The 68394-nt window shown below is 38.7% G+C and overlaps 10 protein-coding genes, 1 long non-coding RNA gene, 1 other non-coding gene and 1 pseudogene across 15 annotated transcripts; 6 read left to right on the top strand and 7 right to left on the bottom strand.

Annotated features, from left to right (window-relative positions):
* Nucleotides 1-1700: 1700 nt before the first annotated feature.
* On the top strand, nucleotides 1701-2459 carry LOC137714530 (phytohormone-binding protein CSBP-like). The gene is made up of 2 exons (XM_068453723.1): nucleotides 1701-1881; nucleotides 2176-2459. Exons 1-2 carry the CDS (start codon nucleotides 1701-1703, stop codon nucleotides 2457-2459), a joined length of 465 nt encoding a protein of 154 aa, XP_068309824.1.
* Nucleotides 2460-8386: 5927 nt separating this feature from the next.
* On the top strand, nucleotides 8387-12367 carry LOC137715432 (lysine-specific histone demethylase 1 homolog 2). Its single transcript, XM_068454766.1, has 3 exons — nucleotides 8387-8548; nucleotides 8948-10510; nucleotides 10658-12367. The coding sequence occupies exons 2-3, from the start codon at nucleotides 8977-8979 to the stop codon at nucleotides 11368-11370; spliced, it is 2247 nt and encodes a 748-aa protein (XP_068310867.1). The 5' UTR covers nucleotides 8387-8548; nucleotides 8948-8976; the 3' UTR covers nucleotides 11371-12367.
* Nucleotides 12368-12380: 13 nt separating this feature from the next.
* On the bottom strand, nucleotides 12381-14284 carry LOC137715433 (protein ULTRAPETALA 2-like). Its single transcript, XM_068454767.1, has 3 exons — nucleotides 13882-14284; nucleotides 13251-13602; nucleotides 12381-12626 (listed from the first exon to the last, which is right to left on the bottom strand). Exons 1-3 carry the CDS (start codon nucleotides 14066-14068, stop codon nucleotides 12452-12454), a joined length of 714 nt encoding a protein of 237 aa, XP_068310868.1. The 5' UTR covers nucleotides 14069-14284; the 3' UTR covers nucleotides 12381-12451.
* Nucleotides 14285-19864: 5580 nt separating this feature from the next.
* On the top strand, nucleotides 19865-24804 carry LOC137716400 (uncharacterized). 2 transcript variants are annotated; one of them, XM_068455848.1, is made up of 12 exons: nucleotides 19865-20088; nucleotides 20521-20634; nucleotides 21063-21173; nucleotides 21255-21317; nucleotides 21440-21553; nucleotides 21638-21787; nucleotides 22168-22245; nucleotides 22320-22541; nucleotides 22633-22719; nucleotides 23002-23121; nucleotides 24056-24148; nucleotides 24311-24804. In XM_068455848.1, exons 1-12 carry the CDS (start codon nucleotides 19942-19944, stop codon nucleotides 24368-24370), a joined length of 1359 nt encoding a protein of 452 aa, XP_068311949.1. In that variant the 5' UTR covers nucleotides 19865-19941; the 3' UTR covers nucleotides 24371-24804. The 2 variants fall into 2 exon arrangements, with proteins under 2 accessions (XP_068311949.1, XP_068311948.1); XM_068455847.1 differs by having other exon boundaries at nucleotides 24014-24148.
* A 4556-nt stretch (nucleotides 24805-29360) lies between these two features.
* LOC137714529 (pentatricopeptide repeat-containing protein At5g42310, chloroplastic-like) lies at nucleotides 29361-31043 on the top strand (annotated as a pseudogene).
* Nucleotides 31044-35670: 4627 nt separating this feature from the next.
* On the bottom strand, nucleotides 35671-35743 carry TRNAF-GAA (transfer RNA phenylalanine (anticodon GAA)). The gene has a single exon. It is a non-coding gene; the product is annotated as a tRNA-Phe (tRNA).
* An 87-nt stretch (nucleotides 35744-35830) lies between these two features.
* Nucleotides 35831-38469, top strand: LOC137716157 (uncharacterized). Its single transcript, XM_068455564.1, has 5 exons — nucleotides 35831-35986; nucleotides 36226-36530; nucleotides 36654-36776; nucleotides 37083-37373; nucleotides 38115-38469. The coding sequence occupies exons 2-5, from the start codon at nucleotides 36279-36281 to the stop codon at nucleotides 38322-38324; spliced, it is 876 nt and encodes a 291-aa protein (XP_068311665.1). The 5' UTR covers nucleotides 35831-35986; nucleotides 36226-36278; the 3' UTR covers nucleotides 38325-38469.
* Nucleotides 38470-39411: 942 nt separating this feature from the next.
* On the top strand, nucleotides 39412-42066 carry LOC137716337 (uncharacterized). The gene is made up of 6 exons (XM_068455776.1): nucleotides 39412-39937; nucleotides 40046-40123; nucleotides 40820-40854; nucleotides 40929-40984; nucleotides 41471-41566; nucleotides 41809-42066. The coding sequence occupies exons 1-6, from the start codon at nucleotides 39539-39541 to the stop codon at nucleotides 41865-41867; spliced, it is 723 nt and encodes a 240-aa protein (XP_068311877.1). The 5' UTR covers nucleotides 39412-39538; the 3' UTR covers nucleotides 41868-42066.
* On the bottom strand, nucleotides 41971-43073 carry LOC137716338 (uncharacterized). Its single transcript, XR_011065661.1, has 2 exons — nucleotides 42710-43073; nucleotides 41971-42309 (listed from the first exon to the last, which is right to left on the bottom strand). It is a non-coding gene; the product is annotated as an uncharacterized lncRNA (long non-coding RNA).
* A 1003-nt stretch (nucleotides 43074-44076) lies between these two features.
* On the bottom strand, nucleotides 44077-45733 carry LOC137716336 (uncharacterized). Its single transcript, XM_068455775.1, has 2 exons — nucleotides 45458-45733; nucleotides 44077-44510 (listed from the first exon to the last, which is right to left on the bottom strand). Exons 1-2 carry the CDS (start codon nucleotides 45609-45611, stop codon nucleotides 44218-44220), a joined length of 447 nt encoding a protein of 148 aa, XP_068311876.1. The 5' UTR covers nucleotides 45612-45733; the 3' UTR covers nucleotides 44077-44217.
* A 1117-nt stretch (nucleotides 45734-46850) lies between these two features.
* Nucleotides 46851-48641, bottom strand: LOC137714105 (monodehydroascorbate reductase, seedling isozyme-like). Its single transcript, XM_068453394.1, has one exon. The coding sequence runs from the start codon at nucleotides 48639-48641 to the stop codon at nucleotides 46947-46949; it is 1695 nt and encodes a 564-aa protein (XP_068309495.1). The 3' UTR covers nucleotides 46851-46946.
* A 2142-nt stretch (nucleotides 48642-50783) lies between these two features.
* Nucleotides 50784-52325, bottom strand: LOC137716382 (uncharacterized). Its single transcript, XM_068455828.1, has 2 exons — nucleotides 51971-52325; nucleotides 50784-51431 (listed from the first exon to the last, which is right to left on the bottom strand). Exons 1-2 carry the CDS (start codon nucleotides 52218-52220, stop codon nucleotides 51043-51045), a joined length of 639 nt encoding a protein of 212 aa, XP_068311929.1. The 5' UTR covers nucleotides 52221-52325; the 3' UTR covers nucleotides 50784-51042.
* Nucleotides 52326-55447: 3122 nt separating this feature from the next.
* Nucleotides 55448-57523, bottom strand: LOC137716070 (uncharacterized). Of its 3 annotated transcripts, none has more exons than XM_068455463.1 (3): nucleotides 57053-57523; nucleotides 56491-56562; nucleotides 55448-55698 (listed from the first exon to the last, which is right to left on the bottom strand). In XM_068455463.1, the coding sequence occupies exons 1-2, from the start codon at nucleotides 57248-57250 to the stop codon at nucleotides 56506-56508; spliced, it is 255 nt and encodes an 84-aa protein (XP_068311564.1). In that variant the 5' UTR covers nucleotides 57251-57523; the 3' UTR covers nucleotides 55448-55698; nucleotides 56491-56505. The 3 variants fall into 3 exon arrangements, with proteins under 3 accessions (XP_068311564.1, XP_068311565.1, XP_068311566.1); XM_068455464.1 differs by lacking the exon at nucleotides 55448-55698 and adding an exon at nucleotides 55742-55818; XM_068455465.1 differs by lacking the exon at nucleotides 55448-55698 and having other exon boundaries at nucleotides 56256-56562.
* Between the last annotated feature and the right edge of the window lie 10871 nt (nucleotides 57524-68394).

Here is a 68394-nt window from a genome sequence, read left to right as displayed (position 1 = left end):
TGAAATCAACCATCCACCACGATCACTTTTCTCTCATACAAATCGCAGCCACCACGAACACTTTTAGCAGTATGAAGATGATTGAAAAATTCATGGCTTTCGGGCAAGTCATACCTAGGTTGTAGAGAAACTAAAAATCAATATCCCAAATACAAATTTTGCTCCAAGACCAGGAAATTGACGAGCTCGTAAATTTGCAAGATTTCCTCCATGCTGGGCTGTGGCGACGAGGAAATTGACTAATCCGATTGAGATTTTGGTCTGAATTAAAAATCAACAAGGAAATTGACTAATTCGGTGACAGGATAAGGGGAGCAGCTGATGTGCGATGGAGAAGGGAAGCAGTTGTTGTTGCAGAAATGTAAAGGAGAAAAACCATCAATTCAAGCATGAGGGAGTGAACGACCTTGGCTATTGGATATCAGAGTAGGTTGATCCACTTGTGTAGCCCAACAGTTACACATGCTTCACACAGTGGCGAGCTAGCATGGGGTCATTGGTTGTATATTGTATTGGACCCCTATAAACAGCTAAGACAAACTAAATTACAATCTCCTCCTACTTCTTCTAATTTCTTCTATCATATTTGTCTTCGATTTCTCTCTTCTTGTGTGGGACTCTGTTGTGCACGTCATGTGCTTGGTGACATACCTTAGTTGAAAACCTTGGCAATCTTCAAGATTCTCCATAGTATCATACATCCATCCTCGACAAGCCTCTACAAATAACAGTAGTCGACATATGTGGACATAAACTTTCAGCATTTGTAGACAGACTGGTGCTTACTAGGTGCTCAACGAAATGGCCCAATAAAGCTTTTTTTGGTTGATATTATGACCCCATTATTTGAAAATTCTGACTACGCCACTGGCTCCACATCATCCAATTCATGTTGTCCATGTGTTTGGTTTAAAAATTTGTCATACGTGAGGGGGGTATGAGGATATGAAGGTAAAAGAATCCTACATCAATAAAAAGAGAAACCTTGCAATGACTTATAAGAGGTTGGATTATTTTCTATATTACTAATTGATTTTACCTTTACTTTTTTTATGAATATATTATTATAGACATCATGCCAACAGAAAGACAAAAAGATAAAAATGATGTAAATCCCGACTTGGTACAATAATTACAATATCATAACAGTTGTGGTACAATCATTACTCTATCTTAACATTTGAATGGTACAATCACTACAATATCATAACATCAGCATGGTACAATAATTGCAATATCATAATATAACCCTCCTAATGTTTATGTTTAATAATAGTGAAACCAATAGGATTCACTAAGCAGTTGGGACCATTTTCGTTCAATATCTGTAGTTTAGCTTGAACCAAATGTCATTTAGCATATTTCTTTCCAATTATAAATTTTTTACAATATCTTATTAAATTAAACTCTCATAGACAACAAGTTGGTATTGTGTCACTCAGCCAAAAACCTCCGCTCTTTATTGTAAATACATTATTGTATAAAAAAAAATGAATGAAAGTTGCTCCTCAGCTCTTGAATTGTTTGGACCTTTTTTTTCTGTTTTTTTGGGCAAAACAAGGGGGAATTGTTTGGACTTGTTGAATAAAAGATGCCTTTCAACTTTTATAAATAATTAATCTTACCATGTACCTCGATCACATTATATATCAAATTGCTCCATATCTGAAATTTTCGGGGTTCGATCTGAGAGCTTAGCCATGGTTGTCAAAACGAAACAAGATCAGATAACAGTCGGCGTTGCAGTTGAAGCCCTGTGGAAAGCCATGGCTTTGGATGCAGTTACTGTCATACCAAAGATAATGTCTAGTGTCCGCAGTATCGATGTAATTGAAGGAGATGGTGGCCTTGGTTCCGTTCTGCGCTTCAACCTTGCCACTTGTGAGTACTCCAGCTTAATCACTTTCACTTATATATATAATTGAGTGCAAAACCACAAATACATGATCCTATAGAATTTCTTATTGATGCATCTATTCATTCCTTTTATTCGTTAATAACCGGAAAGTCATTTGCACACTCAGTTTGTCATTTAACACTCCGTCCATGAGTACCCTAATTAAATTGAACAATCGTATATAAGTTTTCCAACCCTTTTTGGACTTGTGGCTAAGGAAAAGTTGGCGAAGGTTTTCAAATTGATACCCTGATGTTAATTAAAAAAAAAATTGTCAGATCGTGTAGAGTCCAATGGAGCACAGACAGAAAAGATTGTGGAACTTGATGAGTCTCATTATCGATATGCTTTACAAGTCATAAAAGGCCCGGCGCTAACACTGCGCAATTTTTCGGCATTGACCACATTTTTCCAACTGAAGAAAATAGGAGAGCAGGAGACATTGGTTGATATGAAAGTGGTATACGAGACTGAGAAAGAAGAAGTTAATTGCAGCGAGATTGCAATGCATCCTGTAACTTGTTACGTTCAACTTCTGGAGAAATATTTGCTAGAATCTTAATTAGAATGTGTTATTTATTGTGTTTTAATAATTAATACCAATTAATTGTGCTAGTGATGACCTGGGAAGTTCTCGTGTTGCATCCCCTTTTTTTCTTTAAAATAAAAAAACTGTGCTATCAATAAGGTTTAAGTTTTGGACGATGCAAAGTTGTAGACGGTGGCAGCTTCTTGAATTATTGTGTTGTGCAACCTCACTGCTTCTGTTTATATAATAATTTATTTTCATTGCATTTTAATTTACCAATCCTTTGATGCATATAGGCACGGATTAAACCGTGTCCTATATTCAAATTCCTAGTAGTGACTGGTTTATGGTGCCACCATCCCTTAAATCAATAGTACAACTTAGCTGAGCTAACAGCTACAACTTAACCGTAAAGAAAATTATCAAGGATGATTGCAGAGTGTTAGAGAAATGTAGTAGGCTAGGACCCAACAGGATCCTATCCGGATCCTTTTGGTGGAAATCCTGAGGATCCATGAATCGTGTCTATTCATCGTATATCGTGCGGTCAGTTTTTGTCAAGTACTTTTTATGTTTATTTATAAATAAAAATATTTAAAATGATTTCTAACCGCATGATGTACGATGAATGGACACGTTGAGGAAAGATTTTTTTATTTTTTATTTACTTGTGGTGCTTAAAGTTTTAAGCTAATTTAAATTATGAGAATAGATATTTGAATTCAGACGCATATAGTGGCAGAGATAGGATTTTCAAATACTGGGGTTATGATTTCGATCAAAAAGACATCACTAGACTATTTCGGCCAACACCTAGTAGGAACTTGTTGAATCGTTCCAACATCTGCTAAAGGCTTATGGAAACATAGAATTCAGACGCATATAGTGGCAGAGATAGGATTTTCAAATAATGGGGTTATGATTTCGATCAAAAAGACATCACTAGACTATTTCGGCCAACACCTAGTAGGAACTTGTTGATTCTTTCCAACATCTGCTAAAGGCTTATGGAAACATATGTCAACAACTACTATGATATGTAAATGCTTGTCAACTGAGGCATTTTATTGAGCATTTGGTGCGCATAATAGAGTTGCACACAAGAAAAGAGAAAAGGAAGGCATGGATGACAAAAAAAGTAGGAGAAAGTTGTAATTTAGTTTGCCCTAGATATTTATAGAGTCAAATGCAATACACGTACAAATATATATAGGAGTTTTAAAGTTGTTAGAGTTGTGGACGGCGGACTCCATGCTGCCTCCACCACTGAACGCATAGTGAGGAGCACATTCGCTCCTGCCAATGTTGTTACATGTAAACCAACATCTTGTAACTTTGAGAAGAAAAAAAAAATTTCTTTCTTTTGTTGGAAACTTTGACAATACTTTGAATGCTTGTCAAATGTATGAAATTATATCTCTCTTTTACTGCAAAGATGTTGGATAAATATCAACAATCAATGATAAATTTATATATGCTAATAAATAATAAATGTGAATAAATAATTTAACAGATTATGAATAAAACGAAATAATATTAAACAGACAAACTGAATATCGAGGCTTGCGTACCGCAATGTCCTTAAAACAGAATTTCGTCCCTACACTGTGCTTGTCGTTCTATGGACGTTTGCTTCACCAGGATTCAATGATCTAAATCGATTTTGGCACCGAAAGACTAGACTTTTGGCGAATTTCTTTGTGGTTCTCTCAGTAAGAAGGTTAAAAATTGTAGAAGAAGAATTTGATTTTTTTTGTATTCTAAATGTCATGCAAATGGATGTATATATAATTGCTTTATGCCTGTTCGCAACATGTATGATATGGGATACGTCTTTTGGGAGACACCTAAAGCCCAAAACTCAAGGTTGAGCCGAATTTTACTCTCCAAAATCCATTAGTCCAATCACTTTTTAATAAAGACAAAGCATTATAAAGTGAGAAAATCTTTTAGTGGTGGTCAATATGGGACAATGTAGAAGATATTTCTACTCAAAAATTTGCCACAAAAGATACACAAATGCATGCATACAAATTTCAAACTGATTTAGTTTCCCCTAACAAAAAAAAAAAAAAAATCAAACTGACCAGGAATCAAATGCCTATTCAACCTTTCTTTATTTGTTACTTACATAACCCATTAAAGAGTGTTTGTTGCACCGAATTATTTTGAACTGAACTAAGTTTAGGAGCTAAGTTAATTGACTTGCCTTGGACTAAGCAGTACAAAATCAGTGGAACATTTGGTGTACTAAACCACAAACTACTATTTATTTTGTCTTTTTTAATTTACTTAAAAAAAAAAAATCTCAAACCTGCCAGCCACCATGATCTTTTCTCTCACACAAATCAGAGCCACCACGATCACTTTTAGCAGTATGAAAATAATTGAAAATTCATGGCTTTCTAGAGCAAATCATACATGGATTGCAGAGAAACTGAAAATCAAAATCCCAAAAACAAATTTTGCTCAAAGACCAGGAAATTGACAAACTCGTAAATTTGCACGATTTTTCCATGCTGGGAGGCAGCGACGAAGAAATTGATTAACACAGTTGAGATTTTAGTCTGAATTAAAAACTCAATGAGAAAATTGAGTAATTTGGTGACTAGATAAGGGGAGCAGCTGATGTGCGATGAAGAAGGGGAGCAGTTGCTGTTGTTGATATGTAAAGGAGGAAAATCATCAATTCAAGCAGAATGGAGTGAGGGACCTTGGATTTTGAGGTGCAGGAAAAGGGGGACAACAAGCAAGGGTCGCGCAAGTTAAAAATGGCGGGGGTTCCTTCGACGGAGCCAGTTGCTAATCTCTGGCCGGAGTAATTCCAAGAAGAGCAGGTGGTGCCTTTATTGAGCGCTAGCTGACGATTCTCCAAATCCGCACAGTCACTGGAGCTTCGATCTGTGCCCACGACGGTCGGAGGCGGTGAAGGTACATGGGTCTTCGGGGAGGAGGAAGATGAGGTGGAAAAGGGTAGAGAAATGGGACAAAATCAGGAATCAAATCTTATCCATTATGGATTTTATATTTCAGTGGTCAGAGTGAGAAATTATGTCAATCTTAAGAATTATTTTGGTTCAAAAATCTTATCTCTTTGATAAATATAACATTCACCAATACAATTACGTGAAATCTCACTTTTATTAGAAACATAGTACAAATGCGGTACACATAATAGCAGAACCAGAAAATCTATCAAGAGGGGTCAACCGAAAATAACAAGATTTAGGCAAAACAAAATAAATTCATCAAATAGAACAAAATTCTTAGATTTGCCAAGTTGATTTTCCCTCATTGACGTTTTTAAGTGCCATATTAATGGATCTCTTCACGTAGGGGGTCGTAAATTTCACATCAATGGAAATTTATTTAAGAAATGTTAGCTTTTGTAGTTTCATTAAAGGTTGGCCATGAGAGATTGCATCTAAATATTAATTCCTCACAGTGAGAGAATATTTAATTAATTGTAATCTTGTGAACTTTTTAGGTTGAAATTTCCGGCAATATTTTTATCGAGACTCATTATGCATCGTATCCTTCATGCTTTGTATGTTTTTCTCTTTTTCAATGAATATCGTACTTTCTCAAAAAAAAAAAAAAAAAAAATCCTGTGAACTTAAACAATATTTTACCTTGTTTGTATTTGTTTAATAATAAAGGAAGGGAGGAGGTTTTGAAATTATTACAATAATTTAGGAAGGAAGAACTTTTGAATCCTGGACGGATGGGTAAAATCCTAACACCCTAAAACCAACACCTTGTTCATGCTATTTGTTAAGGGGAAATTTTATTTGAACCCATACAACCTTTTTCTACACTCAACTTAAATTTTAAATGTGAATCATCATTTTTACCATATTGTATAATTACTATCAAGTACAAGATGAAATTAACAAATAAACTAAAATTTATCAATAAACTCACAGCCAAACTAAACCCTAACATCAAGCAATGTTTATCCTACTTTCATTCTGCTAAAATCGTAAGTGCGCTTGTAGAGAAAACAAGTTTTTTGTATCCAGGTATGGTGGTTTTGAATCCTTCAACTAAGGCATGAATCGATTTATTCATTTTTTTTTTCGTTTGATTTCAAATAGTTTTAGAGTTGGAAAAATAGGTTTTTTCAATTCACACCTTCAACACAAGAAGCTGAGAAGATGAATTTTTTGGGTTTCACTATAGATGGTGGCAAAGTCTCTCCTTGGACATGGACTGTGTTCTTAGTTGAATATCTCAACGGAGAAGAAGTGTTTCCCCAACTTGAGAACGAGGTGAGTGTTCTCGAGGCGGCACACGCATTATTATGGCTACTGCAGAAGGGGCAGAAGATGGTACAGAGAACGCATCCATTTTTGTCACACCATATATACCCTTTCCAATAACACCTTCAACAGATAACCGTCAGTTATGACTACGCCCCGCCTGAGATGTATTTCCAGTGTAAGACTTTAATACTTCATTATGAAGAGATTCTAAGTAACATTTCGACGAAGAAGATATAGATGATTCTCAGCAAGTCTCGGTGGGGTTTTACAAAGTGAGCAAAAAAATTTGTAGACTCTTGTCCATTACACAACCAACCAACTGATGTGGACGAAGCCACTCAACTAGTAGTGGTGAGAATTACATGAGGAACATTGGAGGTTGGATATAGAGAGAGATTCAGAAACTTAAACTAACACAATATAAAATTGCCCTGATAATTGATTTCATTATGAGCAGTTATGTGAATTACAGTAGGGAGCTCTGACGTGACAAGAGCCTGAGAAGGAGGATCCAAGGATTCTCAAATCACATTAGTTCACTGTACATCATGCTGTTAGAAATTATTGTAATTTTTTTAATTTAAAATTGAATATAAACAGTACTTAATGAAAACTGACCGCACGATGTACGATAAACGATGATTTGAGGATCCCCGAGATCCTCACAAAGAGGATCCTCGCTCTTTCAGAGAGAGAATGAGTAAAGGTATTTAGTAGAAACTCGAAAGCTTTCATTCTCGTAAACAAGTAGAAATTTCACCAAATTAGTAATTTGATATTTTATTTTTTAAATGGGTGCAAAAATAAATTGACATTTTGAATTGGGTTTGTGAGAGTAATTTTGGTAGTAAATTTGGGTTTGAAGAAATATTAATTCTTTAATTAAAAATGATATGGGTGTAGAGAGTAAGTTGGGTGTAGAAAGAGGGTTATATGAGTTCAAATAAAATTTCCCTTTGTTAAGAGTAATGTTCTTTGTTAGCAACCTGGCAGTGAATCTATGCTACATATTCTGACAATAATAACCTCATGGATTCAGGGTCACAACATAAGCATTTGTTTATTTAGGGATCTTCCTAATTGAGTCCATCTTTTAATATCTTTGGATAGGCATTCCTCAAGTAAAGAGCAACTTACAATAATACATTGCCATATGGAGAAAAACTTGCACTTGGCAATGTATTATTAGATATGTGACATAATAAACCTGTTTCATGTAAGTCCTCCCTCAAAGAATGGCCTAAGAAAGTTTTAAATTTAAGGATTAGGTTCGTATAACTACCCAACCACTAGGGTGATTTTAAATTGATCTAAACCTTTTAAAAGATTACAAATAACTACTTAATATTTTCAACCTTGAATATCTGTTAGGCTCACTAACGTTAACGAAACAACTACAAGAATAGTATTATAAAGGGTTAATCAGATGTTCAGTACTAATTAACGATTTATTTTAAGAAATAAATTTTTGTTATAGGTACTTATAGGAAATCAAATTTTGGTGTGCTTGTAACACAGATATGACGGATTTTACCCTACAACAGTAAAGAAAATAAATGCTCATAAAAAGTGACTTGGATTTCAGTTGGTTAAAACTATGTTTTTGGGTTTTTTTTAACAAAGTTAATTAAAACTATTAACTTGTCTAGAAGTTCAGGCCCAAACGATTCGTGAGTGGATCTCCTCTTTTGCAAGTCCGGCGTTGATCATCATTCTCTAAGCCCACCGTCCCTTTATTTCCCTCCAATCCCCCAGTTCGGTTAACTCGTTTCGTATGCTCGCACCAGAAAAACCCTAGCTCCTACTGGACAAACCCTTCCAAATCGTCCCGTATCCGATTCAACTCGGTCCAACCAGGTGAGTCGCCCTTCACTTTCAATTTCCCTAAACATGTAACAAACTTCTACTGTATTTTACACCTACTGCTGAATTGAATTTTGGGTACAAAATTGGGGAAATTAGGACTCGAATTTAAATTAATGGTAGCTCGTACTGTCAGTCTGAGTGATATTAACAGTGACTTTCTTGGTTGAATACCGTAGTTGGGGTTAGAAACAACATGGGATTTGAGGATATGGATTGATATATGTGAATTTTCTGTTCAATTTGTGTGTAAAGATGATCAATGTCTCAGTTCGAGAATCCGAAAACATCCTGTTAATGGGTCGTGAGGGAATTGCTTGAAATGAAATGCCAAAATGGGGTGTTGTGTTTTTTATTTGTTTTTGAGCTGATTACTTGATTTGGGTTAAGAAGTTGTCGTGGAGAGGGCACGGTCTGGGGTAATGGAGACACCGGGTTCAGATGGTTCTGTTTCTAAGCGGTCTCTGAGGAAGAAAGCAAGTTTGCGCAATTATGATGAGAATTTGATGGATGATATAATAGAGAAGCATTTAGGTGGTACTTTTAAGAAAAGGAAGGGAACAAAGGTGGATTTGGAGAAAGAGACTGAAACAGAGGCCATGATAGCACTGTCCCTCGGGTTCCCCATTGATGAGCTGCTTGAGGAGGAAAAACAAGCTGGGGTGGTCACCGAGTTGGGTGGGAAGCAGCAGAATGATTACATTGTTGTGAGAAATCATATTTTAGTAAGATGGCGGAGTAATGTGCGAGTGTGGCTCTCAAAAGGGCAGATTAAAGAAACTGTGAGTGGTGACTATGAACATTTGATATCTTCAGCTTATGATTTTCTTTTGTATAATGGATACATCAATTTTGGGGTTGCACCAGCATTTATGGCTAATATGCCAGAGGAGGTAACTGAAGGGTCTGTCATCATTGTTGGTGCCGGACTTGCTGGACTAGCGGCTGCAAGGCAGCTTATGCAATTGGGTTTCAAGGTGGCTGTTTTAGAAGGTAGGAATCGACCAGGTGGAAGAGTCTACACCCAAAAGATGGGGAAGGATGGAAAGTTTTCTGCTGTGGATCTTGGCGGCAGTGTCATTACTGGCATCCATGCTAACCCACTTGGAGTTCTGGCGAGGCAACTTTCTATTCCGCTTCATAAGGTCAGAGATAAGTGTCCTTTGTACAAACCTGATGGAACACCTGTTGATAAGGACATTGACTCTAACATTGAAGTCATCTTTAATAAGTTGCTTGACAAAGTCATGGAACTCCGACAGACAATGGGTGGGTTTGGAAATGATATATCTCTGGGTTCAGTTTTGGAGAAACTGAGGCAGTTGTATTCTGTTGCTAGAAGCACTGAGGAGAAGCAACTTCTTGATTGGCATCTTGCAAATTTGGAATATGCAAATGCTGGATGTCTATCAAATCTCTCAGCTGCCTACTGGGATCAGGACGATCCTTATGAAATGGGTGGGGACCACTGTTTTCTTGCTGGAGGTAATGGGAGATTGATCAGAGCACTGTGTGAAAGAGTTCCCATATTCTATGGAAAGACTGTCAATACTATTAGGTATGGAGATGAAGGGGTTGAAGTTATTGCAGGGGACCAAGTGTTTCGAGGGGACATGGTCCTATGCACTGTTCCTCTTGGTGTTCTGAAAAAGGGTTCTATCAGATTTGAACCCGAGTTGCCCCAAAGAAAGCTCGCAGCAATTGAAAGGTTGGGATTTGGTCTGCTGAACAAAGTAGCTATGGTTTTTCCTCATGTTTTCTGGGGTGAAGAACTAGATACTTTTGGATGTCTCAATGAACATAGCCATCAACGTGGAGAGTTCTTTTTGTTCTACGGATACCATACTGTCTCTGGAGGTCCAGTTCTCATTGCACTGGTGGCGGGAGAAGCTGCAGAGACATTTGAGTGCACAGAGCCATCAATATTGCTCCATCGAGTTTTAAGCGTCCTCAGAGGTATGTTTTTACGTAAATGATTGATTTGTAGTTCCCTTCTTTTCATTTTTCTGTGTCGTCATTTTTTGGGTAAGTTTGCAAGGCTTCCATCTAGATCTTCCTTTGTGTCTTATAGATTTTAGTTTTCAATTTTCATTCCCACTTCAGGTATATATACTCCTAAGGGCATTGATGTGCCTAATCCAATTCAAACCATTTGTACAAGGTGGGGTGGTGATCCCCTTTCCTATGGTTCATATTCTCATGTTAGAGTACAGTCATCTGGCAGTGACTATGATTTGCTTGCCGAAAGTGTGGGAAACCGGCTGTTCTTTGCAGGCGAGGCCACAACTAGGCAACATCCAGCTACCATGCATGGGGCCTTTCTGAGTGGCCTAAGAGAGGCTTCGTGCATATATCGTGCCACAAGGCGTAGTCAAAACTATTTGAGGAAAGTCATACAAAAGAATGTTGGACCAAGCAATGATATGCTGGAAGATCTATTTGAGAAGCCCGATTTGGAATTTGGGAACTTTTCATGTGTATTTGATCCTTCAACAGATGACCCAAAATCAATAGGGCTTATGAGAGTTGGTGTTGGGAGTAGGGAAGACAGTTATAAACAAGAGCTAACAAGCAGCTCCCAACATGCCTTAACCATACCATTGCAGCTGTACACATTTATATCTCGTGAACAAGCATGTGGGTTAGAACTGGTGACAGGAGGAGATGAAAGTAGGCTATCATACTTGGTGAAAGTTTTTGGCTTGAAGCTGATGGGACCTAGTGCCATAGGAACTTTAGGTAACTCCTTGGCAGTTAGCATTGGTAATGCTCGAAGAGGAAGGGGAAGGAATCACATGTCCGCTGGACGACAGTAGGTTGCTTGCAGTTTCAAAGACTTTTGTGCATCGTTTGGAGTTTCATGTTCAGGTGCACACTTCTGTATATCATTGAGCCATTTAGGCAATTCATTAGGTTTAAGAGAAATTGATCTCTTGGAGTCAAACTGTGAAAATTCATTTTATGCATTTCTGTAGAACATGTTTTAGTCTGACCTTGATTCAGGTAGCGGGTTGACTGAAGAGTCATCAACCATTCATGCGGGTATGAAATTTTGATTAGGTTGAAGATCTTGTACACCTTCCCATATTAATAGGGAACAGAATATCGATAGACATTGAAAGTTAATCGAATATTTTTGAATGCCAAGTTCTTTGTCTGTGTTCATATTTCATCCTGAATATGCAGACTCTCTCTTATTTATCTTCCTCTTTTCTATATAGCATTTGTATTGATGCATTGATGAGCTTGTTCTTATTTCATCGGGTGTTTGAGAGGTTACTAAACCGTTGTGTGTTCTACTCAAAAAGTGCGATGGCACAAACTTGTTATTGGTGGCAAATTTGTATATAGTTTATGAAGTTTTCTTGTAATTTCATGAAATGATTTTTGAGCCTGTGAGCATCTAAACTAAGCAACCCCTAGTTTAGCTTCCAAAGCTGAATCTGGAAATAGACAACTAAACCCCTTGTCTATTTTCTAATTCTGAACATGGGCGCTAGTACAAACCTCCCTTGTGGTACCCTCCCAACTTAAAGTTTTGGGTTCTCTTCATCCACAATTTTACTTGCATAAGTTAAGTATCGACGTTATTCTGATTCTTGACTTTCATGTGTTTAAGCAGGCATTTATACACTTAATTAAATCTCTAATCTAATACACGAAATCATATCAATTAGGGGGGCTGGTTGATCTCAAAATCTATTCATTCATTGCATTCTATGATTCACGACTTTTCCCGATTCCAAGTAAACATGCAATAAAAGTACCAAAAACAATGTGTAACATAAACTCATCAAATGAACATGGATAGTAGGAGGAAGAAATAAGCCATAACCTTGTTCTGAAATCGAAGCAAAAGGAGGTAATTAAAGCTAATACAAGGAGGGATGAGTTTAATTAGGGTTTGGCGTTGTGCATGAAATCAACACAGGTGCGGCAGTTGCAGTCCGAGTAGCGGCAATTGAGACACCCTAAACACACGCACGAGGTGCAACCCTGGCATGCCGAAACTCGAGGGCAACTCCTACAGCTCTTCCGAGTTTCACGCTCTTCCTCATCACCACACTTTATTCTTTATCATGCAAAATAAATAAATAAGGTTTATTAAGTGATATTGCAAACCCTAATTTAATTAGCAGTACGATTAGAGTTTCCGAAAAGTGATATAACAACCGAAAATCAAACATGGTATGATGTTAGATTTTTAATCTGCAAAAGACACAATACATTAAACTGAATGTTCACTTCATCAACGACAGAGGCAAACCAAGAGGTGAACCATGGAACTGTTCAAAAGCAATTTCAATCATTCAAGCTAGTTTCTAGAAACATAACGATCATTAATGGTTTAACGACAATCAATTAAGCATGTTATGCTGTCAGAGTATGAATGCAATACCGTCCACAATACATTTGATTCAAAATTCACTTATTCAATAGAAGGGGCGAACCAAGGATTTGTTAACAAAGGGACCTTAAGCATTTCAAAACACTTTTGAAGTCGTTAACGAATTCATAATCCTCCGAGTGCATGTGAAAATATAATCTCTCCGCACACATGATCAATGGTTCAGGCTCACAAAAGCTAACATTTACTAGTATAGTGAATCACCAAGTTTTTCTAGATAGTAAACATGAAAATAATAAAAAAGAAGTGCATAAAAAATTAAAATGGAAAATGAGGAGAGGGACTCACTTGTCATAGGGATGATCAGCACATTTCCACCTCCTATTCCTTGAGGCGTTATGGAAGGCTCTGCACTCTTCTTTAGTCCGCAGGCGAAACCTGCGTTCTTTCTTGCACTTGAAGCAGCGCAGCAGTTCATCCCTGTGAATGTTCCATCGTCGCCGAATGGTAGAACCTAACTGGCCTTCGTTTGAGGCATGTCTGTAGAATTTCATCAGCCCAGTTTTCCACAGTGGTACTTTCTGACCATCTTCATCCATTGTAACCCAGATGTTGCTCTTCCATTTTCTGGGTCCCCCTTCTTTAGAATGCTTCTCGAATTCCTCTGGTGTCAACTTCCCCCTCTCTTGTAAGACCCCGACTGCGTTAATTGCACATAAAGGTTACTTAGTTCTCAAGAAATAAGCTAACAATGTACTGTGTATCAAAGTTAGCTTCATGACATGCAGCTTCATCGTTCCCGTCCAGAGATAGAGAAGTGCAAACTGATCGAAAAATAATGTAGGGCTGTGTGTGTGTGTGTGTGTGTGCAACTTACAAATTAAAAATGAAGTGGGAAATGCAGATTTGAGGTTTAAAACAAGCACCTCTCCGATGGACCGATACCATATCAGGGAATTCGATAGATTAGAGTGAGTACCTTCGTTGCAAGATGGTGACAGACATTGGCAAGTAATCGAAAACTGTCCTGCGGAGGAAATTCTCAGCTTTCCAACAGAATCGCCGTACTTCTTGCTCGTACAGCCACAAACGACTTCAATATAATTTGGACCTCGCTCAAGTCCATATAAGTTCTCGACTGGTTTAATATCTTCGTCCGTGAACATGATTTCTGTATTTTCATGTCTGATCTCGATACCTCTTCTTGCAGCTGCAGATGAATTTCTGGTTCTCGTTGCACCTGTGACTCAAAAAAATAAAAGCACCAGTCCGATGAAAATAATTAGAAAAGATGATCTGGATCAATACGTATCGAAATTAATCAACTTAATCAATGAAAACTCATTAGAAATAGCACAAAGACATGAAGTGAGAATTTTTATCGCAGGGTTTGATGCGTTTGAAACCTTCTTATGTTGTAATGAAGCCGAAATGCACTCATCAATGACACCTAAACAACCATGCAGAGGTAGAAAAACGTGGAAATGATGAGAGAGAGAGAGAGAGAGAGAGAGAAGGTGGGGTAGCTATGGTGGATACATGGTTGACAATTGATCAAAAAAATTATTCACACTATTTTCTCTCCCTACGCATTCTCTATATTTCTTGACCGTAGAATTGAGTGTATAAAAATCAGTTTCCACATTAGAAGTGCGAGGTTTTTCTAAAAATGGAACGTTTTTGTTTAGACATGCAGTTTGCTTTCTTCATCAGCTAGCCTTTTTTCTTCTTAAAAAAAGATTAGTTGTGGCTTCACCATTGCAGTCCATTCTTTTAGGGGCCAAAAAGACTCACAAAGACATTCAGTCATCCCTAGCCATCATCACGCTCCCTAGCCATCATCACGCTATTCACGAGCGTTAGGAATCGAACTCAGGATGTAACTTGTGGAATACGGGTCTGGAATTCATTCCCAACCATTAGGCCACCTTGTGGTGATTCATCAACTAGCCTTTGATAGTACTTGATTGGTACCACTAATTACCTGAATATAATTTAGGGCAGTGCTATCCATACACTCATTTTTACTTCTCACACACCTCTCTCAATTTTCGGCCGTCGGGTCGAATAAATTGACAAATATCAATGGCAAAAATTTCAAGACTGTGAGAAGTAAAAATTGAAGTGTGTGAATAACACTTTTCAAAATTTATTATTAAACTTTCTGGTATATATATACACATACACCTTTTGTTGATATGCACATATTTTTCTACTCAAAATAACCAAAATATATGAGGTTCAATGTATTTTAAGTTCCATTTTAAAGGTCTAAACAATATGCATATTTCTTCATTGTCACTTATATAATTTTTTATGAATGATTGTGCCTATCCTAATCATGAACTGTGAAGTCTAAACAAAAGTAATTTGAGTTAATTACTAATAAATAAGGAATAAGAGCAAATAATTAAGGACCATCGATTAGGATTAGGACAATTTTATGTATATACTTCAAATTATAATATGGAAATATTTTTGCTCATCACACTCAAGCAATGGTGATTCTTACCACCACATTTATTACCGTATGGAGATATGCGTAGTGAATAGATACAAATTTTAAAATTTAAACTCATCCAATTATGCTAAATACGATGATTAGCATTACCACCGCTTAAAAGTGGTTAGCAAAAATGTGGCATTATACTATAGACATGTCTTTTCTTTTCTACCAATAGATGATGTCACATCCCGGCCCGGGACGGATCACTTCCCGGGCCCGCTCCACCACCGTAGCACAATATTGTCCGGTTTGGGCCCCGACCACGCCCTCACGGTTTTGTTTTTGGGAACTCACACGAGAACTTCCCGATGGGTCACCCATCCTGGGAATGCTCTCGCGCGCTACTCGCTTAATTTCGGAGTTCCCATGGAACCCGAAGTCAATGAGCTCCCAAAAGGCCTCGTGCTAGGTAGGGATGGGAATATACATATAAGGATCACTCCTGGGCGATGTGGGATGTCACAATCCACCCCCCTTAAGGGCCCGACGTCCTCGTCGGCACACCACGGCCAGGGTTAGGCTCTGTTACCAAATTGTCACATCCCGGCCCGGGGCGGATCACTTCCCGGGCCCGCTCCACCACCGTAGCACAATATTGTCCGCTTTGGGCCCCGACCATGCCCTCACGGTTTTGTTTTTGGGAACTCACACGAGAACTTCCCGATGGGTCACCCATCCTGGGAATGCTCTCGCGCGCTACTCGCTTAACTTCGGAGTTCCAATGGAACCTGAAGCCAGTGAGCTCCCAAAAGGCCTCGTGCTAGGTAGGGATGGGAATATACATATAAGGATCACTCCTGGGCGATGTGGGATGTCACAGATGAGGTATGTATATGAAAACTGCACTTATAAAGAAAAGACATGTTTTGAAGTGCACCTAAAACTCAAGTATTCCTGCGAAGCTATGCAAAAGTACTTATAGGGAAAAAAATCTAACAGGACAAGCAAACACTTTTAATTATCCCATCCAAACAGATCAAAAATTAAAGTGCTTTTGTTGTAAGTTGCGTTGTAAATTTTATTGGTAAAACCCATTAGATTTATCATAAGTTCTAATCTCATATACGATAATTATTAAAAATAAATTCAAATAATTATTCAATTAAAATGCACTAAGTTTGAATTATTTGGGTAAGGTTTTGGAAAGTTAACACTAAAATATAGACAAAAAACACAACTAAACGAAATACAATAGTGGTTAGGAAAATCGATCAATTAAAGTCTGTTTCTTAACAAAAGTTATATAAATTCATAAACCTCATATAAAGCTCTTAGATCTAATCCGGATCTTATAAATAAAATAGTAAAAAATTGGGAAAAAAAAAGAAATTGGTCTAGTTCAAAGGCATGTGCATCAAAGGACGACCATAGATCAACAAAGATGCGATTTTTCACACCCCTTTGCTTTACTTACACACCTCAGTTTAGTTTTACTATTGGATTGAATGAATAAAAAAAAAATAATGGATATACATAAACAAGAGTGTTCAAAAGAAGAAAATGAGGTATGAAAATCATTTCCCTTAACATATCATAGCAGATTACATATATCATTAAACATGCATGACATTTGATCTTCATGAATGATTCTAAACAATATATAAAAGAAGATCTCTTGAATAGATTAGAGTTACCTCGGGCCATTTTGAGCATATATATCTGATGTCTAAGCTTCTCTTCAAGGTTGTTTGGGTGTAAAAATCTATATAAAATATTTGTCTTTCCTCACTCTAAATCTCACTTATTGTTGATTCTCAAAAAGAGCCTAAATACATGAATGGAGAGAAGAACTAAAGCCCCCTTTCACATATAAAGAATTATAATTAAATTTAAATCTAAGAATAAACCGTAACATGCAAGACTGGCCAATATTTGCTCTCACGGCCAGAATAGTACAACAAATTTACACACTTTCCAACGTGTGCATTAATGGACAAATGAAAAGAGGATTCACTCGTCTACTTCTCACAGACTGATACACCAGCTACGTGGCTAAGTTATACATATTGAATAAATCTAAAGAAAATGAAAAACGTGATAAGGAAATAAAGATTGAAAACCTCCCAATCATTTCTCATCACGTGTGATTTTTACTTAGTAGTCTTATGCGATTGAGCACTTCTGATTAAAATTCAAATTTAATTGCAAACAAAGAATAGAAAGTAAAAAAATAACATAGTAATCAATGCAGACGAAGAATTTCAAAAAAAAAAAAAAAAATGTCAATGACCAACTAAGAAAATGCAAAGAAATATGCTATTACCTAGTATACTAAGTTGGCCGTCTAAAATGAGATAAAGAAACGTTACCTGATTTGATTTTAGCATAAGCGCTAAGTGTTGGTATGGATAGGGTTACACTATTATGTATATATAAAACAATTGTTTACTGTATATGTGTTTCATAATTCCATTTAGTTGATGTCACCCAATAACTATTATTGTTACTATTACTTAGTAACAAATACTATAACTTTTACTTCCTACCTACTCACTGTGAGTAGGGAGCGTCTTGTGGATTTAGGGTCAAGCTCAACTTCCTTGTACAATTATTAATTTAATACCTTGTTTAATTATAAACCCATGATACTAGACTTAGTTATAACTATTATTTACTAACAAGTATTACAATTTATATTTAGTAACTTTCAAAAAATTGTTGAGTTTGCATGTGGTAAATTTATACATGCAAGTCGAAGATAGAAACTAATTACAAGAACTTAGATTTAAGCTTGTCTTATTACTCATCAATAACAATTTTGTTACTGAGTAATATTGCTAGTTACACAAATTGACTACAAGGAAAAAAAAATGCGCTCATAGACTTTGTCAACATAAAATTAAGGTTGATGAGACTTATTTTCATAACTAGCCTTTTGGCACTCGTTATTAAATTGAACAAAAATGCATGGAGTTTTTCATTTTTGTGCGATTACCACCTAAGCTATTTGTTTTACCCTTAACCACCTAATTCTTATATTGTGTTGCAGTTTTGCATCTAAACATCACGGGGAATTATATATGTGGAGTTCACATTATTTATCGTGACTAGGGTACCCAAAGTTATTTTTTATCAACTCACACCAAATTACCGTTAAAATAAGAGACATTTCTTTTATCACGGACACTACACATTCCTGAAAATATTTTTAAGTACTTCAAAATGTTATTTAGTGTTGAGTACTCTTAGTGTGGGTTTTCTTAGGTTTTATTTTTTATCTTTTATAGTTGTTGCAGTTGTTGCCTCAGTTTGGATTTACTTTCAAACGCAAAATAAAATTGAAGTGAGCGTAGTTAATTTAAGCAACAACAAACCTACACATATAAATCACGCCAATATAACATGAATCCTAAGCTCAGATTTAAAAGTAGCAATAATTTTCCAAAAAAAAAAAGTAACAATTTTGCATGAAGAAAAAAATAAACTAAAAAAGTGGCAACAATTTCTCCATCCAAAAAAATATTAGTGGCAACAATTTTGGTTGGCAGACTGCACTAAAATGCTTATGGGCATTGAGCATCTTTATACGTTTCTTCAGCCCTCCCTCTCACTGTCCTTCTCCTGCGACATACAACTATGAACTACAGCCTTACACACCAAATGTTCTCCTAAATCTTAGGATGTTTTCTTCTTCATATAACCTGAAGATCAAACAAAAAATGTACAAGAGGTGCCAATTCATCATTCTGAATAAACGAAAAATAATCAAATATTGGTAGATATCGAAATAAAATAGTAACAATAGCACCTTCACATTCAGCACTGCCAAGTGCCAACATCTTTTATTTAATCTCATCCTTGTTGCATCAAAGATTTGCTACAATGTTAGGAGCAGAGGCACATATAAACTTGATTAATTAGCACAAAAAGAACCTTGAAATGTGTTGATTTTTCAATAAAAACCTTCAAAACCTAATTAGCTTGAATCCATTTCAAACCAAAAAAAACAAAGCACAATATTTTGATTGATTTAGTTAAATGATTGTAAAGAAAACACAAGTAATTTAAGAAAATACCGAACCACTAAAGAAAATAACACACAAATTGAAGAAAATTGAAACCTCTCCTTGTCCGGCCGCCTTGAGATGGTAAGGGACATAGCAGTTTTCTCGTCCCATTTTTGGAACATGGGTGTTGAATTTTGAATCTCGAAAACGACGAGTTCTCAGAGAATTTATCATCAATTATTGTATAAAAAACAACTATTAAACTTTAAATAATTTTTTTTTAATCACTTACTACTTTTTTGGTCAAATAGAAAATGTTTCTTTTGGGATGAGGCTCCTCTCCGGATTTTTTTTGTGAGGATTCATATTTTATACGTTGTGCGATCATAAATTATCAGGTATTGTTTACATTTAATTTTAAATAAAAATTTTAAAATAATTTAAACATATACAATGAAGGAATAGGTGAGATACAAAATCCTTTCATTTGATGATTAATCCACAAGCGCTCAAAAGTCCGAACGACCGCAAAGAAACTGTGTACTCGTAGTCGCACGGCCAGGCGTCCCCTTCGAAGGACTTGACGATGTGGGCCTTATCCTGCGCCACGTCTGCTTATCCTACGCTCACTGCCAGAGCTTCCGTACCCAGGGCTACTAATCGCTCAAGCTCTCCACTCTCAGTCCCTACCAATCACCATTTTCATGCGAAAGACTCTCCTTTTGTTCCAGAGGTATATATCAAGTTCATGTTTGATAGGTAGTTTTCTGCATTGCAGGAATTTATTAGAAATCAAAATTCTAAGTATTTAGCTTTTATTGCTGCTCGTGTTCTCTCAAAGTTCAGTTACTTTGCCGGTCAGTTTTCTGTTTGGTTGCTTAGAAAATTTGGTAATGGTAGAGAAAGATTAACCCTTTTAAATTTTTTGCTGTTATTTATGTTTCCATGAATTTCAGAGCAACTAAACTAACCCATCTTCCATTCATTAATATTTACTTAATTTCTGTTGCAATTACATATTACCCTTAATTGCTTTCTTAACTTGTGTATGATTCAATTACCATGCTCGGAATTATGTGGAGATTGGAAGGCTGGATGTTTGGTTTAAGCACTCAAAGCTTCATTGTGATAAGAGCCCAAGTGCTTTCATTTCTGTGCAATGCAGGTTTCGGACGCAGTGGACTCGTTGTATTCAGAGTTCAGAGCCGTGGATAATTTGGTTGCACGCAATACCACCCGTGTTCTTAAAGCTTTCCAGAATGCTCGAGTTGGATCACATGTAAGTAGTTTTTTGTTTAATTCGGATATAATGTTGAAGATGGTTCATGTAATCCTTGAGAAGGAAGAATGCATAGAGTGGATGAACATGTTATTAGCAGCAGCAGCTATCTATACATCTCATTCCATTGTTTGTTTGTGTGCATATTTTTTTTCTGCCTATGTTTGTAAGTAGAAGCGTGTCTAGATTTGTTCTTTGTTCAAAGGACTTTTTTTTTTGTAGTAGTTGTTATAATACATGAATTGAAACAATAGTGCCTTACTGTTTTCTTTCCTTATGTAACCAATGAGCTAATTCTGTAAAAAAGTCGAAAATTTCTCTATTTGGGTCTCTTGACTTCATCAAATTCTTACCCTTAACTAATAATTATAAGATGATTAACTTTCTCATTTATGGTATCATGGCCATTGTCATCTGTCTATAATCAGCACTTTGCCGGATGCACTGGTTATGGTCATGATGAAGCTGGGGGACGTGAAGCGCTAGACCAAGCTTTTGCTGAAATTGTTGGGGCTGAATCTGCTATAGTTCGCTCACAGGTTTGCCATATATAGTGTGGTGTGTTTGCTTTATGGGATTTTATACAATGCTTTTTTAATCCTCTTCTCCAATACATTCAGTTTTTTTCAGGAACTCATGCTATAACGTGTGCTTTATTTGCTTTTCTAAGGCCAGGGGATGAGGTGAGCTGTTAATTTGATGCAGATGCACTCCGTGTTGAAAAATTATCTGCAGCTGCATAATTGTTCCTTGTCCACCTATTTCCTTGGAATATGTTTAGACTTTCAACTAATCTACATGTCAGCTTTTGGCAGTTGCTGGTCCTCCCTATGACACCTTGGAGGAAGTTATTGGAAAGAGAGACTCTCATGGCATGGGGTCCTTGACAGATTTTGGAGTGAAATACCGAGAAGTTCCAGTATGTAACTAGTTACATGGAAAGATTTTTGTTTAGATTTGTTGGTGTGTTTTTTGAACTATCTCATATCTGATGTCATTTTAGCTTGCTGAAGATGGCGGCCTTAACTGGGATGCACTTATCCATGCTTTGAGACCTGAAACAAAATGTGCGCTCATACAGAGGTCATGTGGTTATTCATGGCGTCGGAGTTTAAGTGTAGATGATATAGGGCAAGCAATTAAGATAATTAAGGTAAGTTTCTTGACTATCCCATTATGAATTTCATGGAACTGGCTTTGTAACCAGAGTGTGTCATGGAAGTGAATATCTGCATTAATCACAGTCTGAGTGACAATAGGTATTGTGATCAGATTAAAAGTGGTGTCATTCTATATTAGATAGCATGACATTTTAACAAAATGGTGTTGTTTTCACCTTGAGTAGCCAGAATACTGGGGTGTATAAAGATTTTCTACACTTCCACTGTTGCTAATATATATGAGTTCAATTTATTATTCTGGAGTAGCCTGAAAGTGATATATATCAAACATATTATTGTTAACTCTAGTCAATCATTTTCCCCTTTGTATTGGAAAGTTTACTGTTGTTCCATTTGTATTTATCCATTCCAGACGCAGAATCCTAACTGCTTGGTCATGGTGGATAACTGTTATGGTGAATTTGTGGAAAGCATTGAACCTCCATTGGTGGTACGTGCAGATTTTATATATCCCTTTCTATTCCTTATGATGAAAGGCAATAAAATGTCATTATTGGTGTTCAGGGTGCAGATTTGATTGCGGGCAGTTTGATAAAAAATCCTGGTGGGACTATAGCACCATGTGGTGGATATGTTGCTGGGAGAGAAAAATGGGTAAAAGCAGCATCAGCTCGTCTGTCTGCACCTGGCCTTGGAGTTGATTGTGGCGCAACTCCTGGTGACATTATGCGAGCATTTTTCCAGGGTTTGTTCCTTTCACCTCAAATGGTAGGCGAGGCTATCAAGGTATTGGAATCTGCATTTCCTAGTTTACGTTTTATTTGTCATTACTTCAACTTTGAACTGAAATTCTTTTCCCTGCTTTTCTATACCTTAGGGCACTTTACTGGTAGCTGAAGTTATGGCAGCCAGAGGGTATAAGGTGCAGCCACTTCCTCGTATTCCTCGTCATGACACAGTCCAGGTATTTAGAGCTTATTTTGCCAAGCAAACCTTCAAAACATTATATTGGTGGTTAAGAAATTTAGGTCTGCCTGAACAGTCACATCGTCTGGGGTCAACAAATTGTGTACCAGCAAGCTGCTGTTTATTTCTTTTATTCTAATTTCTATAATGTTATTTGTACATGTAGGATGATAATGTTATTCTGGTTGTACAGTTTTGATTAGCGGATTGACAATGTTAGTTGAGAAATATGCCCTGCTACAAGCAAGAGCATCTCAGATACTCATGTAATTCTTTTCAGGCTGTACAGCTTGGAAGCCGTGAGCGCCTTCTTGCTTTCTGCGAGGCTGTACAGAGAAACTCCCCAGTAGGTTCATTTACCAAACCAGTGGCTGGTGCAACTCCTGGATATGCATCAGAGGTCTGGCCGCATTTACTCCTACATTTCATTTACATAACTTCTCAGAATTTGTTTTGCATCTCTTGCATTACAACCCTGGAAGCAGGCAGCAGAAGCAACTACTATTAATATGCACTGCTCCTAATCTAAACCAAACCTATGAGTCTGGTTTTCATGAAATGAAAATTGTGTGGATGAAAAGCCTCGTTAATCTTAAATGCAAATGAGGATAGTCGAATCTATAAAGTTTTGGGGCATGATCCATTGTGAATTAGTTTGGGTTTTTTCTTTCTTCTTTTTTCCTTTTCAGGTCTGCATTGGTTTTTTATTAGATGCTCCACTTAAACATGGTATTAGAGCAGAAGATTCAAGGCCTAGTTTGGCTGCACATTAGTGGAAGTTTTGAGAACATTATTTCCAAGTCTTGCCGCTCAATATAATTTTTTTAACCTTCTTCACTCATTATCAAATGATATTGGGTTGGATGCTAGATTAACAATGATAATTTTATGCGTATTCATCAACTGCTGCCTCATTCAAGCTTGCACTAACTTCAAATGCCTGTGATTTCAATTCATATAAAAGAAAAATTATAGTGTTCTAGGAGAGGGAAATCTGTGTTTGTGGCGGTTTCGAAGGGCGTGCTATTGGCATTCATCTGGAAAGTAGGTCCTATATGTTAGTTACCACTTGACAATTTTCCTACGTGGAAAGTTGAGAAGGCAATGCTACTTCTTTCTAGTTTCATTGTATCTAGAAAGCTAAGCATGCGTAAGAGCATTATTGAAATCTTTATCAACTGTGACATTGTCTCATTCTGTGCTCTTATGTGGAGAGTGGTTTCAGATCTTGCATTAAAAAGTTCAGCTGTTCAATTTAACTTGAATTTGAAAGGTTACTTGAAAATTTGCAGTTAGGCTTTCGTTTTCAATCGCCTTTAGTTGTCATGTACCAGGTGATCTTTGCTGATGGAACCTTCATTGATGGGAGTACAAGTGAGCTTTCATGCGATGGACCATTAAGAGAGCCATTTGCCGTGTTTTGCCAGGTAAGTGCTTGTTTTATATCGTCTCTTTTCCTTGTTGAGACTTGACCTCCGATTCTGCAATTTGAAGGGTAAGTTTGAAACGTTAGAAGTGCAGACTCTGGTGTATGTAATCATGACAGTTATTGCTTCTTAAATATTCGTTTTGTTGGATCTTTAATGCAGGGTGGCTCCCATTGGACTCAGTGGGGACTAGTTCTTGGAGAGGTTTTAAAAGCCATATAATGTAGAACCAAACGTTGCAGAATTGTAAAGTTGAACGTTTCCAGGAACACCAAGAATTTCTGTTTGCCATACAAGAAATTACATTTAAACTGTACGGTTATGGCAGCCTCGAGAAATATCCTCACCGCAGTTGTTCAAAAACACATAGGAGGAGCGGCATCAATCTCACTTCAATTTTTTACATAAGGTATGCCAGACCTTGTTTTCATGTTATTCGCGGGAGTTTCTTGCATCTAATGACCGTAATATACCTTGGCATACCTTGGAAATTAGTTAAATGTAACAATTTTGGCCTTTATATTGTGCATTCATTTGTCTCTCGTTATATCAATTGACAATGCCTGAGCGATAAGTGAAAATTTTACGTTTGGTGAAGCATTTGCATTCTTTATTTTAAAATTTTGAAAACTGTACAATTCGTCGAACATATATCTATACAGAAATTGTCGAATAATCTTTGAATACGTGCAATCATGTGCAAGAACGATTGTCTAATTGCCACATCTCGCTAATGATCCAAGCAAATTTGGCGGCGTTGCTACTGGCTCCATATTTTCTTGCCAAATAATCACTCATCTGCAAAATGTGCACCTCCAAATGAGAGCCTTCTGTCCTACTTTCGGAGATTTACGAGCCCTGGCCGTGACGCAGTGTTTGCAAGAGGAAGGATTTGATAAAGATGTTGATTATGGTAGTATTTTCTGTTTAGTTGCGGACTTGATTATGAGATACAGTCGATTTTGGAGACCATGTTGAAGACATAGCTGTAGACATCGAAATTTCGGTGAAATGAATGTTAACCAATAATTAAAATTTCAACGTTCACGTGTCACATAAATTTTACATGTAGCGTGTGACTCAACAAAAAATCGAAATAAATTGGAAAGGTCATCAAATAGGACACGTGTCAATATCTGGCAGAAATGATTTATTTCATCTGATTATTTAAATCCAAAAATCAAGTTTTGGAATTCTATAAATAGGAGGCCAAGGCATTCATTTCAGGGAAGAAGGAAGAAGGAAGAAGGAAGGAAGAAGGAAGAAGAAAAAGAAAGAAGGGAATTCACATCACACCAAAACTTTGAAGCTTTGAAACTCTAAAGCTCTCAAGCAAATCTCGAAGGACCAAGAAAGCTATCTTTGTTCTTCGTCAAATCCTTCTTCAAGGTCAAGCCCCAACGGCCCTTGAAGAACTTCCACCGATTCAAGATCAAGCCCCGACGGCCCTTGAAGAAAGTGTTCATCATCCGTTCATCCTAAAGATCAAGCCCCAACGGCCCTTTGGATCAACAACCTCAACAAATTCACACATCCAATCGTTCTTCAAGATTAAGCCCAAAAGCCCTTGAAGATCCGCTCATCCATCAACCTTCAAGATCAAGCCCAAAAGCCCTCGAAGAAATCCATACATCCAGTCTTCAAGATCAAGCCCAAAAGCCCTCGAAGATCCGTTCATCAACTGTTCATCCCTAGATCAAGCCCTGACGGCCCTTTGGATCAACAGCTCATCCACAAGCCTTCACCCTACGAAGATAGAATCAGAGGATCAAATTACAAAGAGATTGTAACCCCAAAATCATTAAACACAAAAAATATATTTTGTGCACGTATTCTTGTTTCTTGTTTCAGGAATTTTTTCGTGTTTACAAATTTGGCACGCCCAGTGGGACCATCTCTACCTCTCATCTCTGTCTCCGTTCAAGATATTCAAGCACAGTCCATGGCTTCAAACAAAGAACAAGTCATGACTATCGGCACTACCTCCATTGAAAAACAGCTGGTTCAGATGAAGGAAACAATTGCAAGGCTGATAAAGACTGCAGAGGAGAAAAACTTGCAAACCGCCGGACTCATCAACCGTCTGGAGGCACAGCATGGCGTCAAAGTGAAACCAAGCTCTCTTCCAACTAAGAGGACCGAAGAAGGCTTCAACCCAAATGCCTACGAACTCATGTCAAAGGCTAGGCATGACTTTGCTTCCTCTTCAAATCTTGGAAAGAAGGTTTCAAACACCGTCAACGACAAAGATCGCGACCTCACCGAGACTCAAAAGAAGTTGAAGGAGCATGATTATGGAGTTGACAACAACAAGGCTGGACTTGGCTTCACACCAAATGCACCCGTGAAGATTTCAAGCAAAGTGAAGAAAGTTAGCGCTCAACACATCAGTGTGAGCATTGAACAAGACCAAGAAGAGCCTAAACCCTCCCCTCGGACGTCGGTCTTCAATAGGATGAGCCATTCAAGCTCCAGAACTTCAGTGCTTAATCGCATTGGTGGTCAATACCGAACCTCTGTCTTCAAGAGGCTTAACGCGCCGACATCCCAAAGCTCTGTTTTTGAAAGGTTGTTAAAGCCTAAGAAACAAAGCAACACAGCTATCTCTCATCTACGACGATCAGCTTCAGAAATATTTGAAGATAATGGTAAGCCTTTTGGAAAGAGGAGGACAACCCCAAAGGGAGAAAAGCTCGATGGGTTAGGAGAAAAAGACGACGCTCGAAGCTTGATTCCTTCAAGGATGGAGCGCCAAGCAATCCTAGAGGTTGACACAAAAGGACCACTGAAGGTAAGGAGGCGCATCATCGTCCACACTGGAAAATCTTCATGCCAACAAACTCAAGAGAACGGCACTGAAGAGGATATCCAAGATGTTTTCTACATCACGGTTCAAGAAGGTAAAGAAGACGAAAGCCCAAGGAAATACTCAGAGTCCCTACTCTCCGACCCTGATCCAAGCGGCAGTACAACCATGCAAGTCATGACCACTGGAGCAACTTCAATCGAGGAGCAGCTAGCTCAGATGAATGAAGCAATCGCAAAGCTCACACGGACTGTGGAAGAAAAGGACTTGCAGATTGCCGCACTTGTCAACCAACTAGATGCGTTGCCCGACGTGAAAGTCGACCCAAATATTGGCCTATTAAAGAAAGAAGACGACGAAGAAGAGGAGCCACCAGCGGAGAAAGTTGAAGAGAAGCCGAAGCTAGACCAAGCAACGGCATTCATGGGATCTCTCTCTATCCAGCAGCTACAGGAGATGATCGCAAACACTATCAAGACACAGTACGAAGGAAGCTCGCATGACTCCGTACTGTACTCAAAGCCTTACTCCAAGAAGATTGATGCTTTGAAGATGCCAAGGGGTTATCAGCCCCCAAAATTCATGCAGTTCGATGGAAAAGGCAACCCGAAGCAACATGTCGCCCATTTCGTTGAAACTTGCAACAATGCTGGGACAGAGGGAGACTACCTCGTCAAACAGTTCGTGCGTTCGCTGAAAAGTAACGCTTTTGACTGGTACACTGACCTCGAACCTGAGTCTATCAACAGTTGGGACCAGCTAGAAAGGGAATTCCTCAACCGTTTCTACAGCACTCGTCGTACTGTAAGCATGCTAGAGCTGACCAGTACGAAACAGTGGAGAGATGAACCTGTCATCAACTACATAAATAGATGGCGCTCCTTAAGTCTGGATTGTAAAGATCGGCTTTTTGAAACCTCTGCCATTGAGATGTGCGTTCAAGGCATGCAGTGGGGACTACACTACATCCTTCAAGGCATCAAACCACGAACATTTGAGGAGTTAGCCACCCGCGCCCATGATATGGAGTTAAGCATCACCCGTCATGGGAAGAAAGAACAGATCGCCGACTACAAGAATGACAAAGTTTTGGGGCCCAAGGTGGATAAGGCTGCGTGGAAACCCACCAAGGAAGCAATGACGCTCAACACAACTCCAGTCAAAACCCATACACGAGGCAAGGCGATTCAAACCGAAGCTTTTCGTGATCAAGAGATACGTAGACGCACTTTGAAGGAGCTTGAGGAGAAGACTTATCCATTCCCCGACTCTGACGTGGTTGCCATGTTGAAAGACTTGCTTGACAAAAAGGTGATCGACCTACCTGAGTGCAAACGGCCGGAAGATATGAACCGTACTGACAGTCCAAGGTACTGTAAATTCCACCGTTTCATTAGTCATCCGACGGAAAAGTGCTTTGTGCTAAAAGATCTCATCATGAAGTTGGCTCAGAAAGGGATCATCGAGCTAGATCTTAATGATGTGGTGAAATCAAACTATACCTCCGTCACTTCTGGCTCTTTGAACTCAAAATCTTCACCTCAACCGCTGGGGGCATGCTCCAAAACCATGTCAGTCAAGTCAAGTGAAGTTGAAGGATGGACTTATGTCACTCCAAAGAAAATGCACAAGAAACATAGGTCTCCTCCACAAGTTCACCAATCGGAAAGGGGGCAAAGCAGCTACCGTCAACCTTCAAAGCTACATGAAAGTGTTGAGGATGATGAAGTTTTGACACAAAGATCGTCCGTTGCCATCACGATGCGCGATTTCTTCCCCAAAGACTTCTTCAATCACTCAGTCAAGACTCCTTGCTATGAAGATTGCAAGGAATGCCTCTCTAAGATCGTTTGACAAATTCAAAAAAGCTCCTCGTTCGCACGAGCCTAAAAGGTGACATCAACGCTCCTGGTCTGCACGAGCATAAAAGGCGACATCAAACGCTCCTTGTCTGCACGAGTTGAAACTGCAAACGACACCAACGCTCCTGGCCCGCAAGAGCATAAACTGTGTACGGCAAAATCATCATCGAAAAAAAAAAAAAAAAAAAAACCATCACTCATTTGAACTACGTCATGACTTGATCCCTCCTCAACCAAGGGTACGTAGGCAACTTGAAACTTCAAAACTTCAAGTACAGTCACATCAAAATAAATAAATAAATGTTTCATTAAAGAAAGTCAATTTTATTACAATTTCTTTATTACAAAAAAATTATTACAGTTTCTTCTTCTTCAAAAAAAAAAAAAAAAAAAAAAAAAAGCAGCAACAGCAGCAGAAGAAACTACGGGACGAACAGGTTCGTCATCGAGCCCAAACCCATCAAGCAACAGTTCCCTATTCTCTCTTAAGCTGACTTTTATCAGTGGGCCGGTGTTGTTGCCGTTGAGATTATTGGTGGGCCTGATGTCTCATTCTACCCAGGAAAGTAAGAACCCCATCACAACACCCTTACACTGAATCATCACTCGATCCCCTTCTCTGCTGTAGAAGCTCAAATCCATCAACCTCTTCCAGTACAGATCTTCGTCAACTCCAGACCAATATGCATCCAGAACCCAGCAAAAGGACTCCTATCTGCTAAAAGTTTGAAGCTTTCGGCTTCAATTTGAAGAACCCAGCAAAAGGACTCCTATCTGCTAAAAGTTTGAAGCTTTCGGCTTCAATTTGAGGAACCCAGCAAGAAATGGCGCTAAATTTGCCCACTTCCTGTCCCAATTTCGCGCCACTATTGAAACCGGACGCACAGCAAACATAGATCTGAGAGAAAGCATCATCAACCAAAACGACGTGGTAAGGACGCTGACGAAGCAGCTGGTTCAGACCGAAGGCAAGCAGTCGAACCTCGTGTACTCGCCGCTGTCCATCTACGTGATGCTGAGCCTGATCGCGGCTGGGTCAAAGGGTCCCACCCAGGAGCAGCTGCTCTCGTTCCTCAATTCAAAGTCCACCAACCACCTCCTCCTCTCCAACCTCACTCGACCCGTCCGAGTTCCAGAGCCGGCCCAGTCCTACCGCGCTGTCCCTTCCCCACTCTGCCACTCCCTCCTCAAGTCCCTCTGCGCCTCCCACTCCTCTTCCGACATTGGACTTGCCTACACCGTCGTTTCGTGGCTCCAAAAGCACAACCTCTGCTTCTCCTACGAACTCCTCTACTCCATCCTCATCCACGCCCTCGGCCGCTCCGAGAAGCTCTACGAGGCTTTCTTGCTCTCCCAGCGCCAATCCCTCACTCCCCTCACCTACAATGCTCTCATCGGCGCCTGTGCTCGCAACGGGGACCTCGAGAAGGCCCTCCATTTGATGTCCCGCATGCGCCAGGACGGTTACCGCTCCGACTTCGTCAACTACAGCTTGATCATTCAGTCCCTCACCCGCTCCAATAAGATTGATTCCCCAATCATGTTCAAGCTCTACAGGGAGATTGAGTCCGAGAACATTGAGATTGATGGCCAGCTCTTCAACGACATCATTGCTGGTTTCGCTAAGGCCGGCGAGGCCTCCCAGGCTGTGCACCTTCTAGCCATGGTCCAGGCCACTGGCTTGAGCCCCAAAACTGCCACTCTGGTTGCTGTCATCTCAGCCTTGGGGAATTCCGGCAGGGTAGTTGAAGCTGAAGCTATCTTTGAGGAAATGAGAGAAGGAGGATTGCAACCCAGGACTAGGGCTTACAATGCCCTCCTCAAAGGCTATGTGAAGGCAGGCCAACTGAAAGATGCCGAATCCATTGTGTCCCAGATGGAGAAGAGCGGTATTTCTCCTGATGAGCACACTTACAGCCTGCTCATTGATGCCTACGCGAATGCAGGATTTTTTGCCAGCTACCGCGATAGAGGGGAGTGGCAAAAGTCGTTCCAAGTTTTGAGGGAGATGAAGAGCAGTGGAGTAAGACCCGATAGGCATTTTTACAATGTCATGATTGACACTTTTGGAAAGTCCAACTGTCTTGATCATGCTATGGCTACCTTTGAAAGGATGCTATCCGAGGGAATCCACCCGGACACCGTCACCTGGAATACACTTATAGATTGTCATTGCAAGTTTTCCACCTCAAGATGGGCACACTCCCTCTTACGGAATTCAGGGTGATTCAGCTCAAGCACCTCCAGCACAAAAGCCTCCTGCAAATCCTGCAGTTTATGGGCAAACCGCTTAGTCACCCAGCACTCCAGGAGGCTATGGTCAGTCAGCACCTGTGCAGCCAGGATACCCGCATTCTCAGCCTCCGGCTTCTGCACTTCCGCCATGGCTGCTGCCTGTGAATGTGATTAACAAAAACAAAGTTTGTCAACTCACATCTGCTTGCCTCTTCTGCTGCCTGTGAATGTGATTAACAAAAACAAAGTTTGTCAACTCACATCTGCCTGCCTCTGCTGCTGCCTGTGAATGTGATTAACAAAAACAAAGTTTGTCAACTCACATCTGCTTGCCTCTGCTGCTGCCTTTGAATGTGATTGACAAAATCAAAGTTTGGCAACTCACACCCAAAGACTTTCTCCGTCTCTTACCTCCTACTACTCCAAGCTCCTCTGCATTTCCTCCCTGCACCGTGTGGGGAATATATATATATAAAAAATATATCTATCTTGGTCGATCAGCACCACCGAAAGCAAAAGAAAAAAAAAATATAATAAAAAAAAAATCTATCTTGGTGGATCAGCACCACCGAAAGCAAAAGAAAAGTAAAAAAATAAATAATAAAATAAAATAAAAAGGAATGATGATGGACGGTGATGTATATGTTTTATCTGTATTTAGCACAATACACTGAATAAAATAAAGTATGTCCATTGATCTCCGAGAAATTACAAATGTGTACAAAAAAAAAAAAAAAAAAAAAAAAAAAAGGAGCTTTCACAAAGGTTATTCACGTGAAGCCCCATTACTTGGGAAAAACTACAGAAGCAGGAGGCATCAAAGAAGAGGCCTCAATACTTGGTGGAACGCTAGATGAGCCAGGAAAAATATGCCTCTGGAAGAAAGCCGCAAGCCTTTGACGGTCACTTTGACGGTCACTTTGCATTCGACCATTGGATTCTTGCAGCTCATCAAGCTTCCTCTTCATGCCCGACGAATAGTTATTTGCAAGCACATGCAAACTTCTATTCTCGTACTTAAGCAGTTTGATCTCTTGCTTAAGACTTTCCACCTCCGCCATCAAGGATTCAACTTGGCGGGAGCGAGCAAGTAGGCGTTGGCCCATGTTGGACACAGAGCCTGCACACTGAACACTGAGAGCGAGGGATTCTTGAACGGCCAACTCATCGGACCGTCCTGAAAGCAGCCGACTATCTTCAGGAGTGAGGAGGTTCCTAGCTACTATCGTAGCTGTTGTTGCGTCCTTCATCACAGAGTCTTCACCTGTAAGAGGACCGTTAGAAGATAAAAAAGAAGGGCGCCATACATTACCTTGACGGGGCACAACCGGATCGCTGCTGAGACTCAAATCTAAGCAAAGGTTCGATGAGTTAGTCATTTTTCAAAGGTGTTCAAAGAGAAGGGATGGAGTAAAATTTCAAAGGGTCGGAGACGATTTTTCAAGAATGGGCAATCTTCAGAGTGTGAATGTTGGGGTGATCAATACCGCTATAAAAAGCCAAGGCGACACGACCACCGATTTAAAAATCCGGATTTTCCTGCGTGAAGTTTGGCGACGCGTTCGCGGCTTTTCAGAAAACGCGTTCAACTTTGTCAAAAGATATCTGACAAAGTCGAAAACACGTGGAGGCCATCATCGCAACTACACATCTTTAGCCGACAAGCGCAAAGTTCGGCGACGCTTTCTCTGCTTTACAGAAAACGCGTGCAACTTTGTCAAAAGTGGCGCTTGTTCAGAAATCGAAGAGGCGTCGTTCAGATATCGAAGAGACGTTTGTCGACAAGGGTAAAATAACAGTACCACCACTTGCTATTGAGAAATCCCTATACATGTCGACCTTCATCTCTTATGGCAAGGCAGACCTGAAGAAAATGCCCAACTCTTCCTCACCTCTGAGGGCGCACTCCCAGCAAAACCTCTTGAAATACTCAATTTTTTCTCCCCCAAACAAGATACCAGATACCTGGAGTACAGATGACCCAGGAGGAAACGGTAGATCAAAGCATGTGGAGACAGCCACAACAAATACATGTGCTGATTCATTCGCCGTTTCTTCAAAAGCAAAGGTATCTCATATCATCAAGGGCGAAAGCAAAGGTATCTCATATCATGCTTTTTCCCTGTCTTTTCCTTTGCCCTTGTTCTTACCTGCAGGACAAGGGGAAAGTGAGTAATCAGTCGGAACCTGAAATCAAACTTCTGACCTGGAATTGATTGCCTGGATCCTTTGCCTGGTTGCTTACCTTGCATTGCTCTCGAGTACTCATCGTCACCGAGCAGTAATGTTCTGAAGCACCATTTAAATGCAAAGGTTGCATTCAACTCCTGCATCAGAGGACAAATACTACAAGAGAAGATGCTAAACCTGCATAAGGAAATACCACCTATGCAAAGGGAGCAAGTAAGGCAAGTGAAAATGATACATCGAAGCATGTGGAGACAAACACAACAAATATATGTGCTGATTCATTCGCTGCTTCTTCGAAAGCAAAGGTATCTCATATCATGCTTTTTCCCTGTCTTTTCCTTTGTCTTTGTTATTACTCGCATGGCAAAGTGAAAGAGAGCAGTCAGCGGCACTTGGAGTCAGTCTTCCGATCTGGAACCGACTACCTGGAATCTATTCCTGATTGCTTACCTAGTATTGCTCTCGAGTAGTCATCTTCAACGGTTGATACACTGCCAGAGAAGAGACAAGGAAGCTTCAATCTTTCTGATTCGTATTCAATACGAATTGGAAATATTGAACAAAGAAACAGGTCAGCACCTCCACCTCGTACTTGCTTGCCATATCCTGAAACCGCTCGTAGACCTTCGGGGGAGACCAAAAGAATCCTGCTGCCCAGTTCAAGAGTAGCACAAAGGAAAATCAACGATTGGAGGAAACCAAAAGAATCCTCCAGTCCAGTTCAAGAGTAGCACAAAGGAAAATCAACAATTGGAGGAAACCAGAAAATCTTCCAGTCGAACTCAAGATCAAGCCTCAATGGCCCTTGAAGAAATCACAAGTCCGATTCAAAATCAAGTGTTCACCACCCTTGAATCAAATTCAACTCCAGATAAAAGGAGTAAGTTCAGACCTTCGGAGGAGACCAAAAGAATCTTCCAGCCCAGTTCAAGATTAAGCTTGTGGGAAATCAACGATTGGAGGAAACCAGAAAATCTTCCAGTCGAACTCAAGATCAAGCCTCGATGACCCTTGAAGAAATTTCCAGCTCAATTCAAGATCAAGCCTCGACGGCCCTTGGGTTGACATCTACATTAAGGGACTTCAAAACGCATCTTCTACACGTGACAAGCACATGTCAACGACGCGCCTTGAAGTGGGGGCATTTGTAGACATCGAAATTTCGGTGAAATGAATGTTAACCAATAATTAAAATTTCAACGCTCACGTGTCACATAAATTTTACATGTAGCGTGTGACTCAACAAAAAATCGAAATAAATTGGAAAGGTCATCAAATAGGACACGTGTCAATATCTGGCAGAAATGATTTATTTCATCTGATTATTTAAATCCAAAAATCAAGTTTTGGAATTCTATAAATAGGAGGCCAAGACATTCATTTCAGGGAAGAAGGAAGAAGGAAGAAGGAAGGAAGAAGGAAGAAGAAAAAGAAAGAAGGGAATTCACATCATACCAAAACTTTGAAGCTTTGAAACTCTAAAGCTCTCAAGCAAATCTCGAAGGACCAAGAAAGCTATCTTTGTTCTTCGTCAAATCCTTCTTCAAGGTCAAGCCCCAACGGCCCTTGAAGAACTTCCACCGATTCAAGATCAAGCCCCGACGACCCTTGAAGAAAGTGTTCATCATCCGTTCATCCTAAAGATCAAGCCCCAACGGCCCTTTGGATCAACAACCTCAACAAATTCACACATCCAATCGTTCTTCAAGATTAAGCCCAAAAGCCCTTGAAGATCCGCTCATCCATCAACCTTCAAGATCAAGCCCAAAAGCCCTTGAAGAAATCCATACATCCAGTCTTCAAGATCAAGCCCAAAAGCCCTCGAAGATCCGTTCATCAACTGTTCATCCCTAGATCAAGCCCCGACGGCCCTTTGGATCAACAGCTCATACACAAGCCTTCACCCTACGAAGATAGAATCAGAGGATCAAATTACAAAGAGATTGTAACCCCAAAATCATTAAACACAAAAAATATATTTTGTGCACGTATTCTTGTTTCTTGTTTCAGGAATTTTTTCGTGTTTACAATAGCATTGAATTTCAAAGGAGCTATATATTTTTGCCGGCTAAACAAGACGACTTTATCAACTGCTTCTACATCATTCATGAAGATCTAATGCGCTTTACACACTACTTACATCGTTATATTACTATATTAGTTTTTTGTTGAAAGATATCATATCGAAAATCAACTAAGTTTTAAATATTCAAAATTAAAAAAATACAAACAAAATATGAATGACATTGACAGATTTTCATTTATCTCTAATATTAAAAAAATTAAAATGAATTCAAAAATACAAACAAAAGATGCATGACATTAACAGATTTTAATTTATCTCTAATATTAAAAAACTTAAAATGAATACATAAAAATGGTAGTGGGAAAAATAAAAGGCAGAAATGGACTTAAAAAGAAGGCTAAAATGCGGTGAAGGTGGATCGAACACCTGACCTTCAGATCTTCAGTCTGACGCTCTCCCAACTGAGCTATCCCCGCTGATTAACATCTGAGCGTATATTATTTATTTATATCTGTAAGTTAAATGTGCCATCTCGATTCTCCAGCTAAATTTCTGCAATCGTTGTTCAAAGAGCTCCAATCGCTTCCATCTCTCAGCGCCCAATAATCTCGATCCGACCGACCAACAAACCGGTCGCGTATTTTCTCATAGCTCTCCAGAAACGCTAGAAAATTTCGCAGCGGAAGAAGCAAGCGTTTTTCTCTGCAAGCAAACAGCCAGTCAGTCCATTCATTCTTCTACCTTTAGCATTACTTCACAGTTGACTTAGCTTACTTTTTTTTTTTATATGTTTTGAGTTATGTGTTGGACTGTCTCGTTGTCGCGTGATTAAATTTGGGATTCTGAAAATTTTGAAATTTTTCTCACTTGGGTCGTCACAAGTTTATGATTTTCTAATTGGGTTTTGTGATTTGTGAAATGGATTTTGTGCTTTACTTGAATCCGAATCCTTTTGCAGGTGCTTCTTGAATCAGCACTTTTTTGGTTAAAGACCCAAAAAACCAGAGAAAAATGGCAAATCCTGCACAACTTGTTCTTCTGGGTTCCACTTTCTGTATGATGGTCACAACGCATTTCTCACTACAGCTTCTCTCAGAGCATTTTTTCTGCTGGAATAAACCAAGGGAGCAAAGGGCCATCATAATCATCATACTTATGGCCCCCTTATATGCCATTGATTCCTTTGTGGGCTTGTTGGATTACCAGGGAAGCAAAGTTTCGTTCACGGTCTTGGATTCGATCAAGGAATGCTACGAGGCTTTGGTAAGATTTCGACGTTGGGAGATGTAGTTGTTCATCTTGTATAACGAAGAAAAAAAGTAAGATTTGAGGTTGTGTTAGCATATTGTTAGTTCTGAGTTTCTTGGGTTCATTATACATGTGCAGGTAATAGCCAAGTTTTTGGCTTTGCTGTACAGCTACTTGAACATATCCATAAGTAAAAACATCGTGCCAGATGAAATCAAAGGACGGGAGATTCACCATTCGTTTCCAATGACTCTTTTTATGGTAAATGAATTTTCTTCTCGGATTCTCGTTGTTTTAGTTTATTTAACTAATGATAAATGAGAATGTTTTCTGATACAACGACTTCAATTTTATGCTTAATGAACTCATATTCTCTTTGGGATGGGAACAATAGAAAGATCTTTAGCCGTATATCCAAATTCTTAGTCTTTCCACCATCTTCCAGTTGTAGTGTGTGCAAAGGCACGTGTATAGCTAATGTTCCTTGGATTTATTTGTACCTAGCTTAGTTTTGTTAACCTTCACTGACTGAGGTATATGTTGACTTGTATCTATCAAACAATGCAGCCTCGCACTGTTCGTCTGAACCATCATACTTTGAAGCTTCTCAAGTACTGGACATGGCAATTTGTTGTGATTCGCCCTGTGTGCTCCATCTTGGTGATAACTCTTCAACTTCTTGGTGTATATCCCAGCTGGGTTAGCTGGACATTCACTATAATTCTGAACATTTCAGTGTCACTGGCTTTGTATTCTCTTGTTGCCTTCTACCATGTGTTTGCTAAAGAGCTGGCACCACACAAACCGCTCACTAAGTTCTTGTGCATCAAAGGGATCGTCTTCTTCTGCTTTTGGCAGGTAATTATCATTTCGCCTGCCCTTTCATGTCAAACGGGGGTTGTTAAGTTAGAGAATGCCATTGTGGATATAGTGTTTTGTATATGTTGTGAACTCTAACTAGGAATTTAAACTCCCGTTTTGTATATGTTGTGAACTCTAACTAGGAATTTAAACTCCCAAAGCCATTAGGCATGAAAGTTACCACTGGATTGGTCTTAATGTTCATGACTCATGAATCGTGAGCAGATAAGCTTCTTGCGTAGAATCTCCTAAAGAAATATTCTTGCAGTATGCATATGCATTCTTCCTTCTAGATTATATAGCAGAAAGATATAGCAGATCATAAAATCATTCAGTTGCCAAGCAAAATCGTCTTTAATTTATCCAGATATAGTTTGTTATGATTTAAGGAGAATATATACTTTCTTTTCCATGCTGATTGTTGGGATTGTTGCTCAGGTTTTAACACCGGTATCCATGTCTAAGGCTCTGTTTCATCTTTGTTTCGTGAGATGTCCAACACCATATTCTATACCTTTGTATCTGCATTGAATCTTGAGACATACATTGATTACCGAAACTGATATTATTGGTTGCTTTTAAAAATCATCCATAACGTGTATTTTCAAGAACATGTCAATTTCGTTAATGTGTAATCGATTCAGTTGGGAGAAGGGCTATTTCTTAGTTAAATATACGAGTTCTTTTAGAAAGAAAGTTCTTGTATGATTTGACAAAGCAGTTCACCTGATTTTGCAGGGGATTGTCCTTGATATTCTTGCAGCGCTGAAAATAATCCGATCTCATCATATCTGGCTGGACGTGGAGCATATTGAGGAAGCTCTTCAAAACATACTAGTGTGCGTGGAGATGGTTTTCTTTTCAGTTGTTCAGAAGTATGCATACAGTGCCGAGCCATACAGAGATGCTGAAATATCGACTAAGGCATATGATAGGAAGAAAGACTGATCTCGGAGATCATGAGCGTGAGTGTGGTTTAGAATCTTATGTACTGATATTTCTTCAATTCGGCACTGCAGTAGTTATTTTACAAGGAACGACGGCAAACGATATTATCTACACTAACGATATGATCTAGAGAGTTTTCCGCTTTTTTATTTTTTTATTTTTTATTTTAGAACAAACGATATTATCTACACTAAGGGGGGAGGGGATCGGCTTAGCCTCACAATGAGCTAGTAATAATATGGTTCAAATTCGCCTTGGCGAGAATTGAACCTAAGACCTCATTTACTAGTGAAGAGGAATATCACTAGACCGTAGTACTAAGTGGCTGATCTAGAGAGTTTGTACTACTATAGATGACCCAAAAACTTTCTTAAACATTTCACTTACACTCCTCGTTTAAAAAAAAAAAAAAATATTTCAAAATAGTCCTTGACGAGTTCTAGTTGCTCCTTAAATTGTTCTCACCGAACCTTGCCGCTCTCTCTGTCAAGCACAAATTGAGAGAGGAAGCGGAAAGGATCATATGATATTTTACGATGAATGGCGACAACCATGTCTGTCATCTGACATTGGAAACTGATGCTACGTGATGGTGAACTATGCTAATGTCGAGCTCAAGCCATAGTTTAAATTAGTTGAGATGTGGACATACGATATTTTGATTGACTAAACGATTTTAGTTTAAATTGATTTTTTAAAGAAATAATCTTTAGAGAATGATTTATAAAATAAACAATTTTGACCATAAACACGAATTTTTGTCACAAAGTATCTTGAAGAGAAACCTTCTCAATCTTATGGGGCCATTCCCTCGTGCAAGATTCTTGATTGTACTGTGATGTGCTATATTTGCATGCTAGAATATGAAGACATGCATCCATCATTACCCAAAATTATAATGTACCAGAAAATCAATTTCCGCACAATAAAATAAATATTTAAAAAGATTGTGGAAATTAATACAGGCTACTGCTGTTTGCCACATAAGTCACATCCAGTAAAAAACAGGATGATTGTTCAAATAAGTCAGTGCAGTGCTGAAAGTAGAAATATCAAAATCGACACACGAGAAAGTAGAGAAGCCAAATCCAAAGAGAAATTGTCTTTCCCCACTTACTAAATCCAAATACCACCATAAAATCCTCCATGAAAAGTACAAAACCGGAGATTTAAGATACTGGGTCGTTTGTTCTTAAAAGCTTCCAATCATTTCCATGGCAACCGTCGTTATAAATTCCCTATCTTTCAGGCTGAGCAGTTTGCACGATAGGACATGCAAGAAACCCATCAAATATTTTCCTCTGTCGAGGGCAAAGATTGGGTTTTTGAAGCAGAGCAAGTTCAGATTGCAGGCTTATTGGGACAGGGATGGGATTTTGGTGGCAGATGAGGGGTGGAAGAGGAAGAAGAAGAAGAAGAAAAGGGAGGTCGTGGTGAGGTTGAATCAGGGGTTTGGTGGTTTTAATGGCGGCGGAGGCGGTGGCGGTGGTGGTGGGAAAGATGACGGAGCCACTGCTAGACTGCTGGGTAATTTGGCTGTAGCTATTGGATTGACTTATCTTTCGTTTACTGGGCAGCTTGGCTGGCTTTTGGATGCTATTGTTTCCATTTGGGTACTCTCTCTCTCTCTCTCCCCCTCTCTCTAACATTTCTGAAGATTTCTGGGTATGTTACTACTGTTTTGTGTATGTCTAATGAAATTGATGTGTTTTGATATGCAGCTGATTGCAGTGCTTGTACCAATTGTTGGTGTGGGTGCTTTTCTGTGGTGGGCAGGGCGGGATATGGTTCAAGACAGTGTAAGCTACTTCAAATTTTTAGTTTTCTTCGACTGCGTATCGAATTTCTGTTGCTGGGTTTCGCCGTGAAATCGCAACTCAAAAGTTGTTGGTTTAATTTCCCTGTTCTCAATTTTATCATTTCCCTCTATGCGTTTGCAAACAGTGACTAGTAATTGAGGATAGGAGCTGATTTGTGTGCTTCTATTATTTTTTATCAATAGATATGTAGGTCTTACTCTTACATAATGCTTTGGATTGTGTTTGGAGTTCATTTATCAATCTGCAGATCTTTTAATTTGGGTGATATATGAAGAATGGATGGTTTACCCGAAAGGCTTTACGATTTAGTTCATTAGGAGTTGAGTAATATTTGCAGTAATTGGATGTCTTGATTTCAAATAACTGTATCACGGGCGCTGTATAAGTAGATTAGATACATGGTTTTGAACGATTCGAATGCAAAATACAGCATCGTAATCAGTTCATTCTTCCCCGTGGGGGAAGTATCAGAGAAATGCATGTTACATGTATAATAATTGAAAAAATTTGAGTACTAAAATGATACTTGTTCATATAAAAACCACTCAAAATGTTATCGACTCTTAATCAAGTACTTTTTGAGTAACAAGCTGGGTGTTTTTTCCTCAAATGTGACGTTTTGATTCTTCTGCAGTCTTCTGCCTCGAATGATTGTTTTTCTTTATGTACTTGCAGTGCCCAAACTGTGGAAACGATTTCCAGATTTTCAAGTAAGACCAGCTAACTTATATAGTTTCTAAGGATTGTTATAACCTAACTTGGGCAATCATGCGACCTTTTGCAGGTCGACTTTAAATGATGATTTGCAGCTCTGCCCCTACTGTAGTCAACCTTTTTCCGGTATACGCTCATATTTTGGTTTCTTGCTTCTCTGAATTCCAAATTACACTTGCGGCTTTTTTCCTCGTAGCTGTCTGCACTCTGCAGACCGTGTACTTACGTTACCATTACTGACTAATATTATGTGTTTTTTCGTGTTGATGAACTCCTGTTTTCTGTGTAGTTGTCAAAACTTATGGGCTTATGTTTGTTTTAGTTCCAAAAATTCCTCATACTGCTTTATCCTGTCAGTAGACCAATGCCATATCCCTACGGCGCCACTAGTAGCTACATTTAACGAGTCTCTTTACGTTGGCAGCCCCGTTTACATCGTGTTGCCAATTTTTATACATAAAATCTGAGTAACTTGGTGGTTATAGAATATACAGTCCCCTTTTTTTGCGCTTTCATTCTAAATCTTTGTAAAACTCCTTAATTTTGTTTTTGTATTCGATGGAAAAGTAGTGTGGATGTTGCCTCATGTTGTAAGATGTGGTTTAATTTCAGTGGTGGATGACAAGTTCGTGATGGACCCTATAAAATTCTCCAAACAATCTACAACATTTGGGCAGGCATTCAACGACTTCACCCGTTCCACAAGAGGTTATCTCTGAAAACCCTGTTGCCATTTTCTCTTCGTGATCATATTTTGCGAGCCTGCATTTGATGATCGTTAAACGTCTGCATTTTTCTTGTCACCGTTGCCTTGCATTTTTATCTTGCATTAAAGGGCCAAGGGTGTAATAGACTCCTAATCGTCGATGAATCCATAAATCGTAGGGCATTTTCTATAGTAGTGTATGCATCAAATCGATATGTTTTCTGAACATTGACACTGGTTACAGGGAAGGATTCTTCTACGGCAGTCGTTGATATTGAAGCGGATGTAAAAGATGCAGACTGAGGTAGCTAATTATTCTTCGAATATGATTTGGTACTACTCTTAGATAATTGAATATAAAGGATGTAGAATAGACAACAAAATAGTTGTTTTTAGAAAGATCCGATAGAACATTTTTGTGTCGTGGCATTGATAATGCATGAGCCATAAACCAACATTTTATTTTTTGGTACAAGCGATATTCTACTTTAAACTAATCCAAAATGTAGAGGTACCTGGGTGCGCGGGAAGGAACACATCCGCTATAACCAACATTTGATAAAGAGAAAGGGCTCCATGTACTTACAAAGTTGCATGTACAACAGAAACTGCCTAAAAACAACGATGTCTTGTAACATCAAAAAGTGCATCCTCATTGTAAAATGTTCTGAAGCCAAGACACGGTTTATTTAGTTGCACATGTATTCAGGTCCCCCAAAAGCTAGCGTGGCCGTTCTTCAACTCTCTGCAAGCAAAGGAAGCAGATATGGAAAAACTTCCGTTTCGTAGTTCCAACTCTTCGCAAACTTATTTCAAAGAACATGCAAGTCATCCAACAAGAGCTACAACTAATCAAATGCTTTGACCCAGAAGATGAACAAATGAAAACACCGATAGCGGATGAAAAGTACATCAAGACACTGCATAGAAAGCATACATAAACAATCCGCCCAACTCATACAACGCGAATCATTTTACGCGGCCAAGTTCTCAACACCGAATGGAGTTAAGAATTGACGGATCAAATGCGGCCCCAAGACACTAAATAGTAGATACAGCCATGTAATAGAGTATGAGAAAGCACTTAACACATTGATTATTTAGTTTCGTGGGATCATGAGATGAAAGTGAGATAGACATAGTACCTCTTCCTTTTTGTCCTCTTTGCCTTTCGTGAACAACTTGTAACCCCCATATATAACCGTACCCAATCCAGCTAAAGAGACGGGCAGAAACTGTAAGGGAAAAAAAAGCCGAGTGAAGCAAAGCCGTAAGATGTTAGAGTCTTGACTATCATGAACAATATGTTTGCGCTCGCGTGCAACGCTATTGTGAGCAATCCAAACTTAGTTTCGTATGAGAACTTAACCAGACCATTTTGTGTCCTTTTACCGGGTAGTTCAACGGACAACTTAACGACATCCCCCAACATATCCACCTAGAGTGGAATCTGAGACCGCTGCATAGTGCATAGCACCAGTAATTTGTTCCTCAACATCACAACGCGACCGAGAGCTGTTTAGGGATTTCAATTTCACCCCGGAGGTGCAACTTTTTTATTGACAAGACATGGAATTTTCGACTTTGTATACATCTTCTGCGGAACATGACAAACAAAATCATGAGGCTAGAGAATGCGCGTAGCATGACACCGCAAGAATGTTGGTGCGAAAACACGACACTTCTCAAGTAAACAAGTAATCGATAGTCTCAACAGCGAACAAGCAAAACCTTTATATAAAACTCACTTGTTCTTCCTTCCATTTAGACGGGTGCGTTGGGTCCTCCCAAAAGTTCACCTTCCCAGGTCCATGACGATCTGCGCAACACAGTCAAAACAAGTACAAAAGTGGACCGCATAATTCAGCTTTTCCAAAATCGACCGCAACCCATTTGAATTCCAGGTCAGAAAATTAAAAACAGAGAAATCCAAAGTGACGGAAAAAGATTAAATGAAGCTATTGATGAAACGAATAGAGGTCAATCAAAGGTGAACGAATTACCGCCGCCGGTGGCAAAACCGCGCCGATGGACAGGGGAAGTGGGTTGAGCGGTGGAAGCCGACTTGGGAGAGGAAAGCCGCACCATATTCGCTGCTCTGCGAGACGCTACTGTCCATGCCGCCATTGTTCGGTGCTGTGATCTCTCTATGAGTGCAGCGGTGCAAGGTTGTCACTTCTCACTTAGCTTGGAGAGAGAGAGAGAGAGAGAGAGAGAGAGACTATGTGCAAGTCCAGAGAAGGTACACGAGAGTGAGTGAAGGAACAATGTGGCAGGAAAAATTGTTTTTGCACTGCCAGGAATGCCCTTCCTTGTTTTATATTTCCTCTTTCGTACGAGGGCTTCCCCGATATCTCCGATACACCGTCACTGTAACGTTCCAAATTAAAATGGAGGGGCTTAGAGCCAAATTGAAATAGAGGGGCTCCAATACACCGTCTCTCTAGCGTCCCAATACCTATGATTTATGGGAACTTGCTAAAACTCCCCCTTTTTTGGGAGAAAATTCTGCACCATAATTTGAGTAATGCTATGCTCACTCTGAACCTCATTTATTTGCAATACATCCACATTATTTTATTTACAATTAGTTTTACTTTATAGTTCTTACATTGTTTACTTTCTGTTATGATCATTAACACCAAACCTCGTTCTAAAGACGCGAACGAATGAAGATCTTTTTCTTCTTGTTCTGCAGAAGATCCGAACCCTGAACGCCTTCATCCGGCATCTTGTTTGGATGCCCTAATCCTTCAACATGCTCTGCTGATGTCTTATGTTGCTGCTTTACAATATTCGTGTCTTCCTGCATCTGCTCCATTTTCGCGTGCATTTCCTCCATCACTAACTTGAGATCTTCCGGTTTCTTCTTGTCGTCCAGAGATGCTGAAAGGGGTGGATGGTCCTTTAATCCTTCCCGCACAATCTGATGCGCTTGCTTCCTACCTGCAGCAATCAAAATGGCGGAAAACGAAATGAAAAGATGGAGAAAGAGAAACAATGGTGAATGCGTCCACAACGTTAGCCAAGCTGAAAACATGGAAGTATAAACACAAATAACCAATTCTAGTAGCCGTCCAAAAGATATAAATATTTTTTCATCAACATATATTATCCCACCCATTTAGTGGGAAAAGGCTTTGTTGTTAAGTACAATAGCTCCGAACTAATTTGAACGGAAAACAGGTACAGCAGTTAACAGAAAGCATCAGTGCATCCTTGCAGGCAAGGAATGGGATGTAATGCAGTACAGGCTGAGCCTGTAAACCGAATTCATCATTGCCCTTACATCCTATTCCAAATAAAATCTCCGATACCAACCGTTATACAAAATTATAAGCCTCCCTAGCTCCCTAAAATCGCTATCAAGTCTGCATTTTGATATCCCTCAATTTTCGATAGTTCACATTGTTTCGCACATCAAGTCCAAAGTACACAGTATTTACATTTCAGCCCGTTTGATAACCATTTCGTTTGTGGTTTTTGTCATCCAAAGCTTCCCTGATTTTACATCCACGGGAACTCATGTTCAGTTATTAGACTGCTGTTTCCATATGTCAAATTACAGCACACAACATTCAACACCCAAACAATAATCCAACCCTCTCTGAATTTTCCAAACTTTTCATTGAATTTTTCAAAGAACCCACAAATTAAAATTGATAAAGATTCAAAATTTATGCATTTCCCCAACTGCAGATATAATTTAATTACATGGGCATCAGTCATTTCAAACAAGAAACTGAATCGACCGATTCTAGGGTTTAACAAGAACCATATGTTCTTGTAAAATCTCAGTAATTTTGAAATAATTAACAAGTTAATTAACCCGGATTGCAGATTACATTAAAGCAATAAAAACCCAAAATTTATGAGACGGATGAAAAGCTAACCAGGGAAGGCTTTGAAAGAGTAGTTGATGGTGGAGTCGATGGCAAATTTGGCGATGTTGCTCAGAAGCCCGCCGCCAATCTTTTCTCGGCGGTTGGGGTTGGATTTGTGCGCATCCAGCTTAGAGGAGAGTCTCTCAGTTCTTATGGCGGCCATTTCGGCAGCGAGCGACGTGTCGTTTGGTACCCGACGCTTCTGTGATGGACGATATATCGGATGCGTTTCGGATTGATGGAGCTCTCGGAAAACCTATGTTTCAGTATTGTCAGCTGTAAATAATGCCGTACGAAGAAGAGGGCATTTTATCTTTTCATTTTTATTATTTTACTTTTAGTATTTTTCTGATCAGCCCTCTAACTTTCTACCCATTGCAAAGTATCCCCTAAACTATTATTTTGGCCAAGTTCCCTCGAATATTAAAATTAAAAATTCACCCCTACCCTCAAGTTCCAAGAATTCAACCATTTTTTTGTCCAAAATAATATATCCCCGATCCTTAAATGTTACGTTAAATTTGTATACTAAATGATATGAACACCAGATAACTACGAGCTGGTAGCCCAGTGATAAAAAAGGGATTACGAGGCTTTCTTAAAACTAAAAACTGGAAGTCTCGGGTTCGAAACCTGTTGCTGGTATGGAAGCCAGACTTGTGGCCAGAGAAGGCTTAAATGCCTCTTTGAGCTTTTTCCGACCCCCAAAAGGGGTGGATAACCATGACTTACCACCAGTTGTCCCCTTGAAAAAAATAATAATAATAAGATTTGGACATCAGATATTTTTTACTACAATTATTAATCAAATCTCAACTTGAATTAAAGCGCAAATTTGATTGGTGTCATATCATCTAGTGCACAAATTTGATGTACATAACATTATTACTAATACATTATGAGGCTAAACTTATCCCTTTCTTTAGTGTAAATAATATCGTTTGTTCAAAAAAAAAATTATTCTTATTATTTTACGTTATTAATGTTGTTCTAACCAAAGTTCACGCCATACTCTACAAATCAAAATATACAATTGGCCTTTTGGTCGCATGTTGACACACTCGCACATCGGAGTTCAAAAGAACATAGTTAGGACCCAAATTAACAGCTTTTGCACACTACGTAGATTGTTAATCTTTAGCATATACCACACCTGATAATGTGTTATTAGTTGAGATGTGGCAAAATGCGTACTAAGTGTGGATAAAACATTTCTCGTCAATCTATTAGGTCACGCGTATTATCAATAACAAAAATATTAGGTTTAAGCCACATACTTTAGTAAATAGCAACAAAAAGAGCAATGAATTATGAAATCACTTTTCTTTTCTTTTTTCAATCCAAGGAATATGTACAGAGAATGAAATGTGAAGAAATTGAAAAAAGAAAAAAGAAAAAAAATCAAATCCAGGACGCACATTACCGATCTTTTTAGTTTTATACAGGGTATTATATAAATATATAGAGTTCCAGTAACCAATTAAACTCACTTCCCAAATTATAGGTGGGAATTTGTTAACATGGAAATATCAAGGGTAGAGCCCTCCCTTTTCAGTGTATCCAAATGCTCAGCTGAAGGTTGTGCCCTTGCAACTCTGGCAATAGCCTTGTTTTCTTCATCTGTCCCTCCCTCCAAAAACGTTCCCACAATCCTCCCATCCTTGATCCATGCTGCTCCAAACTTCGGTTTTCTTGACGTCGGATCGCGGTCTCCAAACAGCAACGGATCACCCACATTGTCTCCGTAAAATGTCCAAGAAAGATTGAAGGCACGCGAGTAGAAGTACGGAACATAGTCGTACTCGTCAATGCACTTCCCTTCCTCACTTGCCCTGATAGCTCTCACAGCATGCTCGGCTGATTTTCTGGCGTGGTCGACATGCTCGACTCTTCTCATGTCGTTGTACAATTTCATAGGGAAAGTAGCAACGTCCCCGACGGCGTACACATCAGGGACATCTGTTTCGAACATTCCATCAGTTCGGATCCCATGTTTCTCTTCATCAACTTGGCCTTTGAACAAATCAGTGAGAGGCTTTGCACCGACACCAACAACAACAATGTCAGCTTGCAGCACCCTGCCATCTTTGAGTTTCACTGCCTTTACCTCTCCGTTTGTGTCAGCATCGAACCCTACTGCAGGGGTACCCTTGATAATTTTAACTCCTTTATTGGCGTAGTAACCCTCGTAGAAAGCAGCTATCTCTTTAGTGAAAAGCTGACGCATGCACCATGGATCCCGAGACACCATGGTGACATCAAATTTGTTGATTCTCATAGCTGCTCCGACTTCAAGACCAATGTATCCTCCTCCAACAATCACTACCTTTCCTTTTTTCTTGGCTCTAATTGTCTCTACAAGTTTATCGGCGTCACTGATTTCCCTCAAGTAGAAAATGTTCTTCGCATCAGCTCCTTGCACGCCGAATTCTGTCAGCCTTAGAACTCTGGAACCAGTTGCAATGATCAAAGTTTCGAATTCAAACATTCCCCCAGTTTCACTAGTGAGGATCTTTGAATGAAGATCCGCTTCGACTATTTCTGTGCTGAGAAGTAACTCAATACCTTTCTCCGCATACCATTCCGGAAGCAGCTTCTCGCCTCCACTTCCGACGCAGACATGGAACCCTGGAAGCCTTGCAGCTCCCTCAGGAAGCAGATAGGCCTTACTAAGTGCCGGACGTTCATAAGGTGCCACAGCTTCTTTGGATATGATCGCTAACTCACCAGGTTTGAGCCCTTGCTTGACAAACTCCCTTGCTGCGTATCCAGCTGCAACTCCACCACCGATAATCACGTACTTAAACGATTTCTTAGTGCAAATCTCATTATAGAGACAACCCTTTTTCAGCAACTCCTCAACTTCTCCAATTTTTTCATCAACAAGTTTTGCAAGATGTACAGGCGAGATAAATTTCCTTTCACCGAGCTTTTCAATAGTTAGTATTTGAGTTTTGATCCTTTCCGCGTTCTCTAACCACTCATAGACTTCATCTCTTTGTTGTATGACTGGAACAAGAGGCTCGGCATCTAACTTTTCGACTATACATTCAATTTGGCTAATTAGCTCTTCCAACATTCTTCTGAGAGTGTTCATATTAATAACTTGAAAGTTTTGTTGATACTTAATCCATCGCCTAATCAGATACCATATGAACATTATTCGTTCACAAATCCGCGTCAGAAATCCCATAGCTGAATTTTTACTTCCTACACATCACCAGAACAATGCAAGATACTTTTAATCTGAATATACAGTATCTCGATCCATATATTTTCCAACAAGCAATTCGATGAAACTACTGTGGTTAAATATTTCCTACCATATCATATACAGTTGGTAACATCTTCGTCTATTTATATATCAAATTTTAATCTCTTTTAGTGAAACTACTGTTAACTTCACCGGCATCAGCCTTTATATTTTCTTATTTTCACATGATTTTTTTCCGGACATTTAACGAGATTTTTGTCGAAATTAGCCTCTTCCTCCCAAGTATGCTAGAAAAGAGGGAGGAACTAGCAGTAGTGTATCTGTTTACTCTGGCTAGCTCTTAGTTGTTTGGCTTCGACGTAAATTAATGTAAAACGGTAATCTGAAATTTGTAACATAAAAGAAACTAGCAGTAGATAATTTTCAGAACAAGATAGTGTACCTGGCTTCACTGACTGCTAAAACACCAAATCTTTCTTCCGCTAAATGCCGCGTCCTCTGTGAAAGGAAACCGAAAACCAGTGACAATTAAAAGTAACTTATGTGTGCAAAGGATTGCCTTGAAAGGCTAAGCCCTTTATAAGAGAACTGAAAACTTAAACGCAGTGAGTTACTGAAGCAAGGTATCTGCTGGCTTTGGTGCGTAGGGAAGCAAAGCACCGGATGAAATGCACTGTTATAATCTTGGACAAGCACTTTCTGAGGTTAAAGTGCTTTTAAAAAATTACTTTCTGATACTAAGCCTTTTCTTGAAACAAGGGCAAGAACAAATATGGTTACAAAAATTGAACCTTGTATTACAAGCTGAATTTTTTTTACTGGACAGTAGAGCCTTTCGACACTGCAATATGACGTGAACATCCCCACATAAGTTACATAAGTTTTGTTTCGGATGAACGCATACATACAGATTGTTATCACTTTTTCATAAAATTACAAGTTTTTTTTTTTTTTTTTTAAATGGAAAAGCATCCGCCATATATTGCATTTTTACAACCCAAAAATACTTGCAACTTTTTCTTCAAAAAAATATAGTGAGAGATGTTTATGAAGGTGAATGTCGAAAGAAATGTATTTGAACCTTCCAAAAGTAATTTCAATCAAACCCTTGTATCGGAAATCAGGAGCTATTGTGTAGATAAAAAGTTGGACTCTTGACGTGTATTTTGGTGTTTATATAAGCTATTTGCCACAGTTATGAGTCAAAACAGTCCCGCCTTCAATCCAACTCAAAATAGAATGTCCCACAAATGTTAGCTCAAAATCACGAGAATAACTTGTATGAAAGGAGGACATCAAGGTGACTGTCCCGAACTGACCACATGTGATTGAAAAATTTCAAACACATGACTTTATGTTATCAGTCCGAGTCTTCAAGATACATAAAAAAATATCTAACAAGTTTGAAAATAAATTATGAAAGCAAAATTGAGACGAGGGGAAAGCTTTTTCATTCGGACGTGAGGAGAAAGACCTATTGAAGCATTAACATAAGTTTATTTTCATTATCAGAAATATTGTAGAATGGAACGGCAATGTTTCAAAAAAAGTAGGCGTACGATGAACAAAAAGTTTGCGCTCCTCTTTCACAAGAAATTTTTCAATGTGCTTCAAGCACGATCTGGTATACCAAGTGTAATAACACAATTGGTTGAAAACTTGAAAATGAAATTTGTGACCAATTGTATAATGAAACTTGATGTATCGAGCCAAGTTGTCAACACACTGAAAAATCTCTCCCCCCTCATCACTTGGCTAGCCCCAGGGCTCGGGTTAAGTAGAGTTTTTAAACGTCTGTTGGGTTAGGAGTTTACGAGAACCGTTAATCAGCGATATAGAACTAGTTAGCTTCAATTTATGAACGTACTTGACGGACAAGGATTGTCTGCCCTCTCATTTCCGGTGCCCTCCTGTTTTGTGTGGTCACGGTTAAACCACGTCAATATTTTATATTTTTTTTATAGAGATAATAAGATAAAAATAAATAGTAATATAAAATATTGACGTGGCTTAATCGTGACCACACATACAGGAGGGCACGGGAGGACATCGAAAGTGGAAGGGTAGACAATCCTTGTCCGTACTTGACACTGCCCTCAATTTACAAACAAGGCCACTGGATTTGACAATGCAAAAGGCTGCTTTCTTACTAGTACATTAGCAGCACATATCATCCCGAATGCGCCACATCCAATGGACCACATCTCAAGTCTAGGGCGAGACCCCAAACAAAAGTTACAAAACGGATGCCGAAGCACACAGAGGGAATCATCACACAGAGCAAGCAAACCAATTCACAAAGCTTCAAACAAGGCAAATATTCATGACAGATAACGATCATCGCTCCACTTATATTATCCACTTAGTACCTGACACTTTTCTACTTCTTTGTTGGTGCCCCGCGAAAAGTGATTAGATCATCCAAGAATTGCCTGCCCACGAACTCCTTCATCATAAAGACTCTGATCACGTCTTCTGGTTTCTGATTTGCAACTGAATGAATGTTGGCTGTGTTTGGTGACTTCAAATCCGCACTTGGCTTATCTAGCTGAACTTGCTCGTGTGATTTCCTGTATTCGCTGAGTTCTTTCTCCAATCTGAGTACATCGGCCTGCAATGCCTTCATAATCACTTCTAGCTCATGTACTTTCTTGTATTCACTTAACTCTTTCTTCAATCTGTGTAGATCAGCCTGCGTTGCCTTCACATTCTCTTCTTGTTTATCGGACTCATTTAAGTCACTGATTGATCTCTTAACAATTTTGTAACCTACACATCCACCTGCAAATTAGTCGATAACAACTGCAGGTAGACTAGTCAAGAAACCCGAATCAACATGTTACACCAGAGTTCTGAAGCTTCATGAAACCCAAACTTCCGAAAGTTTGAACAAAAGTTATCTACTTATCTGGGCACAACTCTATAAAGTAAGACAAACAAAATGGATTTGTGAACCGTTACTCGCACCATCTCGTGCATGAAAAATTATCCAAAATAATGAATTATGGCTAATGACCAAGTGGGTGGGGAGGAATGCTACATGACTGCAATTTAGCGGCGTATCCAAGTGAGCAAACCTAAAACCTCCCCACTTACAAGTGTGGATGAATGTTACATGACTGTAGTGCCACATCCAACGTGTTTAAGACGACATAAACATTGAGTGTGTTCAAAATCAACAATGTAGAGTAACTAGGGCACGAAATCGACAGTGTAGAGTAACCGTTCAGATACTTGCCTAAGACTAAATCGAGATAATCAATTTTCCAAAAAAAAAAAAAAATTTGAAAATGTCGAGGAAACAAAACCTGGGACGGTTTTGAGGCTCTCCGACGCTGTGTGTTTAACGATGCTGGAGCTGAACCGGACGATCTTGGCCCGGCCTTCCGCGTCCCCCAAATAATGGTTCAAGCTACCCCTGACAGCGTTGTCGATTTGGGTAACGGCACCCGACCCGTAACCGTAAGCTGTGGAGCACACGTTTTTGACGGCCGTTAGACCCGGAGCGTTCCGTTTCAGCGAATCGGTTGTCCCGGAGATGTAATCGGAAATCCCCATTTTTCTCTGTACCTCAAAGCTTCAGACTTTCCTTTTCGTCTTGGTCGCTTTTACTTCTGGGGAAGGAAGTTTGGGACTTGGTTTTAAAGCCATTATTATACTTTGAGATCTGTGACGTTTCGTACGAATAATATAAAATTATGAAACGCTATGGTTACAGTATATTCGTCCATGTAAGAGCAATCCCAGCGTTGGGTATTGCTCGGGGGAAGGGGTCCAAAACAATGGCCCGAGGCCCGGTGGCATGGCTCCAGCGTGCGGGAGTCCGATGGAAGGGGGAGGCCCAAGCAAAGGGCCCGTGAGGGATTGCCAGCCCTTAAGCCCGAGGTGGGGGTGACGCAAGGCTGACGCCAGGGTGGCGTCAGCACATTATTTAATTTTTTTTGTGTCAGGCGCGTGCACCCCACCCGCGCGTGGGGGCGCGTCGTCGACACAAAAATCAGAAAAAATCAGAATCGTCAGTTACCGTTGGGAAGCCACGTGGCTGCCCACGGTGCGTTAGATCCTAACGGTCACTTAATGTGGACCGTTAGATCTCAACGGTAAAAAATAAAAAATAAAGTCAGATTTAATATCCACCGTTCGATCTGAGATCAACGGTGGATATTAAAATGCTTTATAAATTAAAAATAAATGAAAAATAGTTTTAAAAATCTGAAAAGTTACCGTTCTGACACGTGGCACAATCTGGAGTGTTGGAATTCAAATTTTTTTATATCCAACGGCAAAGATTAATTAATTGAATAAAAATTTAAAAAAAATTGTAAAAAATTCAAAAAAATATCTGAAAAATCTGAAAAAAAAAATTGTAAAAAAAAATTGTTTTTACTTTTCTATAAATACCTTTTCATTATCATCTACCTTACACAACAATTTCATATTTTCTCAACTACTTTCAATCACATTCCTTTCTTTGTCTCAAAGTTTGAATCCATTTTTTTTCAACAAAATGACCACTGGTGCAGGTACGAATTGGTCGCTTATTGAAGATGTTGCGTTGTGTACTAGCTGGGTTGAAGTTACTCATAGTTCACTTACGGGTAATGAGATGCAGTTGCGAGAAATGTGGAGTCTTATTCATACCAATTTTCTTGAGAAAATTGGTGGGAAAAGAACCAAAGAATCGATGTCTAGTCGTTGGAAATTACTTAGCCAATCGTTTAGTACGTGGAGAGACGCTTTGACACAAGCTAGTAGTAATATTCGAAGTGAGGAAAATTACTCGGATCAGGTAACAATATATTATTTATTTGATACCCAAATTTACATTATAATTATTTGTTTGTATTATTTATTTGTTACGTACACAATTTATTATTTATTGTTACTTATTTGTTACATTATAATTATGTTGTTTGTATTATTTATTTATTTATTTGTTTGTTTGTATTATTTATTTACTAAACTTGGAACTCTAGCCCCATGTTATGATTAACATGACATATATATATATATATATATATATATATATATAATTGCTAGTTACTTATTTTCATTATTTACTAAACTTGAAGCCTTCTTACTTATTTTCATTATATTTGTTACTTATATATATATATGTATATATTTGCTAGTTACTTATTTTCATTATAATTATTTATTTGTTACTTATTTTCATTATTTACTAAACTTGAAGTCTTCTTACTTATTTTCATTAAATTTGTTGCTTATGTATATATGCACTTGGACAGTTTTTCCACGTCCAGTGCATACAATCAATGCTTCCAATCATCCCAGGAAAGCCACGCATCTCCGTCTTCTTCAACAGCCGCTCCAAGTCCATGTGTGTAGGTTTGCGGAGGTACTCAGCGGTGTAGATAGATTCGATTGCTCCGCAAAACCTCATCAGCGACTCAAGAATGGTTGATTTCCCCATCCTCGTTATCTCATCCACTTGGTCTGCAGATGCTCCATATGCAAGCATCTGCAAGGCAGCAGTAATTTTTTGCTCAGGTAGTAGACCCATAGCATCAAAAGCATCTTTTTTTTGCACAAAATAAGAATCATGGTTGCAAACAGCAATCATGATTTTGTTGAACAAATGTCGTTCCATTCTAAAACGACGTCTAAAGTACGTATCAGGGAATGCACTATTAGGAACAAAATAATCATTCAAGAGTTCCATACCTCGTCGTTGCCTGCTTCTATCAAGGTTTCCGGAACGGCTGGGCCTACAGATCTGAGCCGCAGCTTGGATGACTCGACGGGAATGTGAGGCTCTGCCCCTTCTTACTTCGTCATTTCTCATTTGACGCTCCTCATCCTCTTCCCTCTCATTTCTTACCCCCTGGTGATTGAAGATTGCTTCAGATTCGTTAAACAATTCTTCCTCTTCCTGATTGAATTCCCACATCATCCTTGAGGAAGAAGAAGAAGACATTGAAAGCAAGAAACAGAAACTATGAATAATGATACAGATTTTTGTGAATAAGGAAGCAGAAACTATGAATAATGATAGAGATCTTGAGAATTTTGGTGTGAGATTTGTGAGGATGGATGGTGGATTATATAGAGGATTCAGAAAGGATTAGGTTCTGCATAATGCCACGTGGCATGCCGTCATTCGTTACAAATCTGATGGAAATCTATCCTCAAAGATTGTGAACAGATTATGACACGTGGCATGCCGTCATTCGTTAAAAATCTGATGGAAATCTATCCTCAAAGATTGTGAACCGATTATGACACGTGGCGCGACGTGATTGGTTAATAATCTTATCAGAAATCCATCACCAATAATTGTATTATTTTGTATTATTTAATAATACTTCGGATAATGACACGTGGCGCAACGAGAACGATTAAAAATCTTATCCGATATTACAATTAAAATTATTTTGTATTATTTTATAAATAAATAAAATACTAATATTTTATTGCCTATTGCCAGGGCTATTGAAGTGTAACGATGGAGATGCAAATTCTATTGCCAGGGCTACTTACTGTTCATTAAGGGCAGTTACTGTTCATTAGGTGGATTGAATAGTGTATTGCCAGGGGGGAGGGCTCCAACGCTGGAGTTGCTCTAAAGAGCTTCGAGTTTAAGCCGCTTTTACAAAAAGCACTTTTTGGCCACTTGCTTTATTCAAAGTAGGGAGGCACTTCTATTTTGATGTACCGAACAAACAAAAATAAAGCATGGTTTAAGATGTGAAGAGATTCGAAAGTACAATTCTTTAGAATCACAAAACAAAACAAAACAAAAAAGAATTTAAATTCTTTCTCATCACCTCCTCGATGAATAGTCTCAATGGATAAAGTAACAAGATGAATATTACGAGAATCACAGAAAAAATGACGATGATGTTACAAAAATCGGGGACGTCAAGAAAAGATGTCCAAAGTTCATCGCGCCGATTCTGCTCTCTGAGAATTGCATCCACATGAAACCAAAGATTTCTCCAAGTAATTAACTCCAAAAGAATGGGAAATGGAAATGCCAACCTGATGATATAATCTCCAGTATCACTATCATACACTGCCACTATGTCAAGAGTATTAGCGTGCCAAAAACGTACAATCTTCAGTGTGTGACGGAAAAGACCTGAACTCATGTCTTCTTATAAACACAGATATAATATATTCATGATTTGAGATTCTGCAGTGCAGTTGATTAACAAAATCAGAAGATCAACAGAAACTGCTTTACAAATACTGCATGAGGTTGAGAACAAATATAAAATACAATTGGTATAGCATATACGGACACACTATTAAGCGATCCAAAAAGGCAAGGAAAGTCGTAATACGAGGATGTCTTCTAACTAACATAAGAAGGTCCCCAGACAAAGCACAATGGCTGAACTGGGTCTGCTCCTACCCAAAGTTGGTAGTTTGAATAAGGGTTTTCTGCCTAGAACGAACAGTAAAGTCAAGCATATATTTGCCGGAACAACCTAAACATTTTTTTAAAGCAGTCTTTACATCAAACCGCGATTACATTTCTAATTTCATGCAGAGTTTACCCCTATCCCTCATTGGGAAGAACGTGAGGCTCCCTGAAAAAATCTATGAAACGTATGAGATCCAAGTGAATGGTTTAAAACAAAAGGACCTTTTAATACATAAGGAGCTAGTAAAAGTCATGATTTAACAGTGTATACATCATTCTATACACATCAAACACAACAAACAGTTAAACTATTTGTCAACCAGCTTCGAACAGAGCACTGCAAATAAGGTAACCCTAGTCGTTACATATACTCCACAGCAAAAGTAATTACAATATCTAACTCCACAAGATATAACATTAACTGGACCTGACCACTACCATGAAAGGTTAAGTTCACATAGACAGCCCGGCGAAAAGCAACTCCAACTCCTGTTCTTGTGATGCGGTTCTCTGGCATACAATGAAGACAGAAGATATCAAATACTGAAATCAAATTCATTTGTCTTCTAACTCTAACCAGAATCATATAGAAAACACAAGATTCCATATTGCATAGCAAAGCAAACTAGTAATTAACCAAAAAATTAGTCAAGCAAGGGCGCATTTGATAACCATATCGTTTTTAGATTTCATCTTTTGACCCACAAAATCAAAACTAAGAGCCAAAACGACGTTCGAGTTTTTGTTTTCATATAATCTCCTTCGTCCTTCTGCATTCCTCATTTCTCCCACATACTTTTCCCTCAATCTCTAATACAAAAAATGAAAACCTAAAACTCCAAATGAAATGGTTATCAAACGGACCCTAAATGAATTTTTCGTGTGGGTGTTGGGTTTAGTTGATTCTCAGTGGCCTAAACAATAAACCCATTGGATAGCAGGCTAAAGTTAACAGCTAAATTACGCTATATATAGTACTGAAAATTCAATGTTTGTGCACCTGAATGGACAAAAGCTGGAGAATTTTGTTGAGAACCCGCAACCGGTGAGTGACGTAAGTGCTGTTTGCAGGCAACTTCTGCATTCTCTTCATTTCTTCGTGCACGGACGCCTCCTTCTCCCCATGCCCCATTTGCTTCCATCGAGATTCCGGTTGGGCACCGCCGCCATCTTCCATGGTCACATCAGGCGTACTCATGCACTTTGATGGATCAATTTTCAAGAAAACCCTCGAAATTGATATTCTTTGGAAAGCAAATCTAGGTTATTGGGCGGACACACAAAATTGAAATTTCAATTGAAAACCCCCAATTTCTCACTGTTTACCCTGTAGATTAGAAACGTATTTCACTGATTTTCTCGGGAACCAAATAAGATCGCGATTCGGAAAAGATGTAGGACAACGAGATGAAAACGCAAAACCCTAAAACAAAAACGCAATAACAGACTTTTTCGCACTGGGGAAGACAAGGGATTTGATTTTATTCATTGACCAAAACGCGTTGTCGTTTGTTAGTATCAGCAAAACGTCGAATGATTTAGCAAATTTCGCTTTGGACGATGTTTTTCGCTTTACCGTTTTCTTGTTCTGTACTCATTTTGTTTTCATTTAAGGAAGAGTATCATTCTAATCACGAAATTCGGACCGTTTAATTTTAATCTAACGACTCTAAACAGGAGATCTCCTAAAAAGTTATAATAATTGCAACCGTTAGATTAAAATTGAACAGCACAGATTTCGTGGTCAGGAGGATCCCTATCCTATGCTCAGGAGAGGATCCTCTTTCTTCATTTAACATCATCGAAGGAGAGTCAGAGAATTCCTTTTAGCCTTATAGCTCTTCAAAAAATTATATTTTAAGAAACAATGTCAAGTCATATTTCATACTATCCCTAATCGAATTGGCTAAAGGATCATAGGCCAAACATAGCTATGTGACAAAAAATCATCTCTAACCGAATGGGCCAAAAGGTCATAGGTCAAATATAATTTATTATTTTAATTGAATTAATATAGTTAATTAAATTAAACTACCATATTAAAATAAATTTTTTGAACATATTAAAAGATTATTGAAACAGGTGGCCATTTGAAAATTATTGAAAAAATTAAAGGAAAGATTATTAGAAGAGAATACAATGTGAAGAATTGAAATAAAATAAGGAAAAATAGTATGGAATTGTAAAAAGATGTGAGAAATAGTGTAGGAAAAAAATCATCCACCAAAAAAAAATGGCTTGGGCTAAAAAAAATTCGTCCAAAAAAAAAAAAAAGTGGGTTGGGCTCATCGAGCTAGTTGGAGATGGCCGGCCTACTGGCCTGACTTGGTGGGTTTGGCCCAGTGGGGCCCAAAAGCCTTTTGGTCTAGCTCTTGGTTGGAGACGTTTTCGTGTTATTTCGAGCTATTTTTAGCCCTATGACTTTTTGGCCGGATCAGTTGGAGATGACCTAACGGTTTGAAAGTTAATAGTTATGATTTGGATTTAGGCAATTTTTATTTTAGTAATTTACGTTGTTAACTTAGTTTGTGAAGATTGATTTGGAATGTCTCGGCCAAATTTATAATTCAATAATTTTGTTTGTGTTGTGACCTATATTTAACTGACAGGGGAAGGGGTCAGCAACACTAAGAGAGAAGAGAGAGAGAGATGTGTTTGTAGGGTTGTGTAGAGGAATGTATGTTATTTTCCCTACGCAATGCCTTTATTTATAGTAATAAGGGAGAGAAGAAATCCTTCATCCCCAAATAATACAAGTCCATATAGGAAAGAATAACTAGAATAAAATCTAATCTAAGATTTACACAACCACATTTAAACTAGAAGTTTACAACACTCCCCCTTGAGTGTGTTACTCAAGTAGATTCGGCATCATGTAGAAGTTGTGGAAGTCGACTCATCGACATTGATTATGGGAACACACAATTCTCAAATAAGGTAGAAACTTGCATAATGAAGTAAGTCTCACAAATAACCTTATGGCTATGGTAAAAACCCCAAGTAAGGACAAAATCCATAGTCTAAGGAAAAATGCGTGAGTAATGCAAAGTCAAATGAAACGTCTACGGGATGTCATCAGGGATGTGATCAACCCAAGGTGGGTGCCGCGTTAAAACCTAGTAAGGTAGCAAAAACCTAGTGGAAAAAATGCTCCTAATCGTAGGGAACAAGAGTACATTAAGATCAAGCAAGTATACTTCAGGATACTCCCCCTGAGCTTGACACAACTCCAAAGAGAGCTAGTAATGTTACAACTTAGAAAGTTTACGCATACCAATTCCTTGAAAAAGCTTTTGAAACATCATCTTCGGTAGTGATTTGATGAAGAGGTCAGCCAAATTGTCTTGTGAACGGAATTGCGTGACTTCAATCTTTTAATGCTCTTGTTGTTGATGTGAGAAGAAGAACTTCGGCGTAATGTGCTTGGTGTTGTGTGAGGACTTGTATTTTCAAAAATAATTATATATAATTATGTGTTGTATATACTTATTAATTTCAAAAAGTTTTGTATTACTTCTTATTTAATCGTTAATTCCTTTATTTCATTTTTCTATACTCTAATTTACTATTATTTTGAACCAAATAAGTTCAGTACACCATTACGGTAGTATTTGAACTATATATTCATATTATTCATTTTCTTTCCTTTTACATTATTTTATTAAGTTGTTTGTTCTATTCTAATTGGACCAAAACCATAGCCAAATAAAGGGCTTTTACATCATTCCTACCGATAGCTTTTAGGCGGTGTAAGTTTGCTTGGTCTAATCTCACCTTCCTCTGTGCCGACTTCCCTCTCCTATAAATAGAATGTTATTGCTTTGGTTTTCTTCACTGGCTAGATGAAACGTTTTCTATTGGGGTCTACTCTTTCTCAGGTTTAAAGAGTTTTCCTTTTCTAGGTTTTCGTCTTAGTTATTTGCCTCATATCTTTGTATGTTATTAACAAATTATAAATGTTTGTATCTAAACTAAAAAGGGGTTGATGGGCATCGTTATGCATATGTATTTGAATTCGTTCATACTGCTGATTTAGTTTTATAGAAAAGTCTTTCTATTCATGTTGTTCTTTAGTGATAGCCTCTTATGTTCTGTATTTCGCATGTTAGATAACAATACCATGTTGATTCCTATTCTTGAAAAGGCACTGAACTTTAGGAGACTTGGATGCTGCTCTATTGCAAAGAGAATAGTCGAAGCATGTACTGCATATATATATGTATATGTATGGATGTATGTCTATTGTTAAATGAATAAGCATGTTGGTAAATGGTTTTATGTACAGTTTAATTTATACATATTACTTGAATGGTTTTGAAGGCAAAAGACTTTTGAATAAGCACTATACATGTTTGTTATGTACGAAACTATTTTGTACAATATTATAGTCAACCAAACGACTTTTGAATTGAGTAACGTGGAACTGATGAGTTTTAAGTGTGTTAATTAGTATTAAAGTTCATATAAGGCATTTGGTAATTTTCTTATACTTGTGAATAGGAGCTTATCACAATTGTGGTTTCTTGTGTTATTATCTCAGAGCAATGCTTTGAAATCCAAGTAGGGGAAATACGGCAGACCTTTACGGATATTGGCTTTATTAAATTTGTTGAAGCATTATAGTATTATTATTGATCTTGTTGGTTGATTAATGTGATATGGTTTGCTAATTGGATATAAATACTGCTTTTGGGTGTTTACTTGTTATTGATTATTGAATTGTTGTTGAAATGCTATTCGTTGAGAATATACTGTTAGACATGTGAAATATGAAATGACTTTATTTATGCATCATTCATGATGTGTGAGAAGTGGTTGGAATTTTGGTGTTAAGGAAGGAATTCTGAAAATGGGGGTAGTTGGAAATGATCTTTTGTGTAGTTGAGCCAAACTCCAGTGCACAGATTCTTTAAGGGTAATTCGGGACTGACGACGAAGAGTTTAGGCAAGATGACTACCAAAAGGGGAAATTGGGATGATTGAGTTACAGGGGGTTAATTTGTATATTAAAACATTCGAACCACCACTGTAGAGGTAAAATGCACGGTATGGGACGTGCAGGTCCGCGTGTTTTATTATATGAATTAACGGGTAAAGATGAAGAGTATTGCATTGCACTCATGCATTATTATCAATAATGATTTGATACTTCATTACGTGATTTTGTGACACGTAATTTAATATTGTCAATTTACTATGATAAGGTTATGTCCCTACTGAGCTTTGGAAAAGCTCACCCCTCTATTGTTATGCAGGTTTATGAACTAAACAGTCAAAAAGGGTAGACGGGATGAGATCGGATTAAGTGTAAGGATATAATTTGTATTTATTTATTTTAGTCTTGTAAGGAATCATGAATTATTTTTATAAGAGGAATTTCATATTTTCTCACCCACTTTCACTTTCCTTTTATTTAATTTTATTTTCAGCTCGCACGCCAGATTTGGGTTGGAGATTTTTTTTTCCTATTGACCCCAGGTCCGAGGCATGACATGTTCTCCTTTGATATAATCCTTCTTGAGCTATTTCAATGCATGCTACTTTGTCTTCATAAATCGTCATCGGGACATCAACGACGACATAAAGATTGCATGAGCTTCAAATATGGCCTACAACTGCTCTCAACCAAAAGCATTCTCGAGTTGCTTAATGTAAGGTGAGAATTTCAGCATGGTTAGACAAAATGGCAACTAAGGTCTGTTTAGTTGACCTCTAAGAGATTGCGATGCCTCCAATAGTAAAGACATAACCTACTTGAGAACGCGCCTTGTGCGGATCAGATAAGTATCATGTGTCAGCATAACCAACAAAGCAAGAATGGACTCAAGATAAGAGGGTGCGGTATTGCTCAAGGATCCATAAGGATAAAAAAAGCTAAAATCTGAAGTACCCTTAAGGTAACAGAATATGCCTTTAACACCAGTCTAGTGTCTGCGTGTTGATGCATTACTGTATCTTGCCAAAAGATTAATAGCAAAGGAAATGTTGGGCTTAGTGCATTGAGCTAAGTATAATAAAGCGTCTATCGCACTTAGATAAGGAATTTTAGGCTCCAAAATCTCTTCATCATCTTCATTCGGACATAAGGGATCTCGTTTTGCATCTAGTGATCAAACGACCATAGGAGTACTCAAAGGCTTTGCTTTATCCTTATTAAAGTGATGCAACACTTTTTGGGTGTAGTTCGATTGATGTACTAAGATTTCATCTGAACAGTGCTCTATCTCGAGGCCGAGACAATATCGAGTCATTCCTAGATCTTTCATCTCAAATTCCGACTTTAGGTGCGCGACAGTTATCGCGAGCTCTTAAGGAGTTCCGATGAGATTCATGTCATCAACATATACTGCAACAATCGCAAAGTCAGAATGTGACTTCTTGATGAACACACAAAGGCATAGTTCGTTGTTCACATCCCTAACTAGTCAAATACTTGCTCAGACGGTTATACCACATTCTTCCAGATTGCTTCAAATTGTAGAGTGAACGTCTCAGCCGAATTGAGAGCTTGTTCCGAGATTTGGAAATATTTGAATAAGTTTTGTCACAGTCAAACCCGGGGCGTTGTGAGAAGCCTTATGTAACAGGATGAGCTTTGTAATGCACAATTTCGATATTCTCCTTATGCTTCTAAGCGAAAACTCACTTGTAGCCAATGGGCTTCACATGTGGAGGAGTAGAAGCTACATGTTAAAACACCTTACGTTCTGCAAGCGAATCAAGTTCGACTTGGATTGCTTATTTCCAGCTTGACCAATTAGTTCAACATCGACATTCATCAACGGAGCAGGGTTCAATGTCATTGCTCAACATAATGTTAGTAACTACTGCATATGTTAATACATCGTCAACGATCATCTCATTTCTACACTAAACATCATCTAAGCTAGCATAATAGACCAAAATCTCTTAGGAGGTGGATTTGACTCTTCAATGACGCTTCCATAATCAAAAATTTCCTTATGAGTAAGCAACAATCGGATTCATAGTAGGCTCTTTAGGTGCCTGTATCGTGGGTTTCCTCTTTCGAGGGTGTGAATCCTTTGAATCAAAAGGTCTGCCATGCTTGTGTGTAGGGACAGAGGATTGGCTAGCCGCTAATGTACGTGGATTAGCCAAAGTGGCGTCGTACATTTGGTACATCTATCTTTTCAAGCACATTCACAGCTGGAATACGTGATCTTGTCACTTGCGCTAGATCAGTGAAAGCATCTAGCATGCTCTGAGCTATACTTTGGAGATCTAATATGCGATGTGTAACGACCTGTTTGGAAAATTACATTTTAATTAATTAAAATTACTAAAATACCCCTAACTATATGAAGGTTGACTTTCATTGACCTTCGTTCGACGACATGCTGGAATTTTTCTTATATTTTATTATAGTAGTACTTGTCGATACAAATGCATAGGCGTGATAAAAAACGAATTCAGAGTTAAAACGAAGCTTTTACGAATTTTTGAACGCAAGGGCATTTTGGTAATTTCACAAGTGGAGATATTTCACCATTGTTGGACCTTTACATCGGTGATACATGGCACCCACTGTTTGGTGCCCCTTTTCCTTTCCTCTCCCTCACTCTTTATGTTTTCTCTCTCGGCGTTATCCTCTACAACGAGGCCATACACACACACACACATATGCTTACATACACACAGGCATCATGAGGACCTCACCATCATCATTATCATCTGGGCTTCCTCTTCTCTCTCCCTCACCTTCGATCTCCTTATCGGCACTGTGCATATGATCTTCGACGAGGTAAGTTCAAAACACCCCTAAATCTTCTTAGATCATGCTTAGTATTGTGTTTAGATAGTGTTTGAGGCGTTATGGTAGGGTTTGAACACCGAAATAACTCGAGAAAAACATTTTTCAGTTTTCCGGCAAGGTTCACGACAGTTGTTGGCTATTTTCGGCCAACTCCAACGACGGTCAACCCTTAGATTGGTAAATACTTGTTCTATTCTCCCTTACCTTCATTTTGGTTTAAAAATCATTGTAAACGATGGAGTTTTGACCCCAAAATGGAGCTGGGAAATTTTCCCGGCCAAAAATCTGGCGTTCCCCTTCGTTGGGTTCGATGACCCGTCAAACTAATCGGGTTGACCTGACTTGTAGCCCAGAAAACCTAGCCCAATATTCGGCTTAAACCTTTGGGGTCAGATAGCCCAATAACCTAAGCCTAAACTCAAACCCTGGCCCAACCCAATCCAATCCAGGCCTAAATCCAAACCCAATAACCCTAACCCGGCCCAAACCACCAAACCCAAGCCCAGATCTGATCCAAGTTCGACCCGACCCAGGTTTGATACCCAGACCCCTAGTCGGCGTGTGGGTCTGTATGTTGGCCTGCGTGAAGGATCGTCCGAGTGGGTACGTGGAGCACACGCGTATCTGTCGAAGATATTATGTTATGCCGTCGACGACTTTTCCGGCCAATTTTTCGACGACTCATTTCGGCGTGTAGCAGAGCATGGGGGAACCCGAGGTCTCTCCTTAGGTTTTTCGACGTGCTGAGTCCGAATCCGCTGTCCGTTTTCCAAAATTCCATCATTTTAGTAAAGTTTTATTACATGTACTCTCTTTGTGTTTAGGTGCAACGGAGGGAAGCGATCCAGTCCATCCTAGTGCGAGCGGCTCTCCAGTAGTAGAATACTTGTGAGTGGACCCCTTCTAAACTTATATGTTTTTTTATAAAATATTAGTCTAGCATGCATTGCATATTTTATGAATGAAGCATGATTTATAATATATGTTACAGATTTTCAAACTTATGATTTATTTAAATTGCTTTTATGGAATAATTATGATTTATCGGATTTATATATTACTAAAGGCTATGAATCATTGGATTTTCGTTTATGAAATTCTATGGATTCACGTATAAGTTTATTATGGGTTTATGAATATGATTTGCCATGGATTTATGAGACAAGGTTTAAGCTTTTGAACTCCTATGCTTGATACAAGTTTGGAGATATGTTTTTGGTACTTATCTAGTGTGTTATCATACGACACATCCGCACACCATGGGTATAGCTGTCTATAGCCATAGGACATGGATAATGAGGATGAGTGATATATGATATATGATATACCCCTAGCTTCATTGTTGAAAGCAGTGTCAGATAGTTTCACTAGCCACAACTAGTGTTGGTGTGGATGTTATGCAATTTTATACAGTTTCACCTCCGGGTGATGGATAGGTTACTCAACTTCACCTTCAGGTGATGGACAAGTTATACAGCTTCACCTTTGGGTGGTGGACAGGTACTGCCTTCGGGTAATTATGATGCCCCTAGTTAAGTACATCACAAATACGATTTACAGATGTTTTACGAATGTTTTTACTTGGCATGTTAGGGTTTTTATAAAACCTATATGTAGTATTATATATGTTTTCAAAACAGGGTGTTATTATGTTCATAAATAAAATGTTTTCATATTATTAGTATTATTATAAACTTTGGTCCACTCACCTTTTTTGTTTTTGCACCTCCTTAGGACATACCGACGAAGAGTATGACCCGAGCTTCGAGGTTTTTCCTTACCAGTGATCCTGCTTCTTCTATTTACGTATGGTATGGCCCTTCTTGACTCGATGCTCACCTTTTTTTAACACTCTGTTTATTGGTATGCTTTGGACATATTACATATTTTACTCCGGATTTGTAATCGTTGATCTTTCTATTTCGTTCATGTGGATTTTGCATCATTATTATTGTCACTTAGCATTTATTGTTCCGTATCATTCGTGTTTATTTATACAATTAGGGCTTTCGTCAACCTTGAGTGTGGCCCACACGTGCCATCCAGGTGTCATTTGGATATTTGGGTTGGGGCATGTCAGTTTGGTATCATGCACTTCAGTTCCAGACAGAGTGGTGTGGGGATCTAAATGTGACAAAGTGGAAGTCGTTCACAATAATTCACGTCGTTCATCAGGAATGTTGACGTTCTTGTCTCCCCCTAACGACGGGAAACGCAAATGCTGCCAGTTAAGTCTTGCTTCAGGCAATAAGATGTCATTTTGGTGATCAAAACAATCAGTTAATGCGACCTAGAGTGCTTGTGGATCTTCCTCAACAAGATACTCAGTTTGCAGGGCCTCATGAATATGTCTTTGGATGAAGATCATGGCAGTGGCTTTCTCAGTTTCACCAACCGGGTTGTCCGTCTCATCTTCAATGGTGGGGCATGTTCTTTGCAATGAGGTGGAGTTTCACATCTTGGACCTACTTGAGGTAGTTCTTTCCATATACCTACAAAGCGGTAAAGTCGAGTTTGTTCAAATTTGACATGTTCCTTTCAAAAATAGATGGACAAGATGTGGTTAGTGTAATGGAGAAAAAATCAATCAATTCACATAAGAGTAGAACATTCAGATTCTAATAGACATGTATTGGTTTAAATTTGCATAGAAAAACTTCCGGTTTTCATGGGTGATGTTTTTAAGGAAAACTTCAGGTTTTCAAACAATGCATGTTTTTAGAAACTTCAGGTTTCGAAATAATTATGAACTTCAGGTTCATATATTCTTGCAAACAAATGTAAAAATATGCAAATAGAACTTCAGGTCTATAATTATAATTGAATTTAATTATTTGGACTTCGGGCCAAATTTAAAATATGGGTGAAAAAAATATAAAATTCAAATTGTCTAAAAAAGTTAACAATTAAGCTCGTGGCCAAAAAACAAGGGCCAAAGCCCATGGGTAGGTTGAGCAATTTTAAATTTGTGGGATCTAGGCCCAAAAAAAGGGGTTGGAATAGTTGATCAGGCCAATGGGTTTTAGGCCCAAGGCAGTAAACAGGCTACCAAGGAAAACCAAGCCTAACATAGGCCCAGGCGAAGGCGTAGATCTGGTGTGCTACAACGCAGAAAAATCCCAACACCTACGTGGGTTGGGTTCTACTGCAGCGAGGACACGAAGACACCGAGGCCTATTTAGGCTGGTGTCGCGAGTGGGTCGAGAGATAAGGTTTGCAGTGGGCTTGCGGCATGAAATCCCAAAAGCCAAATCTAGGTTTTAGATTGGGCCGAGAAGAACCAAAACCCAAAGGGCTATGTCTCTGGACCAGAAGAACAACACAGCCGTGTCCTGGGTGTGCTTCGTCGGAGAAGAACGTCGGACCTGTTGCTTATGAAGGCGATATGGGGTTATGGTTCACCGTAGAACTTCTTCCCAGGTGACGGGGAGTGAAAACTCGACGTCGACGAACCAAGAAACCTTTGGGTTCGAGTTAGGGTTTTCGAACTCTGATGAGATTAAGAAAAATCTTGGCCACGATTTCGATGAGGATGACTTCATGTCGTTAGGAAAAGCAGTCGTGGTGGCTGTGCATGGCTACAAGCCATGCTTTTGTCAGAAAATCAATGGTGACGTTGGTGATGGCTTCATGGCCGCAGCTGGCTTGAGGGTTTAGGTTCAACGAATCTATTTTTTATTTTTTTATTCAATTCAATTGTATGCATATTCAATGTATAATTCAATGCATGGACATATATTTGATGCAATTCATGGCAACATCAAATTCACATAATTCAATAATTATGGATATAATGCATACACAATTTATGTAAAATCTAAATTCGAAAAATGTAAAGTTGGGTCATGCATTATGGTGAATGTTCATGCTATCAAGGCTAAAAAATATCGAGATAAAAACCGTTGTTTTGGAAGAACTTGATTGCATGATGATATTGGTGAACTAGTTTGATGCAGAAAACTTCCTCGTCAGACTCCTAAGCACAACGGTGTGAGCGTGTTGATAACGTGTTGTGCCCTATATTTAACTGACAGGGGAAGGGGGTCGGCGGCACTGGGAGAGAAGAGAGAGATGTGTTTGTAGGGTTATTTAGAGGAATGTATGTTATCCCTCCTACAGAGTGCATTCTTTTTATAGTAATAAAGGAGAGAAGAAATTCTTCGAACCTAAGACCTATTATAAGTGAAGATAAATATCACTTCACTCTATCTTATCTCTCTTTCTTTCTTTCTCTCCATCCTATCTCTCTTCTCTATCGTATCTCTTTCTCTCTCTCCTCTTCGTCCTCTGTCTTGATCCCTTCCCATCTCCTCTCCCTCCTCTCTTTACTCTCACGCCAAATTCTCTCTCTTTTGATCAACTCTTTTCTCTTTCTCTCTCTTACCTTCGTCAGCTCCTTAGTTGCGTTCTTTTTTCTTTATAATTTTACTTAAAAATAATTTTAAATTTGATACCAAACAAGTTTTCAAGTATTAATAAAAATCATTCTTAACAATTGATCTTAAAAAAAAATATATTTTAAAAAATAACAAAAATTGTTCAGTAGGATACCAAACGAGTCCTAAATT

The sequence above is a fragment of the Pyrus communis genome, chromosome 14 (genome assembly GCF_963583255.1).
Source record: "Pyrus communis chromosome 14, drPyrComm1.1, whole genome shotgun sequence".
In the NCBI taxonomy this organism is placed as follows: domain Eukaryota; kingdom Viridiplantae; phylum Streptophyta; class Magnoliopsida; order Rosales; family Rosaceae; genus Pyrus; species Pyrus communis.
The sequence above is the reverse complement of the archived record's forward strand: the minus strand, read 5'-3'. Positions and strand labels throughout refer to the sequence as shown.

Excerpts from the sequence above, each read along its gene's own strand:
- LOC137714530 (XM_068453723.1), top strand. The coding sequence starts at position 1,701 with ATGGTTGTCAAAACGAAACAAGATCAGATAACAGTCGGCGTTGCAGTT. Across the intron at positions 1,882-2,175 it reads GCGCTTCAACCTTGCCACTT|ATCGTGTAGAGTCCAATGGA; the intron begins GTGAGTACTCCA and ends AAAAATTGTCAG.
- LOC137715432 (XM_068454766.1), top strand. The coding sequence starts at position 8,977 with ATGGAGACACCGGGTTCAGATGGTTCTGTTTCTAAGCGGTCTCTGAGG. Across the intron at positions 10,511-10,657 it reads AGTTTTAAGCGTCCTCAGAG|GTATATATACTCCTAAGGGC; the intron begins GTATGTTTTTAC and ends TTCCCACTTCAG.
- LOC137715433 (XM_068454767.1), bottom strand. The coding sequence starts at position 14,068 with ATGTTCACGGACGAAGATATTAAACCAGTCGAGAACTTATATGGACTT. Across the intron at positions 13,603-13,881 it reads GTCACCATCTTGCAACGAAG|TCGGGGTCTTACAAGAGAGG; the intron begins GTACTCACTCTA and ends CAATTAACGCAG. Across the intron at positions 12,627-13,250 it reads GCTGATCATCCCTATGACAA|AATAAAGTGTGGTGATGAGG; the intron begins GTGAGTCCCTCT and ends TGCATGATAAAG.
- LOC137716400 (XM_068455847.1), top strand. The coding sequence starts at position 19,942 with ATGTGGGCCTTATCCTGCGCCACGTCTGCTTATCCTACGCTCACTGCC. Across the intron at positions 21,318-21,439 it reads TTCTAAGGCCAGGGGATGAG|CTTTTGGCAGTTGCTGGTCC; the intron begins GTGAGCTGTTAA and ends TCTACATGTCAG. Across the intron at positions 23,122-24,013 it reads CTCCTGGATATGCATCAGAG|TTAGGCTTTCGTTTTCAATC; the intron begins GTCTGGCCGCAT and ends GAAAATTTGCAG.
- LOC137716157 (XM_068455564.1), top strand. The coding sequence starts at position 36,279 with ATGGCAAATCCTGCACAACTTGTTCTTCTGGGTTCCACTTTCTGTATG. Across the intron at positions 36,531-36,653 it reads AGGAATGCTACGAGGCTTTG|GTAATAGCCAAGTTTTTGGC; the intron begins GTAAGATTTCGA and ends ATACATGTGCAG. Across the intron at positions 37,374-38,114 it reads TCTTCTTCTGCTTTTGGCAG|GGGATTGTCCTTGATATTCT; the intron begins GTAATTATCATT and ends CTGATTTTGCAG.
- LOC137716337 (XM_068455776.1), top strand. The coding sequence starts at position 39,539 with ATGGCAACCGTCGTTATAAATTCCCTATCTTTCAGGCTGAGCAGTTTG. Across the intron at positions 39,938-40,045 it reads ATGCTATTGTTTCCATTTGG|CTGATTGCAGTGCTTGTACC; the intron begins GTACTCTCTCTC and ends TTTGATATGCAG. Across the intron at positions 41,567-41,808 it reads CTTCACCCGTTCCACAAGAG|GGAAGGATTCTTCTACGGCA; the intron begins GTTATCTCTGAA and ends CACTGGTTACAG.
- LOC137716336 (XM_068455775.1), bottom strand. The coding sequence starts at position 45,611 with ATGGCCGCCATAAGAACTGAGAGACTCTCCTCTAAGCTGGATGCGCAC. Across the intron at positions 44,511-45,457 it reads CTCTTTCAAAGCCTTCCCTG|GTAGGAAGCAAGCGCATCAG; the intron begins GTTAGCTTTTCA and ends TGATTGCTGCAG.
- LOC137714105 (XM_068453394.1), bottom strand. The coding sequence starts at position 48,641 with ATGGGATTTCTGACGCGGATTTGTGAACGAATAATGTTCATATGGTAT.
- LOC137716382 (XM_068455828.1), bottom strand. The coding sequence starts at position 52,220 with ATGGGGATTTCCGATTACATCTCCGGGACAACCGATTCGCTGAAACGG. Across the intron at positions 51,432-51,970 it reads GAGCCTCAAAACCGTCCCAG|GTTACAAAATTGTTAAGAGA; the intron begins GTTTTGTTTCCT and ends GTGGATGTGTAG.
- LOC137716070 (XM_068455463.1), bottom strand. The coding sequence starts at position 57,250 with ATGAGTACGCCTGATGTGACCATGGAAGATGGCGGCGGTGCCCAACCG. Across the intron at positions 56,563-57,052 it reads TCCAGCTTTTGTCCATTCAG|AGAACCGCATCACAAGAACA; the intron begins GTGCACAAACAT and ends ATTGTATGCCAG.